A 72,089-nucleotide genomic window follows, 5' to 3' on the forward strand; every position below is an offset into this window, starting at 1 on the left:
GAAAAAGCAATAGAACTAATTCACTATCATTTTTCAGATACAGATACATGAATAGTGCCCAACACTAAATCTTCTAGGGGTTTCTATGCAACCTTGACAAGCAACACTTGTATCATTATCAAGAACATCTCGAGACAGATAGTTCCCATTTAACTGAATTTCACCATTTCTAGTTTCACTAATACCCACACCTTGGCTGAATTGAACAGAACTGTCAATGTCATCCATTCAATATTACCACTGACATGAATAGACATATCTGCAGATGCTGTCCAAAATATATGCTATGACTGGCTGCTTCAAAAACTATATTTAAACTACTTTAAAGAAGACATGTTAATTGATTATTGTAAGATAACACTCTTAATAGACAGCAAATGCACCCATTCTGTGATATGGCAATAATACTGACATATCTAACAGTTAAAAAGGTAAACTTAAGATGTGTATACAGTAGTACCAGTGAATGCCCTACTATAAAACAAGAAACATGAAAATTAACTTGTTCTTATATTGTATGACTGCACTAAAAGAACTCACTACAAGAAAGTTTCTCAGCTGTGGAAATCCATAGGTACAATATGCTGTACCCAATAAAGCCTACACAGTGGTGCACTGATTTGTATTCAGTAAGCAGCTCTACACAGAATGTAGAGACACAAATGCGACAAACATCATGGCATGCTAATTATAACATAGGCAGCTGAATTGCATGCTAATCGACCGATCCAATATGGAGGAGTCATTGAACAAGCTATAAGGTAATCATGTACACTCAGTGCAAGTTTTGGCCTTGAATTCCAAATCCTATTGGATTACATCCATGGAAACTCTACACAGAAAGAATGCTAGGGGCTGCTGTTTTTCTTCTGCATGTGAATGTGCAACAGGACCAAGTCTATGCTGCTGCTGCTGCCGCTAACATACCTTGGCCAAGAAGGAGAAAGGCGTTTACACCCCATTTAACTTTTTATGGTCTACATGAAGTGGAAATATTAGAGAAGTACAGGGTGGATAGAAACATATTACAGGAACTCTGCAACATCTGTCATCCTCAATAGAGAGCAAAGGCAAACCAAGGGGAACCAATACCTGTGGAGGCTAAGATATGTGTAGCACTTAGAATATTAGCTACAGGAATCTTCCAGAGACCAACAGGGGATATGCTGGGGGTGTCACAGGCATCAGCATCTAGGATCCTACATCAGTTCCTGAATGGTATGCTACAGCATGCCAGTGACTAGATATATTTTCCCTGTACCCATGCGGACAGATCTACAACTATGCAGGATTTCCACCCCATAGAACACTTCTCTAAAGTCCTGGATGCCATAGATTGCATGCACATTGAGATCAAAGCACCACCTTGAGAACAGGGAAGTGCATACATAAACAGAATGGGCTTCCACTCCATTAATTGCCAGGTCATGTGTAATGCTAAGGGTAGCATCCTGAATGTGTGTGCTGGCAACTGTGCCAGTTACCGCAACTCCTATATTTGGCATAATTCTCCAAGGTTTCCTAGGGGAGATATCCCACAAGGTCAATTATTGGGTGGTGCAGGGTATGCACTCAAATCATGGCTGATGACACCCATCAGAAATGCACACACACTCATGGAAGAATGTTATAATGAGACACACACACTCAAACAAAGAATATCATAGAACATGTGTTTTGGCTGCTATGGCTCTTGTGCCTAAATAAATCAGGTGGGGCCCTGCAGTATGATCCCTGTACTTGTGCTCAAATTTTCACTGGCTGTGCTATCCTACACAATATTATCCTGAGAAAATAGCTTCAACAAGAGCACCAAGAAGAAGCGACACACATCCCACCACTACTAGCAAGGTCACCACAGCCACACACACAGGTGAGGAGCCCGAGGGGGAACCACCAACTGCTATCAGTGTAGGTAGACATAGGCATGCACAATATGCCCTAGCTCTGTCCAAGAGGCAACATATAGCACACATGCTGACCACCTAAGGGATACAACCTTTATCCTTTCCAAATATATACAATACAATTGATGTAAGGCAATGCTCACAACCTTTACTTACCCACGTAATTGGTTGTGTACTGCTAGCATCACCCAGACTCAGCCTGAATTAAACACTTGCAACTGCTGGACTATCAAGGTAAGTGTTGAACCTGGAGCAGGAAAATAAATGGCTAAGAACACAAATAAATAGATGATCCTTGCATACTGTTACTTGCTAATTTACCTAAGTAGAAGGTGTGTGAGTTTTACAGTAATGACATCAGTATGTGACAGGACTGACCTATGTCAATAGATGTCTGCTCTTTATCAACTAATAGGCCTTATGCATCAAAGATACACATAATACAAAAATCTAAGAAAGCAGTACAATATTCAAAAGAGCATCACAGATAAATATATACTAAGCACTCAGTCAGCTGTGCACACTGGGCATCAGACAAAACACTTAAGCAGACAACAATTTAGATAATTATCAAATGGACAATGAGACAGAAGGAGCTGTAAGGCTCATGAATGATTCATGCACCTGTTATGTGTATGTGTCTGTATGGGCACTTGGGGGAAAATGTGTGTGGGAGTGTCTACAAGAACACGACCAAGCTCTGTGCTAGCTCTATGTCCTAGCATGTTGGACAGGTGTGAACCATGTATGGTAGAGATAACAGTTCATCATCGTTGCTCCCTCCTGCAAGAATTTGCTTTGCCAGGAGTTGCACTGGCACATCCATGCCTATGGTCAGATGTGCTGGGGTTACATAAATGTAACTGATGTCTGCTGGACAAGCTGTCCTCACAACTATGCCCTGGACCATGAACCCATGGCCAACCATTTCTGGGTGTGGAGACCTCAACCACTAACAGACCAGAGGAAGTATTCACACTATGGGTATGTGATCAGGCACAGCTGCATTGGATTACAGCAGATGATGCTGATGACCTACGTCCACATGAATGCTGTCCCCCTCCCAGCAGACATTTCACCACAGACAGTGCCCATTTTATCATATCATTCATCTGATCCATTGACTCAACAAATGCAGGAGGCAGTCGCACCCATCACCCTGTGCCACATCTGCAGCCCTAAGCATATCTTTGGAGGCCCTAGTGGAATGTGCCTGTGCCCCCATGATAGATCTAAACATACGATGAGTGGCACATAATGACACACTAGGATCAGGTGGAGGGTAGATAACAACCCTAATAATCCTCCTGCATTGCACCTCACTCACACTTTGGCTTTGGCCAGAGTCAACTGACACTGAAGACGCAGTAACCACACCACCCTGATCAAATGTCTCACTCTCCACCTGTCCAATATCCAAGGGCTTGGTGGAATATGTATACATAGACATACTGACTGTGAGACTGTGACTGATAGAAATACAGAGGATGGCTGATTGTCAACCTCAGTGCCAAAGTCAACCTCTGCACCCCCTGACTGTGTCTCTGTTTGGCCTCCATCATCATCAGACGCTACTTATGCTCTGACATCAGGTGGTAGGAGCCCTACACTTCCACTGGCAGGATCACCTGTGATAATAAGCAACAAACACAGGATTGAAATTAATACTACACTAAATCATCATTATCATCATCAACCTCCTTCTTCCCGTTTTTTTCTACATATAGTTGTGGTGTCTTGTTAACTGTCATTATCTCTGTCAATTCAATGCTACATTCCTTCCTTCCTTCTTTGACACTCATGACTGGCTGTCACAGATATTCTCTCACACAATCCATTCACCTCTTTGCTGGGCACCCTCATTTCCCCTTACCATCTTCCTATCTCTCCCAAATCTTCTTCACCAGATTGTCTTCTGCTTTTCTACACTTGTGCCTGATCCACCATAATCTGTTCTCTTTGATCTACACTAAATATTTAAAACAATTCATATGATAACAGACTAACACTGGTCCCATTATTGCATATGGTACAGCAATACAGGCATTCATTACACCCACCTCAAACATACAAATAAATGTATATATCTGATGAATTGTCATCAATAATAAAAAAAAAAAAAAAAAACATTTTTCTCTTATAATGTGCAGATGATGCCACACTTTGTAGAGAGGATGGTCCTGGAAGGAATTAAGCAAGGGAAGGATGCAAATTAAACATCACAATGGGAGTAACACAGGGGACAGTAAATATTCAATTGTCTATATGTCCAGTAAGAATACTTGGCTCACAAGTCCATCCACAGCCCATGTGTAATGAACAACTATGTCATATACTTCTATTAAGTTATCAATAAGGACAGTAAAACAAATCGCCCAGGAAGTATTAGTCATATTATATATTTTAATATCAAGCAAATTTGGAAACTGCCATATGTAAGCTTACCTGGAAGCTGCTCCTGGGATACAGTTGACCTCCCAGACACATCAGCACCAACATCAATTGATGCACATGTTGGTGTGCAGTTTTCAGTGATCTGTCTGGATGTCTGACTGTGGACAAGAACTCTTCATTTAATGTCAGTGAGGGCTCAGTAGCAGTCCTTCCCCCATAGCCAGCTGTTTATAGTCCACTGCAGCTGTTCTCCTCCAGGCTGATGAAATCATATAAGTGGCCTGATGACAGACCTGATGATACGTCCTGGTATGACCCCCTTACTGCATTGACATTGTTCACTAACTGGTTCCAAATCTGTATTCTGAAAACCATATCCACATGTCCTCTCTCAAGTAGAAAGGTGCCATGGCACCTGAATGCCTGTATTATGACTTTGTTCTGAGAGTCACTGAAAATGTGTTTACGTTGATTTGTACACTTGAGTGTCATAATCCTATGTGACATAAAACAAAGAAGGATACAACACATAAATGTCACCTAACTAAAGTCTTGCTTAAGTACATGCTTGTCAACATTAAGAAGTGGAAACACACATTTCAGTTATTAAAACTGAAGGTTATGTGGTTTTCCCACGTCACCATCACACACAAAGCAATGTTTGTCCAAACCAAGGAATACTACTTTAGTATTGTGTTTTCCAATGAAATGTCAGGACCCCTGCACATTTTTAAGAGAAAAGTTGTTGAAATACACTTTTGTTGTGGCAACACACAGATGGTAGGTGGCTGCCCACCCACCAAACAACAAACAAAGGTTTGTATAAACCAAGGAATACCACAAACTTAAATTGGTATATATGCTTTCAAAACAGTTGTCAGAATGTGTACACATTTACAACAGAAAACTCAATTTATGATTGCCAATCACTTCTCACTATACCCACCATTCCCCTAGAAGTGTCACTGAGTGATCTCAGAAGCATAACACCTGTGTCATTGACATGTGCATTACATTTCTCTGCAATAACATAGACAATCATAAAATAACAATTTTAACAATAGTACTTGTTATGAACGTTAATAACCTGTCTGAGAAATGTAACTGCCTGCTAAAAATGCCTATGCCAACACTGAACTATAAGAAGTGCATACCGATAAAGGTTCCATTTTCCACTGCATATATTTAATTTTCCTTGTAACATGTTACAAAATCTAGAATGTACTTGAAAAATGCAATCATACCTTAGCAAAATTAGAAGCTTTCTTTACAGATAAATCAAATGGAATAGCAATCTTCTGTTTTGTCCAAATATACATCAAGTTCCCTAGCTACAAAGTTACTTTTTTATAGTGTAGATTCAGGTCTCTGAGCATGGTGAAGATGCAAATAGGATCATAGGTTGGTACTAGGCTATTGGCCCTAGGGCCTATACAAGCCTAGCCAAACAATTCCCTGGATAAAGAATTCCTGCTGAAACCCAGGATTGAACCAGGAACCTTTATCTCTTCAGTCTAATGTTCTCCCAACTGATCTATTTCGGCACTTTAAAATGTTTGTGCACTGCTTTCACATGTAAAGTACAAATTGATTATAGTGGGGATCGAACCAGGAATAGATGCTTGTAAAGCATACACTCTAACCACTACACTATTGCAGTACGTGAGGTATGAGCTCATTCGAATTGCTGAATACCAAACTTTTCACTTTGTGTAGCAGTTGTAAACATAGTGCAGGCACTAACTCACTGTTAGTCTCTAATGGATTGCAACTGTGAATGATTAGTGGGACTAATAAACTTACAAAGTGTAGAAGTGACTTTAGTAAACTTTTAAATGGAACTACACAGCATATATTTATCACTTTTATGCTATAACAGACAACTTCTCCAACCTGTATTGATACATGTTTTACACTAAGTAATTTTTATCATACAGTTAAAGGAAAAGGATACAAAAATGTACTATAGACTGAATTTTTGAGAATACAGCACAAATAAGAGAAGAATGAACACAATACAAAGAGAAGACAGAGGTGCATTGGTGCATACATATTCATAAACTGTCACGTGATCCATCATTGCACTAAATATGTAAGCCACACATGTACAAACAAGTGAGAGTGTGCAAATATATATGTCTTGTTAATACTGTAGATGAAATGGAATTGCTGGTATGCACATGATTTGCTTTCCTGCTACAAAGTTGTTTCTGTGGCAAGGAGAGATAACACACTCTCACTGTGTTTTAGGTAAGTCCGTATGATAGCTCAAATTCAGAGCTGTGTAAAAATCTGTAAAATGTGTTAAAAGGTTATTTTTTTAATTAATATTAATATTTGCTTATCATGCAATGTAGTGTAAACACAGTGAAAAGTATAAATATTTGTAATTTAATGGAAGTTGCCTTTAGAAGTCCAGTTCCGCTTAGCACCATTGCAAGGAGGTCTGTGCTGCAGTAGCGTTGCCGCCTCACAGTAAGACGTTGTCCTGTTCGCTTCTCAGCTAGAGCGTCTTCTGTGTGGTGACATGCGTGAATGGGCGTACCTTTGTTGAAGGTTGTGCATCAGGGACGGCAACTCGGCATGTAAAAATCTACTGATAATCATTAGCGGACCGGAGTTCAGCTGTGGTGACCCCTAACTGGGAAAAGCCAAAAGACACAACAACAACAACCATTGCAAGGAGGTCAGTAGCTTGTATGATAAGGGCATCATAAATTAGAGCTGTGGATCAACTATGTGTGTAGTACACCTTGTAAACATGTTGAGACACACAGCTCATATGATGAATAGACCATGGTTCACATCCCACTTTTTCTTTTTATGTTAAAAGCTAATAATCATTTTTTACAATAATAATAATATATTTTGGTCTTTGCCTACCTTGTTTGCACATTCCTCACCTGTGCACAAATGTGGATTACTGCTGCAGAGAAAAAAGTTACATTGTTTCATGCAAAAAAATACATTGTTGCTTGTTTTGTCCTCTTTCACGCAAACATGCTAAGCAGTGTTACATGGCGGTCAGCATTCATACACAATGCCTGCAGATCCACCACAGCTACAGACAAAAAGATACATTGTAACTTGCAAAAAAAAAAAAACATTGTTACTTGTTCTTCCTTCCTGTGTGCAAACACGCTAAGTGGCATTGCATGGTGGTCAACACTCTGGACAATAATGAGTGCAAAAAATATACCCACTGCGTAGCTTTCCCTGTTGCAGCAAGTGTAAGTTCATGGCCACCTTAAAGTTGAGCCAGGCTTCTAAGCCAGTACACTCCTAATTTTATTATTGCTGCTGCACTTAATTTTATATAAAAATTAACAATATAAAGATAATTATACATAATAATAATTATGTATAGCAGCTGATAGTATATGGATTATGTGTGTGACTTGGGGTATCCTGACAAATCTGAAAAACAGAATGTATTGTGTTGTCTGACTCAGAACTCAGAAATCTTTCCTGAACATAATACAAGTATATGCATGTACTGTATATTGTCACACATTACTCCTGCATCACTCCTGAGATTGCATAAACCAAGAACTTGCCAGGTCACAAACATACATGGCTAACTGAAGTATAGCACCACTCACTCTTTAATCTGTCCGTATCTGACAAACACTTCTTCTGCGGCAATGAGCACTTTGGACATGATTTACTGTAAAAATACACCCACTGTCCAGCTTTCCCTTTAGCAACAGGTGTAAGTTCATGGCCACAGTACCTTTGACCCAGGGTTCTAATCCAGCACACTTCAGATTTATTATTAATGATGTCCCACTTAATTGTATATGAAAATTAACATTATAAAGATAATTATACATAACAATAACTATGCATAGCAGTTGATATATGAATTAAATGTGTTACTGGGGGTTTCCTAAGACTCTTGCTTCTATAATTAAAAACTTATTTTCTGCCCTGGAATTGACTTCATACTTTATTGATAGTCATCCATAAAACTAACCTAACACAAGTCAAACTGAAAAAACAGAATGTATTTTGTGGTCTAACACAAACTCAGAAATCTTTCATAAAAGTAATACAAGTATATGGATTTCCAGTGCATTGTCACACATTACTATTGCATCACACATGAGAATGCATAAACCAGGACCTTGTCTGGACACAAACATACATGGTTAACTGAAGTGTAGCACCACTCACTCTTTATTGTGTCTATATAAGTCATAGACATAAGTAGTAAGAAGTAGGTACTTCTTCTGTGACACAGAGTGAAAAAACTCCTATGTGGAAGAATATGTGGTCGCTATTTTACATAGGTTTGACTCCCACATTGTACAAATTACTTTTGTCAGAGTGTACAGCCCCACAAAATATGTGTCAACTCATAAAATGTATACCCCCATTTCATATCTTAAAAGTCAAGTCATCCAACAAGAATAGCAGCAGACAAGGCATAAAGTAATGCCAACTGAAAAAAAACTTTCCTATTTTGTAAACTACCTTTGTCTTTGACAATGTTGCACTCCAGGCACTATCACTCAGACATAGTTGGTATGGTTGTGTGGGTTTGTCCACAAGCCATAAAATATGATATTATGAATTGGTGGGAAAATACTTTAACTGTTGGATGACCTGTGCAGGCATAGTAGGAGATAAGAAGGAATGTGCCCAGTTCAGGGCTCAAAGATGGGGTGTAGATGAGTCAAGAATACTCACTGCATTCCCTGTAAAGCACTGCAGTGTAGGCTGCTGCAGGGGGACTATATCAGGTCTCATTATAAATCGGAGGCTTGAAATAATCTAGCCAAGGCTGTCGCCAGTGCAACTGGCATTCTACACACTGGGGAGCAATGCAGACATCATTACAAAAATGTGAAATGGCACAAGCAGGAACAACTGAACCAGTGGCTGGATGAGGTTAGAATTGCTGACATCCCACAGTTGTGTAAGTATATAGATAAAGATACTTTAAATAATATGCACAGCTGGAGGTAGGCAAGTTTGATATGCATAATGCTCTTCTCTTTTTCTCTCCTTCTTTAGTTTACATCTGCCCAGAAGATTTCAGCAAACAAGGATGCCCATACTGAATGCTTAGAATGACTCAGAGAAGCAAAGTGTATGTGTGCAGCACAAATCAACAATTATTTTATTAAAGGTATTGCCCTTCCATACATTACTACCAAGTTATGCATGCATATCTTAACTGTAAAATGAAGCACATGTTTTATTCTGTAGCTCGTCCAATCATAATAGTGTACTTAGATGTTATGGCTTCAAATTCTACAAGTAACAAATACATACTACTAAAATAGTATTAATTTCTACAAAACTGGCATAAATGCCATGTTGTTAACTTAATGTTTATTATTTTTAAATCATATGTGCAATATACGCATATTGCAAGGATTATCTGGAACAATTCTTAGCTCTATTTTGTTTTTTTTTTTGAAAAGTATAGTTAATGTAAAAGTAAAAATAGATTTATATTGCACCAATTTATTGTATGTGACACATAATGGCTCTAATTATCTTTTTTTCTCCTCTTAATTCTTACTCCACCCTTATTTCTCTTTTTTATTTTTATATTTATGATCACACCATTCTCATGTTATAATTTTCTGACAACCAATGAAATGATTTCTGGCAGAGAGAGATAGACCAACTGCTGCAGTTTAGCCTGCCACCCCTCCAATAGCTGCTGCATCAATGGCCAGTACATATGGGACACAACCTGGCAGTACTGTTTCTGTAGCCCCTGGACTACCTGGGCCCTCAACATCAGGTAGCATTACCCTGGCAGCTGGTGAACTGGTACCATGCAGGAGTATTAGTGGAGGTCAAGATTTTGTCACCCACCAGGAGCTGCCAGGTATGGTGTGTGAGGCTGAAGAATATAGCACTGGTGCACGCCTCAGCCATCTGGAGAAGTTGCTTGTTGGAATACAGAGAAAACCCAGACATCAAGCAATCCAACAGGAACCTGAGGAAGGAGACAGTGATGACACTTCTGAGGGTGAAGACTAGATTCTCACTGCCCCCATGCTTGATGGCATGTGCCTCTGATGTCCCCTACCTATCCCCAGTCATGGTGTCCCCCAAGCTTTTGTGTTCCTTACCATCCCTGTCTCTGTCTTTTTTGCCCTGTTTGTATGCACCATCTTCCTCACCTACCAAGCTTACCCGACCCTGACATACCTATGTCCCTTCCATAACATTCCTCTCTTTTTGAAATAAAATTAAAAAAAAAAAATGGATACCCGTCTCACAAAAAAAAAAAAAAAAAATTCCCATGCACAGCTTTCCACATTACAGATTTGTCTTCTTGACACACTTGATTCAGTCCAATTGGCTATACAACATGATTGTGTTGTTGTCACCAATTTGTGTAATGGTGACAGTCCAAATGCATCAAATTTTCTATCCATGTTCATATTATACTGTTGAAAAAGTAGATAACTATGTTTTATTTCCTAATTCCCTTCTGCACATTCCTGTATTGCATGGAGATTGGCATCATGCACCAATGCCTAGTGGCAGTGAATGGCTCTTCATGCCCTGTGGCATTGTTCACACTAGTGCAGTTACAGTGCATATTGAAAAACAGGTGCATGTATGTCTCAGTTCTGCTGCATGCATTCCTGACAACTTAGTGCATCAAGTTTGAGAAGCTGTTTTTTAAAGTATATCTGCACATTGGAACCATAACAAAAAATCCAAAATCCACACTTTCACACCACTCGCATGACAGGAAATGTTACCTGCATCATATAATGATGATGTCATCATCTATAAAGAACACTATAACAAGGAAAATCAGACTTCAATGATGGAACAGATATTACCTACTGGGTTCTGCAGATGGGAGCAAAAGAGTTAGGTATGGGTTAAATTACAACAGCCACAGTGTGTGCGTGTCTGTATGTGTAACTGTGTGTGTGTGTGTAGTCTGAAGAACACGAGCATTAATCCTACAGCAATCAAATCTCATGGACAACAAAAAGTTTTACAGTCATAGGTTCATAGGTTCATACTAGGCTATCTGCCCAAGGGCATTTATAAGCCTAGCCCATAGTTATTTGGCTTTCACCACCCCTTTAGTTTGAATAAAACTATGCCTATTATTTTGCTGTGCCTCTGTCAAGCAGTGACACTGAAGTAATCCCTGGGGTATATCTGCGATCCCCCATCCATTGGTCGAGATTCCTCTTGAACAAGGCCAGCGAGGTGCTCTGCCTCACATGTACCGGGATTTTGTTCCACAGCATAGGGAGTCTCTGGGTGATGAATCTGTCCCTCCAGCACGTTCTATTAATAACCGTGTCAAGGTTTAAGTCTCCGCCCTTGTGGTTCTGAGGGATCTAGATTTTTTGAGGTGAAGCATATTCATCAAATCAGGGTTTGACATGGCCTTATATGTCAGGCACAGGTCAACTCTGAGCAAGCGGTATGAGACTGAATAGAGCTGGAGTTCTTTCAGTTGGGCAGCATAAGACATATTTTTGAGACCCTTTATCCTTTTGGTGAGGAACTTTTGGGGCCTTTCCAGCTGCTGCAGGTGTCGGGTCAGATACATTCCGAATGGGGCATTGTACTCAATCATAGGTCTAATGAGTGATGAGTACAGGGGGACGATGACCTCCCTTGATTTAGATGTGAATCCCTTCATGATCAGGTGGGCAATGTAGAAGGTTTTCCTAACTACTTTAGCAACATGAGTGTCAAACGAAAGTCTACTGTCAACCTGGGTCCCCAGATCCCTGATGACTTCTTCTGTGCTCAGTGGATTGCCACCTATATGGTAGCTAGGGGTAACCTTGTTTTTCCCGAAGGGTATGACTATGCATTTCTTGGCATTTAACTTTAGGCCATGGCTCTGGCACCAGTTATCCGTTTCTGTGAGGCCCTTCTGAAGGATATCTGTGTCAGATGTGTTTTCGACTATGGCGCCCAGTTTGCAGTCATCTGCAAACTTTGTCAGCCATAACCCTCCTGTGTTTGCTTGTACTTCAGAAAAGTAGATGCCGAACAAGAGTGGACCCAGGACTGAGCCCTGTGGGACACCACTTGTGACAGGCTTTGAGTCTGACATGGCTCCAGCAACTCTGACCCTGTGGGTTCTGTCACTTAGCCAGTTTGCAACCCATCTTGTGATGTATGGGTTTACATTCAAGCTGATGAGTTTATCGATGATACCTGAGGGGGGTATTGTGTCGAAGGCCTTTGCCAGGTCAAGGTAGGCTGTATGGACTGCCTTTCCCTCATCAATGGCCTTGGTGACTGTCTCGAAAAAGTCAACCAAGTTTAAAAGGCATGATCTGCCTTTGACAAAGCCAAACTGGGTTGGATCCAAAGTCTGCAAGTTCCCTATGTCTTTATTTATGAGTTCCATTATGATCCTCTCCATGGCTTTGCAGATAAGGCTTGTCAAGCTAATGGGACGGCAATTTCCAGGGTCGGTGGAGGCACCGCCCTTGTGAAGTGGGACCACAGTCGCCGTGCACCACTCCTTGGGTACGTATCCTGAGGTGAGGCTAAGATTAAACAGCTGTCCTAACTGCGGGTTTAATTCCTCATTGAGTTCATGGAGCACACAGCTGGGGACACCATCTGGTCCCATGGATGCTGTGTTTTTTGCTTTGGAGAGAGCAGTTCTCACCTGGGCGTTGGAGATGTTTGGGGAGCTACAATCCTCTGGTATAGATATCTCTCCTTTGGGGGGGGGAGAAGTTTGCACTGAACCTGTCAGCCAGTATGCTGGCAATGTGTGTAGGTTCAGTAATCTTCACATCATTTTGAACTAATTCTGAGCATATCTGGGAGTTTCCTCCTAGGTTTCTAACATAGCTAAAGAAGGCCTTATGATTGTCTTTTGAGTCCTTGGCAATTTTTCTCTCAAAATTTGCCTTGGATGATTTTATGAGAGCTCTTAGTTTTTTACTTATAATGATCAAAGGTGTCTTACCTTTCAAGGATTTTGCTCTATCTTGTAGTAGCTTCCTCCTTTTGTTGTAGAGCTTGTTTATGGCTGGGGTCCACCAGACTGGACGCTTGCCTTTGGTACATAGAGTCTTAGCTTTGTTTGGGATTGCCTGATCCATGCAGTCCTGTAGGTGCTGGTAGAAGGCATTTGTAAGTGATTCAGCGGTTTGAGTAATGTTTACCACTGGCTCAGGGGCCTTAAAGGAGACCACACTAGTTTTTAGAAGTGTGAAGTCGGCTTTTGAGAAGTTTTTCACTGTGGTCTTTTTTATTTCAGGTGGGGGCGGGATGAGGACCTCCAGTGAGATTAGTTTATGATCTGATCTCACCAGTGAGGGTATACTTCGGTGTTGAACATTGTGATCCCATGTTCGTGATGATGAGATCAAGTATGTTTTCTCCTCTTGTGGGGATGGTGACTAGTTGTTCCATGGCATTTGAGTTTATGAACTCCAGGAACCTTTGGGCTAGAGTATTTGGGCTTGAGTAGTGTTCCCAGTCTATATTAGGGTAGTTGAAGTCACCTAGTATGATGGTGTTTGGAGATACATTTATCCCCTCCATTGTTTTCAGGAAGGTCATGTGAGGTTCCTGAGTTTGAGAGGGTGGCCTGTAACATGCTACAAATTGCAGAGCAGTCTTGCCTATGGTTAATTGCACCTGGATGGTCTCCGATGCATCGTGCGTTGCCACCAACCTTGAGGTGTGGGTGTCCTTTATGAATATGGACATCCCCCCTCCTTTCTTGGTGTTGTCCGGATTTTGGGGCCTACATGGCATACATGCCTACATGGCCATTTCATATAGGCCTCCCAACATCTTCTCCCAAACATACACATCTGCTATTAAGTGTTCTCTGACAATATGGAAATCAAGCTTGTTCTGTGATGCTTGTGTTAAATACTTTGTTCTGTAGCTTGTGTAACTAGCTAAACAGGAGCTCTAATCTCACTGCAGTCAAATGTGTGTGTGTTTGTAGTTGTCATTGTGGATAACATTTTACAGCAGCATGTGAGGCACTCCTACTACCATCTTTTTCACAACACACACACACACACACACACACACACGCACACATGCACACTACTGTTTTAAAGTGTTGTTTGATACTAATGAAAATCAGGCTTGTGCTGTGGCACTTGAGTTAAGTAATGTGTTTTGCAGATACATAGGCAGGAATTCTCATCTCACTACATTCAACTGGTGTGTGTTCATTCAAGAATCAGTCTGTTGACAATTTTAGAATGGCATTTGAATCCACAGCAATGTCAGACAATCCTCCAAACATCTTCTTGTTAACATGCATGTCAAACTTGTGCTAAGGTGCTAACATTAAGTACAGTGTTCTTCAGCTTCTGTAACTAAATAGTTAGGGGTTCTAATCTCGCAACAGTCATCTGTTAACCTGAGTATTTGTTTCTTCCAATAATGTTTTTCAGACAATGTTACAACGAGATGTGACTCCACATCTATGTCAGAAACTCCTCCCAACATCATCTTATCAACATACAATGATGCTATCATCCTCCATTAAGTACACAGTGGCACCATTAAAGTCATACATATATGGCAGTGCTAGTCTTAAATTGAGTGGAATTCAGGTTTAATACTTACACAGGTTTAATATTCAAATCTGACCTCAGTCACCTGCTGTGTTTGTGTTGTTAGTGGTGCATTATGGTCACTGTATGATTTTTTTGAATCACTTTTCATTTAACTACCACCCAGGAGAAACTTTATGATAGTTTCATGAATTCAACATCCCCTTTTTCCTTCTTGCCACAAAACACCCTTCCTGCAGAGGACTGGATGATGTCATCTTCTCAAAGATGCATGCCCACATCGTGAAGCAAAGTCCTTCCATGAGCCTTTGGAAGCATATCCAGACTAATTGATGTGTGATTGCTTACAGTGTTATGGCACTGTGCACGTCACATATGGACAGAGGCAGTATGCAATATTATCAAACACATACACATGTAAGCAAATACTTAGTACATTCCCTCATATAGATATACCCTGGGATTCAGTAAACACCATGTAGGCTTCGTATGAAGCCTACATGGAGTTTGCTTGCATGCATGATTACGTGTGGCAAGCAGCAGCACTAATTACATATTCATACCACACACTGCATTTAACTGTAAACAAGCATGGCTTCATGGCTGGCAACAGTGTTGGCAGCCAGGAAATCATGTAAAGCAACATGGATAGCAAACCCATCTACCTCAGAGCACAGTAGGTTAGCAGGATTGCACCGAATGCCACACTGATTACCAGGGCTTAACATATAGTTATGTATATGGTCCATACACAGTACAGGACAATGTATACAGTGTATAGAAGTGTGAAATCTCATTCCACGCATTATGTACAGAATTTCTGTAAATGATCTGTAGGGGTACATAAACTACTATGTAAAATAAACATTCAGGTGAAGTGTGTAATGAAAAAGGACACACAGATGAATTGTAGGAATGATCACAGGGAAAGAAGACAGGTGAAACAACCTAATGTACAGCAGATGAGGGCATGTCAATGGAAGACAGTTGTAGCAGGAACACCAATCACATATCAATATGGTACATCACTGGATGCACAGTGAAATGTGTATTATGTGACACACAGGGTGCCATAAGAATTGGGAAGATGCCCTTGTGAGATAAGCATCCTTACATGAGCAATGAGAGGGCATCCATCAAGGATGTTATATACAGTTGGGGTAGTGTGCATATTGTGAAGTTGTACAAACTGATTTGCCAGAATATGAATGTAATGTCAACAGAGGTCTCCAACAATTGGGACACAGGTAAAGGGTCACGGACCACTGTAAAAGAAGCAGGCACAATTATGGACAATATCAGAGTAATACCATCAGTAATCCCATGTCTCTTACATATGTGATTGTGAGTGATCAGAGATGGTTCTACACAAAAGCACTTGTACAACTATGACATATCACAGTCTATGAGGGTAATTATGCACACTCTCCTGACACTGTAACATTTGCTGTAAGTGTTAGCATGTATATGACATTATGATCAATACAGGCTAGTTGACTGGTGTGCATGGCATATAAATATATAGCACAATACACACTGTCATGAATGTTACCCATGCCATCAATGTTATCAAACAGCTATGTATGTACTATGTCCATCACAAGAAAAGGTATCACATATGCACCTGGAGTAACAACTTGATGGGTCCCACACCATCAAACAGTAATGTTTATGCAACAAAAAGAATACCTAGGTATTGCCAATAAGATGTGTGACAGCTCACTGTAGCAAAGGTGGTACACTTCAATTACACATCAATGGAAGATGTGTAAGGAAGTACATGATGAATGGTTCATTGCACTCAGTCATTGTTGTGATGAAGGCTGTAAACTATGGAGGTATTATGACTTGTGATGTGGATGTCCTTTACATACTCAGTAGTCGAGTTACATACAAGGGAGTAGTCAGCACTGTGGTCATATGCTGGTAGATGTTCCACATACCATCTACTGCAGGACACAGGTCACATATCTATTGGTCTGATTATAGCCTGCGATGTCAACATTAGCCTTGGGTTGTGCATTTGTATTCATGATGTAAGAAATCCGTCATGTTTTTGTTTCATTGCAGGTATTGGCATGGCTGTGACAGCAATCTTTGGTGTGTATTCATACTGTCTGTATTATACTAATATCACAGTTGGAGTCAATGTTTGCCCACAATCTGTAGTCCTTCAGACAGCTGTTGGACGCAGGATGTGTATGCTATTCGTGACATCTGTGACTTACATAATGGGCAGGAAAGGGCCTAGCAGACAGCCCTGATGTGCAGACCTGGTCACTGGACCTGAGATAAAGGTCACTTCCCACATTTCAACATATTTAGATGCCACATATGTGATGCAGTGGTCTACCCACTTGGTAATATAGGTTTTCATGGCCACATCTGACATTGTTGAGTGAATATCTCAGTGCAGATTTTTGTCAAATGCCTTGGGCTTGCCAAGTTCAAAAGGATGATAGTGTTGTCATCATGAATGTCCTCAATGACCTGATTGAGGACTTCTAACAGATGTAACAGGCATGATGTAGCATTAACAACTCCCACAAGTCTGTTGTACACAACCATGATATTACTAGTGTCCATTTAGGAAAGGTCCATGATGTCTACCTCACATATGAGGAGAGTCAGTATGTGTTTATACATGCATTGGGTGCTGTCCTCCAACTTGGATGGATGCATGTTGATGTACATTCTTCTATAGGAAGATAGTCTGTGTTGAGGGTATGTTGAAGTGTGTATTTAACCATGTCAGGAAGGCATATGTGCTGAGTCATGCTATAGGCAATCTGTGATGTTTTCATAGCCCATTGATTCTGTGTGATAGGTGTGGATGAAGATAAGACAGTACATACTGCATGTCTTGATCTGACCTCGGGTTTGGACACAATCCCCCACATAGGTATCATTGAGAAACTCTCTCAGCGGGGATTAACCCTTATGTCACTAGACAGGTAACCAATTGGCTCACCGACAGAATATATACTGTGAAAGTTGATGAATCAATCTGTACCAGTACAGCTGTAACTATTGGCATATGCCAGGGATCTGTTTTTATTTTTTTCTCTGTACTATTTGGAATCTATTTTTCAAGAGTTCAAAATTGTGTTTTATTCAGTCCAGTAATGATGATAACATACTACAAGAGGGGCTAACACAGACAAATGATTGGTAACAAAGCCACATAGTCTACAAATAAATGCAAAAATGTGTCTTTATTTTGTCCTTCTGCAAGTGGAATTCCATACTAATTACAGCATTGACAACACTCCCGCTGTGCTGAAACCCAGTAATGCAAGAGCTGGGAACACATGTAGATAGCAATCTGAACTTTGACCACCAAGTGTCCACAGTGGTATTGAAAGCCTATACTGTTATAAGTCATACCATCATATTCATATCTGAAGATTATATAACAGCATTGCACCCAACCTCATCAGAACACTAATAGAGTATAATGCCCCTTTTTCAAGTGCTCACCAGTCTCATGGCGCAGCTGGACAGACCAAAAGGGTTTCTTATCAAGAAAACACAGGGCCTACAAATCATGACATGAAGTATTTGGATACACTGAAAGCCATGCCACTGTAATGTACCCTCCAGGCCAGTTTCTGACCCTGTCCTACTGAGAATAATGCACATCCACAAATCGGATATAAGTGATGACATCAGCAGTGTCTGATGAGGAGAATATGTTAGTAGCAGTGCCCCACATACTGGTGTAAAAGGCTCCCTCTATTGTCAAGCAAGTGCACAGACAGACACACACACACACACACACACACACACACACACACACACACACACACACACACACACACATCAGTTGACTGCAGTGAGAACAGAACTCCTACCTAAGTACACAGACTACACACCTCGGTTCTTTACACAAGTGCCACAGCACAAGTCTGACTTTTACAAGGCTGAAGGTCAACTTATAGTGGATGGCATCAGCAGTGGATGTTGGAGAGAAGATATTGGGAGGCCTACATGAAATGGATGCGTAGGCAAGTGAAACTGCCATAATGATGTCAATCCATGGAATTTGGGTGGTAACTGTAGGATACACAATTATACTGTTCTGACTAGATGCACACACACACACACACACACACACACACACACACACACACACACACACACACACACACACACACACACACACACACACACTCACACACACACACACACACAGTGAGAACATAACCCCATATCTAGCTAAGTAAGTGTCAAATCACAAGTCTGACTATTACAAGGCTACAAGACAACTTATAGTGGATGACATCAGCAGTGGATGCTGGAGACGAGATGTTGGGAGGCCTGCATAGCTTCATTGGTTCATAGGACATTACTAGGCTAATGGTCCTAGGGCCTTTACAAGCCTGGCCTTGTAAAAACCTGAGAACCCTTATTAACCATAGTTAGATGGTCTTTGTTAGCCCAACGATTTTGTGATCAGCACCGACTGCCCCTGTCCATGAGGGACATGGGTGCCATCCTCGGAGTGAATTTATGGTCACCCATTGAATTGTTAAGGTTGCACTTGAATAAGGTAATTGAAGAGCTCTGCTTTACATAGAGTGTGAGCCTATTCCAGAGGAGCTGGAATTGCTGGGAGATATATCTGTGTTTCCAGCAAGGTCTATGCCCAAGGCTAGGTTGAGATCCCTGAAGCAAGCTATTCGTGTCCCATTTGATTTGCAGATGTCCATCATTTCCATTAGGGCAGGGTCCAAAACTGCTCTATAGGCCCAACACAAGTTTTATCTTAGCAGGCTGTATGATATGATACTGAGTACAGTGGCAGGGCTTTCAGTCTTTCAATGTATGTCATGTTTTGGAGGCCCTGGATTCTCTTGGTCAGAAACCTCTGTGGTCTCTGCAGGTTGTTGCAGGTGTCTGGTGAGGTACATACAGAAGGGAGCATTGTACTCAGTTAGTGGTCTGATAAGGGTAGAGTACAGTTGAGGTATGACCTCCCTGGTCTTGGATGTGATGCACTTATCTATGAGATGCACAATGTAGAATGCTTTTCTTACCAGTATGGACACATGGTGATCAAAGTTTTGATTGCTATCTACCTGTGTTCCTAAGTCTCACACCACAGATTTTGAGCTTAGATGGGTGTTATCTATATTATAATTAGCAGGGGATACTTCTTTGCCGAAGGGGACAATGAGGCATTTTTCCATTAAGTTTCAGTCCATGGGTTTGGCACCAGTCTTTTGTCTGTGTCAGCCCTTTCTTTAATATGTTTACATCATTGGGGGACTCTATATGATTGCACCCAGCTTACAGTCATCTGCAAATATGGCAAGTTGCAGGCCATCTACCATCACCTGGACTTCAGATAAATAGTTTCCAAACAGTAGAGGGCCAGCACAGATCCTAGTGGTACTCTACTGGTAATTGGTCTACTGGTAAAGGTGGACTACCCAGCCTTGACAGTGTGCATTCTTTTAGTGAGCCAGTTGCCTACCCATCTATTAATGTATGGGTTAATCCTCAGATGGGAGAGTTTCGCTATGATACCTGAATGGAAAAGTGTGTCAAAGGCCTTGGCTAAATTAAGATAGGTGGTACATGCTGTTTATCCCTCATCTGGGGTTTTGCTGCCATTCTCAAAGAAGTCCACTAGGTTTAAGAGGCAAGATCTACCCTTGATGACACCAAAGTGGGTCAGGTCAAGAGTTTGAAGGTCACCTATGTCCTTGTCGATAAATGATGATTCTTTCTATAGTCTTGCATATAAGGCTGGTTAGGCTTATGGGTCAATAATACCCAGGGTCAATTGATGGATGTGTAGGCATGTTCAACTGTGAAGACAGTTCTAGTTCTGCAAAGTACCAGACTGATGTGCATTACATATTACACAACATTTGTTATTAACTTATGTAGTGTAGTTGATAAATTTGTGAACAAGTATTGAGGGACCAGGGTTGCAGTGCATGGGTGAGGCAACATATAGCTGCCTTGTAAATATGTGACATATTGTTAGATAGGGTCTTCAGCTTGTTATGTTTCCACATACAGATTAATGGTATGAAAAGTAAATGGACAGTAGACAGCACTAATACAAGCTCAAAGTGACTTTGTATAGCACAGCAGCAAGCAGTGAGTTTGTACAATGGTTAGCAAAGTGTTTGCACATGCGAGGTACACATTTCCATTCCTTTCCCTGTTTGCACATAGTTAAGCAGTGTGCAAATGTGAGTCTCATCGCTAAAATTCTGAGACTTAGTACTGAGTGTATGAAACACATGTACTGCTTAGCTGTCTCTCTGGCAGCAGGTGCAAATACATTTGTTTTTCAGCACGGATGATACTGGGTTCAAATCCAGGTGTATGTAATACTTTTAAATAAACAGCGATAATGCAATGATATTATTCTGTATAGTAAATTCAGCATATATTATTGTGTATATTGATGTAGAACAGCAAGGTTAAGCGCCATTGTGCGGAAGTAACTGCAGCATTGTAGAGCCACTCACCATCACTTGGCATTGGTGTGTGATACTAAACTCTGCACAAATACAGAGAGCAAAAAGTGAAGGGATCCATTGATTTTTCTAGCACGTATATGTGTTGTGTGTGATTCCATTTTTTGACCAATTATAGGTGCTAAAATGAGGTAGATAAGAAAGTGGTGAAGTGGGTAGCAAACAGGGAAAGAACAAATGAAAAAATACATGAATGTGCAGGAGGGAGGTAAGAAAGAACCATAGCTATCCATTTCTTCAACAGTGTAAACTGAAAACATGTGCAGAATATTAGCTGAATTTGAACCATCCCCACTAGAATGAGGCGTGACAACAACATAATCATGTTGCATTGCCAACTGGACCAAATTAAGTGTATCAAGAAGGCACATATGTGACATAGAGACTGGTGCTCATTTTTTTTTAATTCAATATGAGAGGAATGCTGGGTAAGGGATGTTGGTGTTTCTGGGTCAGGTAAGTTGGGTAGATGAGGAAGCAAATGTAAACAAGACAAACAAGACAAGACACAGGGATGGTGAGGGACACAAATGTTTGGGAACCACCATAATTGAGGTGAGAGAGGGAACAACCCAGGTTCATGCCCATCAAACATGGAGATAATGAGAATCTAGTCCTCACTCACTGGACTGTCATCACTGTATCCTTATTCAACTGACATCTGGAGTGCTTGACATCTTCTCCTCCTATATACTATGAGGGAGAGCAGCATCTCCAGCTGGTGTAGGGGTACACCAATGATGCAGTGCACAAATCTACACTCCAACCCAGGCATCTCCTGGTGGGTGATGAAATTACCACCTCCTCCACTGCTCCCAGAGGGCACCACAGCACCAGCTGCCAGGGTAACATTATCTGAGGGTGCAGGTAGTACAAGGCCAGGAAAGGCAGTGCTGCTAGGTTGGGTCCAAGACAAGATGGGCATTGTTGCTGGAGCCGATAGAGCAGGGGCAGGCTTTTCCACTAGGGCTGCCCTAACTCAATGTGCTGTGAAGTATTTAGTGACTTGTTACAGATGGATGACATGGAGACATTTTGGTGATACATAATAGAACAAAAAAGAGATAAGGGTTGGGTTGAAAGAAAACAAAAAGAGATAAAATTGGTACCATCATATGTGACATACAATGCATTAACACATTTATACAACTCTTTTACCTGAAGTATTACATTTATGTATACTTACTAACAACTACACACTATAACTACAGATTGCTGCAAGCAATGCTTGAAATGTGCATATATTACACATATGCTTGGTTCAATTATACAGATTAAAATTAACAGCAGGGCATTTATGCCACTTGCATAGAGTTTAATTTTATATTACATTTATTAAAGAAATGCAGCATTCTGTAAATGTTGCTTGTGGTATTTGAACCCATAGCCTCTAACCACAGTCTTATATTTGACTCCTAAAGTTGGTTTGTGCTACAGACTAATGCGTGAATACTTGCTTTTACAGTTAGGATAGGCATGCTCAGTAGAAACCCACAAATCTATGTTTATCTTTTAAAGCTACAATAATACTTCTCTTGCGCTGCATCCATACCACTTGCTTCCCTCAGTCACTCCATTTGATTAACATGAGCCCGGCAATTAAACTCTATTTTGGCATTAGATGTGGAAAGAACAGAAAAGAACAGAAGAGCATTGTGCATACCAGTCTTGCATATAGTCAGCTTTCTATGTATTACAAATATTATCTTATTATCATACTTACACAGTTGTTGGATGTCAGCAGTTTGAAATTTAGTAAACCTCTGGTTGAGAGTATCCCTCTTCCACCTCTGTAGGTCATTAAAATGATGCCTACACTGTTCTTTAGTGCTTGGGATGTCAGTAGCACTTGAAACAGCCTGAACTAAACTAACCCAAGCCTCATTCTTGTGCTGGGAGCCAGAATAGTCCCCCTGTGGAAGCCTGTGGCTGTGCTGCTTTAACAGGAGTCCAATAAATATCCTGGGATCATGAACATCCCAACTCTATCTCCAGACATGCCTAACACCCAAACTAGAGCAATGGTGACTAATGATTTTCCGCCAATTCCTGTTATCATGTTTATTGGTAGTGTGCAAACCTGAGGAATGGTGCCAACTGCATTTGCACAATGTTAAGTAGAGAGTAGCAGTGCCAAGCAGGTTAGAAATACATTTTTTTTTTTTAAATTTGAAGGTTAATCCAACATTTGGCCTTAGTTTGATGGGTGTTTGCTGCTGTAGCTTGGAAATATAAATTGAAAATTGGAAAGGGACTGTTAGGTGAGTACATTTGCAGACATGCAGTGGGGGCATACATGTCATGACCTGACACATTTGCTTTTGGCTTTATACACTGGTAGAATTGATTTTTAAAGTGTGAGATTCAAACCTAGGCATAAGGAACAAAACACTTTCTTCCACATGGTGATTTCCCATCTTTGTCACTGAAGATGTGCTGCTCACACATAGTCAGGAATCATTCATAAATACTGGTAATAGTTTGAGGTTTTAAACATGTATGTGTGTTACATGACCTAACAAGGTTCTTATATATAGATCCAGTTGAGTATGTGTCTTGATTAATTGTGAAAGCCATCAAAGTCCAGATAGCAGCATTATACTTATAGAAATATAGAAGACAGTGTACCCTCAGTCATACATCAGAAAACACAATGAGTGTGTCTTATCCCTCATATATATAATTCATATCAGCTCCACTATCTAATGTACTATAAGTGAGATTGAATATAATGGGAAATGGCACAACAGTAAAAATGTGTGGAATATCCTATATTAGAAGCCAGGACCACTGTTTAAACACTGGCAAAAAATAAAAGGGAGAAGTAGTTGAAATGAAGAAAAGCAATCTATGAAATAGACACTACAAAATGTTTGTTAGTACACATGAAATGTTTTTGGATAGGTCTGGATTTGAACTCTCAATCCAATGAATCTTCAGAATACAATAAGGGTGCTATTTCCCTCTTTATCACACAAACAGATTTTCAGCATGGGACAGAAATCATGCTGCATACAACCACCTGCAACATTATCCACAGTACTAACAAACCATATGACAGTTATTTGTACATGTATTAATTTCAGATGTGGTGCACTGAGTGATCACACAAGCATTTATAACTATTGCTTGAAAAAATGCAGCTCTGTCTTACCTGTTTATGTTTGTTACTCATTCTTGTCTTATCTGACCAGTAAGCTGAGACATGCAGTCTGTAAGGCATTCTGTATCATTGTCCTTAAAATGTGTGAGGATATTAAATGGCAATAATATACGGTTGTCAGCAAATGAAGGGGAGGTTGGATATTAATAAACAGAACCCTATGAATTGTATGCTGCTTACTTACATTTCCAACCTTGATAAAAGTACTTCTACACTTTGTAAGTCTAACCTGATACACCCACTGGAGGTAGGGCAGTCTGCATTACTGTTGTGTTTTCCTTCTCATACCATAATCATTCACAGTTACAATCCATTACCAACAAAAACTGAGGGTGTGCCTGCACCCTGTTTACATCTGCTACACAAAGCCAAGTATTTGGGATTTGGTAATTCTAATGAGGCCACAATTCACTTGCATCTTCACTGTGCTCACAGGTATGAATCTACACCATAAAAAAGGCAACTGCATAGCTAAGAAACCTGAAGGTGAGGAGACCTGTTTATGTGAAGAACACAGAAAAGATTATGACTTTGGGCTATATCTGCACAGAAGACTACTGCCATTGAGAATGTATGCTTGCATTTTTCAGCTATATACTGGATATGCTGAAATGTCATTTAGAAAAATCTGTTTAATATTATATAATATATCAATTAGCAAATTCTACTTTTATCTGTATGCATTAGAAATATACTGATGGCATGGGCATGTTTTTCAGGGCGTTTCACAGGTACAGTATGCCCACCTTATCTGGAGATTCAGCAACCATGGTTTCAGTCATCTGGGGTTTGAAGCGTATTATGAACTATGCATGCGTAGTTTATTTATGTTTGCTTGAATTTTTGTTACACCCTCCACTATTGTTTGTCCATATGAATTACAACTAATTTTATCCAAGTAGATAGCTTCTAAAACCAAAACCAAGAGAAGATGGTAAGTGGAAGCCATTAGCAAAAAAGTGAGAATCCTCAATATGATTGAAATAGAAAAATAATGTCTGTGGAGATTGCCAAGCTGTTTAGAAAAAATGAGTCTTCAATATGTGAAGTGTTGAAGAACAAAGATATAATTTGTGCCAGTTTTTCTGCTGTACCCCAAACAGCCAAAGTTGCTGTTACAGTGCATAATAAGGTGCTACTCAAGGTAGAAAAAGCTTTGAATCTGTGCATGGAAGACATGATTAAAAAAAAGGTGCATATTGATGGCAATGCATTACGGCAAAAGGCATTGAGCTTATACAAAGTTGTGGTCACAATATGAAATGGAAGAGGAAGGAACTAAGCCATTTGCAGCAAGCAAGAGTTGGTTGCATAGATTCAAACTAATGTTTGATCTAAAAAACATAAAAAATACTGGAGAATATGCATCTGTTGAAGTGTGTGTTGCTGCTGTGTTTCCAGCAGAGTTTAAAAAATCATTGAAGAGAAAGGTTCTTGGAAAAAGTTGCCCAAGATGACCTACATCCAGAAAAATGCAAAACAAGCACTGGTCTTTAAAAAATATAAGGACAGATTAACACTACTACTGTATGGCAATGCTGTTGGTCATATGATCAAACCTGGTGTTGTTTACTGAGCAAGGAATCTGTGTGCTCTAAAAAAACAAAAACAAAACAAAAACTGTCTAGTCATCTTTTAGTAACACAATTCCAAGGCATGGGTCACAGACACGTTATTCACAGAATGATTTTATCAGTGCTTTTTTATTCTGAAGTGAAGAAATACTTGGAGAATGAACAGTTACCATTTAAAATATTAATAACAGATAATGTACCTTGCCACCCTCATTCACTCATTATCGAAGATGAAAATGTCCAAGTGATATTCTTACCACAGACATGACCTCATTGCTTCAGCCACTCAACCAGGTATCATTAGATGCATCAATGCATCATATTCTTGGGGGGTATTCAATATGATTTGCACAAAGATTTATGCCTCTCCTGAAGTTGGAATTATGGACTGCTGGAAATCATTTGCAATTGCTGATGCAATTGTTTTCATTAAGGGAGCAATGAGTGCATTAAAACCAGAAACAGTAAGAGCATATTGGAAGAATTTGTGGAGTGATGCTGTCCATGATTTCCAAAGCTTTCCTGAAATCAACTCAGAGGTAAGAGACATAATTAAAACACCATGACAAATAGGTGGCAAGGGATTTGTTGAAACAATAGATCATATTAAAGGACATTGCAAGATGTTGACAAAAGAGGAGTTTGAAGAACTCATTTAATTGTCTACAGAAAAAGAAGATGACAATGACAAAGAAACTAAAAAAGGACCAGCAGTGTGGACACTTGAAAAATTTAATTTGATGCATTATTTCAAACGGCCCAGAGGCTAAAGGAACAGATAATGGATTTTGACTCATTGATGGAATGCAGCATTAAAGTTACCTGTAAAATAATGGAAGCTTTGGAAACTCTGCAGAATTTGTTCCATGATTTGAAAAGGCAGAAATGATAGCTTCTTATAACAATGTTTTTAATACCCAGTCATCAGCATTTTCTGCTCACATTATCCAGTCATAGACATCTTAATATGCTCTGCAATAACAATCAAGATTCAGTACTGTATGTAAATGCTAACATTATCTATTAACTTTTTTCATATTATATCACTGTCCTTCAAAGACAGATAGCAGAACTACTTGCTTTCTCTTTCCACCAGTGAGAGACAACAGCATTACAGTTGCAGCAGTATTAGGGGGTTGTAACATCCGAGTTTCCTAATATCAGTAAATAAATCCTTGGAATTGTCTTTAATGGCATTGGCAACCTTAAACTCAAACTGAATCATGCACATATAGTTAAATATGTATATATACTATAATATGGTACATCTAGCTGTATTGCACGTTTAAATGTAAAAGACAAAAAGTTGACATTAACAGCATGCCCTGAAATTAGTTTTGCTTCAGTGAAGTTGACCTGAAAGTGTGTTTTCAGAGAAAAGACATCAGGCTGTACAATATGCATTATCATAAGTCAAGGCTCAGTATATTTCACAGACCAAAGGTAAAATAGCAAGTTGAGCTGAGAATAAAATTCAAAGACATATGCTGTGTTGTTGTGGTGTTTTGATTTATAGTCCCATTTGTAGCTTCTCATGTTGTCAAGTAAATGATATAAAACTGACTTTAGAGTAGAATACTCAGAAGGCTATGAACAATAGCATAGCAGGAGTGATATGTGGGTACTATATGCAATAATAAGGGTCTCACAGATGGTTTGCCACTATCCATGGTTTCAGGTATCTGCGGCAGGCTCTGGAATCAATTATCCTTGGAAATGGGGGGGGGGGCAAACTGTATACATGATTGGCAATAGCTTAAAATGGAATGTTCTGTGTTAAATCTGTAGAGATATTCGGGGGCAGTTCATCTGATAGCACTTTTAGGATTTCACTGATTCTTTTTAGCAAAATGCATCATTTGCCTGTTCTTTTTGGGTTTGGTGGAGCAAAGCTGCATTTCTGTTTTGGCACAAACAAGGATATGTTGCTATTGTTAGTCTCCTTATTTTGTGTCAAGCCTTGCTTTGTTTGTGAATGTAATGTGTTATGACCATGTAATTCCTGTTTTTCATATTTCAAATATCTTGACTGTTTTATGTTTCTCCAGCAGGTAACAGTGAAATGCTACCTTTCATGTTTTATCTGGAAACAGGAATTTTTTAGTTATGTGATACTTATTTGTATTATCCTTCTGTTGTATTTTAGGTCACCACTAGGACTATGGCACTCAGGTTTCTCAATCCACAAAAAAAAAACTCTCTGTGACTCTAAGAATCAGGTTATTGTGGAAGTTTTTAGGCAACATGGTGCCTTTCTGCTTGAGAGGGGGCATGCCAATATCTCAGGCAGAATGCAAATTTGTCAGCAGATAGTTGGTGATGTGAATGTAGTAGGCAACCACAGCAGGACATATGATCAGGTGCACCATAGGGCAACTGACATGATCTCATCTGCATGGAGGAGAGCAGCTGCAGTGGCCCATGATCAGATGGGTACTGGGGTGAGCTGCTACAGAGCCACCACTAACAGTAAATGAGGAGTTCCTGTCCACTGTCAGAGATCCAGACAGCTCCCAGGAAAGTGCAGAATAGCATGTCCTTGACACTGGTGCTACTATTTCAGAGAGAGAAAGTATGTCCCAGGAGGAGCTTCCAGGTAGGCTTATGTAGCTCAGTTGTTAAATACTCTTGTATAGTAAAACATTTACATAAATATTTTAGTCCTGTTTAATTTTAAATTGGTTTGGGGGATTGTAGATTGCTACAGTTAACAACACATTCTGGTTAATTACACATGGGCTTAGATTGGACTTGTCATCCAAGTACTTATTGAAAGCATAGTTAGTGGGCATATAAAGGGCAAAAAGTTTTATCTGTATTAATTGTGATGATGTCATCCTTAACTTTTGCTTAGCTTCTTCCAGAACCATTGTCTGTGGGAAGTATAGCATCAACTGCACTTGGTAATCCAAATAATTTCTTTGTCAGTGGTGAAAAACAGTTCAAAGAAATGTATAACTTTTATCCATATGTGTGATGTGGGTGTCAGGACTGTTGCTTGCATTGCTGTACTATCTGTAGTATTGACATCTTTGTTAATTTGTTAGCATGCATTTGACTATATTAGTGTAGCTATTAATTTATTTCCTGTGATTGTATCTTATTATCACAGGTGATCCTAACAGTGGAAGTGTTGGACTCTTTACCACCTGATGTCAGATTATCAGTACACTCTGATGATGATGATGATGGTGGTAGTGGCCAAACAGAGGCAGCAGTTGGGGGTGTACAGAGGTTGAATCTGAAACTGATGTTGACATTCAGCCATTCCCTGTAATTCCATCGGTCACAGCCAGTAGTCCTATGCCAATTCATACCAGTGAGCCCTCAGATATTGGACAGCTGGAAAGTGAGTCTCTCAAACAGGAAAGTGTGTTTACTGTGGCTTCAATGCCTGTTGACTCTGGCCATAGCCAAAGTGTGGCAAGGTGCCACACAGGAGGGTTGTTAAGGGTGCTCGGTGGAGGTCTGCTGTCCATCCTCCACCTGATTCAGATGTGTCTTCTCATGCCACTTAATGTATGTTTGGGGCCATCATGGAGGCACAGACACATTCCCATAGGTCTTCCAGAGAAATGCTTAGGGTTGTAGGTGTGGCACAAGTTGACATACTTGACTGCTTCCACTGTGTTGCTGATGCAATGGATTGGATGAATGACACATTGTAAAGGATGCTATCTGTGAAGGACCATCTGCTGGGTGGGGGACAGCATCCTCAAGGGCATAGGTCAGCCATATCATCTGCTGTTAGTCAATGTGGCCATGCCAAGTCATGCTCCCATAGTGGCACTACTTCCACTTCTCCATCAGTGGTTGAGGTGTCTCCACACAGATGTGGCAGGCCATGGGGCCATGGTCCTGGGTGTCTTCATGAAGGGAACTCATGCAGCAGACATCAATCATACTCAGATAGAAGCAGTGCATCTGACTGTGGGTGTGAACATGCCAGTGCAACTCCTGGCAGAGCCAGCTTTTATGGTTGGGTATGACAACGATGAACTGCCACCTCAACCATGCACGGCTCACACCTGTCTGACATACCAAGACATATAGCTAACACAGAGGTTGGCTGTGTTCATGCAGACATCCACACCCAAATTTCACCTGAATGACCCATACAGACACACATACAACAGTTACATGGTTCATCTGTGAAGCTTAAAGCTCATTTTGTCTCACATTGGTCATTTGTTACTTTATCTAAATGTCTGCCTGCTTCTGTTTTTTACTCGCACACACTCAATGACCTTTTGTGTCAGCCTAGGCTTCCTGCCCACCAGACAACACCCTGAGCAAGTGATGATAACTGAGCCATATCCCTGTTTTCTATCTTTTGGGATTCAGGGATACATAACATTCATGTCTGATGCTCCGGGTGCATAGCTGACTTAGTGCATAGTATATCTGCATTTGTGATATTGATTTGGTAATTGTACCTTTGATTTATATAGTGTTCTTAAAAAGTTAAACAGTTGATAGAAACAAACATTTTTTTGCATCAGTATTGTTCTTGTGAGGGCTGTGAAGTCTGAAACTGAAATGTGTTTCATCACTTTCTAACTTCTCTATTCAATGATTTTGCAGGACAAAAGTATGGTGCTAAACTGAGGACATTCTGTGACCCATCGGTACTTTTGAGAGGTATGACTGTGTGAATGTTTCATGCCTGAGGCCTACTACTTGATAATGAAAACATGTAAGTCACATAAGTCTCTGTTGTCACATGTTAATGTCATTTCTGTACAAATCACACACCTTTTACTTGCTTACATTGCCAAGTAACAAAATGCAAGTATATGCCATTCATTCATATTATTAAACATCATACTCCAGGTTGAACACTTACCTTGTAAATCCAGCAAATGCAACAGTTTTAATTCAAGGCTGACTCTGTCTGATGCTAGGAGTACACAGCCATGACATAGGTAGGTAAAGGATGTGAGTGTTGCCTGGCATCAATATTACTATATGTATGTACATAGGAGGAAGGTTTTAGCCCCTCAGGTGGTGAGTGAGTGTGCTATGCATTGCCTATTGTCATTAGCATATTGAGCATGCCTACATCTTCCTACACCCACAGCAGCTGCTGGTTCCCCTCTGATTCCTCATCTGCATATGGCTCTGGTGACGTTGGCATTGATGGTGGGATGTTTGACCCTTTCCCTTCTTAACACTGCTGAAGTTGTTTTCTCAGGATAATGTTGTGTAGCATTGTACACATACCTCTCAACTGTACAGATTTTAGGTTCATAGGTTCATAGGTAGGTACTAGGCTATCTGCCTGAGAGCATTTATAAGCCTAGCCAGAGTGTGTCAGCTTTCGCCACCCTATTGATTAATTAACTGAGCCTCTGTCAAGAAGAGCCAATGAAGTGATCCCAGGGGTGTATTTTCTGTTACCCATCCACTCATCAAGATTTCTCTTGAAGAGTGTTAATGAGGGGCTCTGCCTAATGTAGTTAGGAATTTTGTTCCAAAGCATGGGGAGTCTCTGTGACAGGAATCTATCCCTCCAGCATGTTATATTTATTGTTGTGGCAAGGTTTGTCTCACTAGAGTGAGTGGCTAGCAGTGACTTGGATTTCTTTAGGTGGAACATGTCCACCAATTCTGAGTTGGACATGGCTTTGTAAGTCAGGCAGAGATCACCTCTGAGTAAGCGATATGCCACTGAGTACAGCTAGAGTTTTTCCAGTTGGGCTGCGTAGGACATATGTTTAAGGCCAGTAATCCTCTTGGTGAGGTACTTTTGTGGTATTTCCAGCTGTTGGAAGTGTCTTGTGAGGTACAACCCAAATGGGGCATTGTACTCTATGATGGGTCTGATGAGTGATGAGTAGAGGGGCACTATAACCTCCTTATTTCTAGATGTAAACCCTTTAGTAATTATATGGGCTACATAGAAGGATTTCCTAACTACTTTGGCAATATGATTGTCAAGGGAGAGATTACTATCTACATGGGTCCCCAGATCTCTTATTATCTCTTCTGTATTAAGGGGGCTGCCACCTATGTGGTAATTCATGGGTGTTTTGTTTTTCCCAAATGGGATGACTATGCATTTTTTGGCATTTAGCTTGAGACCATGACATTGACACCAGGTGTCCATCTCAGTAATGCCCTGTTGGAGACTGTCCGTGTCAGCCGGAGAGGCAATTATGGCTCCCAGTTTGCAATCATCGGCGAACTTGGTTAACCATAGTCCTCCTGTGTTTTCCTGTACTTCTGAGAAGTATATGCTAAACAGTAGGGGTCCCAGGACAGAGCCTTGTGGGACACCACTTGTGACTGGTTTATTGTCGGACCTGGAGCCCTCTATTCTTACCGTGTGAGTTCTGTCTGTAAGCCAGTTGGCAACCCATCTCATGACGTAGGGGTTTATGTTCAGGCTGGTGAGTTTTTCTATAATTCCCGAGTGGGGAATGGTGTCAAATGTCTTGGCGAGGTCAAGGTAGGCTGTGTGAACCACCTTCCCATCATCTATGGCCTTGGTGACTGTCTCAAAGAAGTCAACCAAGTTTAGTAGGCATGATCTGCCCTTAACAAAGCCGAACTGGGTCAGGTCAAGTGTTTGGATGTTCCCAATGTCTTTGTTAATGAGTTCCATGATGATGCGCTCCATAGCCTTACAGACCAGGCTAGTCAGGCTTATGGGGTGATAATTAACAGGGTCAGTTGTGGCCCCTCCTTTGTGGAGCGGAATAACTATTGCTGTGCACCATTCTATGGGCATGTAGCCTGTGGAGAGGCTGAGGTTGACCAGTGTGTTTAGATGGGGGGTTAGTTCGTTCTGTAGTTCATGCAAGATGCAGCCTGGGACACCTTCTGGCCCCATTGATGCTGTGCTTTTGGCTTTTGAAAGAGCTGTTTTCACCTGTGTGCCCGTGATTTCTGGGACACCACACTTTTCCGGTATTGTTGTGGGCCCTTTTGGGGGTGAGAGGGGGTGTAGTTTGCACTGAATCTATCTGTAAGGATGTTGGCAATATCAGTAGGTTCAGTATATTTGTGCTATTTTGCACTAGCTTAGAGCATATCTGAGAGTTGCCACTTAGATTCTTGACATAGCTAAAGAAGGCTTTGTGGTTATCTTTTAAATCCTTGGCTATTTTTCTTTCGAAGTTAGCCTTGGATGATTTTATGAGGGACCTTAGTTTATTGCTGATACTGATCAGGGATGTCTTTCCTTCTTGGGATTTGCTTTTTTTCTGAACTAGTTTCTTCCTTCTATTGTCTAGCCTATTTATGGCAGGGGTCCACCAGACTAGTTTCCTTCTCTTAGTCTTGGTTTTGCTAGGGATGGCATGATCCATGCATCCTTGTAGATGCTCATAGAGTGCATTTGTAAAGGTTCCTGTATCTTGGACACTGTTATCCTTTAGCATGGGGGCTCTAAATCTTACCACCTCTGTCTTAAGTAAGGTGAAGTTTGCTATAGAAAAGTTTTTCACTGTGGTTTACTTGGTTGGGGGTGGTGGTGTGGTGTGGACATCCAGAGTGATTAGTTTATGGTCTGATCTAACCAGTGATGGGTTGACCTCCGATGCGGAACACTTGTCGCCCATGTTGGTTATGACCAGGTCCAATATGTTTTCAACTCTGGTAGGGGAGTTTACCAGCTGATCTAGGGCATTTGAGTTGATAAATTCCAGGAAGTGCTGGACCTGGAAGTTTGTACTTGAGTAGTTTTCCAGTTAACGTTAGAGTAATTGAAATCGCCCAATTTCAGGGTGTTCAGTATGACCTTCATGTTTTCCAGTGTCTCCCGAAAGGCAGAGTGGAGGTCCTGGGTCATGGAGGGTGATCTGTAGCAGGCCACAATTTGCATTGCAGATTTGCCCGGTGTTAGTTGCACATGGATGATCTCAGAGGTATCATGCTGCGCCACTAACCTGGAGGTTTAGGTATCCTTGATGAATATGGATACACCCCCTCCTTTTGTGTTTCGGTCCATGTTCTGTGGCCGAAATGTGTGGTATGAGTTGTAGCCCAATAGTGCTGGCGTGCTCTGTGGAGCCTTGAACTAGGTTTCAGTTACTGCACAGATGTCGACGTTCTCCATACTGAGGAGTGCTTTGAGTGCATGCATTTTGAGATTTAAACTCCTGGCGTCGAGGAGCATAACCCTCATTTTTTTATTTTCACAGCATGTCCAGATTATCGCCTCATATTTTTGTCCATTTTTCATAAAATTGTGGTTTTCTGACAAATTAGTTGCAAACACTAAAGATTGAAGTTAAAAAAAAATAATGACATATATTTCAGTTTTAGACTTCATAACATTCAGAAAATTCATGCTAATGTAAAATCTGTTTTTCTATCAGCTTTCTAAGATTGCAAGAGCAATATTTAAAAATTGGCCCTATCTTTGGGCCTTTGTCCCAATTTTATTCATGGCTTTGTCCAGATTTCTTGCTCTGAAAGGTTCAGAGGTATGATTGCACATATAATGAATATTTCAATACATGTATGTGGATTGTACTGCAGATGTATCTAGGCACCAGTACCACAACTTCAGATATTTCTGGTTTCAGCGTGTACCTCATTATGGCATTCTTCAATGGTTGTGTGTGAATTTCTGATGGGCATCAACAACCACGGTTCCAGTGTATAACCTACATCTTCCAGTAAATGACCCTATGGGATATCCCCCCCCCAGTGAATATCTGATACAGTTGGGAGGTGTGCCAGATATATGAGGCATGGTAATTGTCTGGGTTGCTAAGACACACACTTTCAAGATGATTCCCTTGGCATTATACACAATTTGGCAGTTAAAAGAGTGGAAGCCCTTTCCATTTATGTACAGCTTTCCCTGTTCCCTATGTTGTGCCTTAATTTCTATATGTGTGCACTCTATGGCACCCAGTACTTCAGGGTAGTATGCTACAGGGTAGAACTCATGCATATTTCTGGCCCTGTCCTCAGACGTACTGGGAAAATATATGTAGTCACTGGCATGTTGGAGCATAACATTCAGGAATTGATAGAGGATCCTAGATGCTGATGCTTGTGACACCCCCAGCATGTCCCCTGTTGGTCTCTGAAAGGTTCCACTAGCTAAAATTCTAGTATGGATTCCCCTTGGTTTGTCCTGGCTCTGAGTTGAGGACAACAGAGGTTGCAGAGTTCCTTTAGTGTGTCTCTATCCACCTTATAGCTCTGTACAATTTCCATGTCATGTACAGTGTGATAAGTTAAATGGGGTCTGAAAACTCATCTCTTTCTTAGCCTTGGTCTATTAGCAGCAGCAGCAGCATAGACTTCAGCCTGTTGCATATACACATGAACTAAAGCAACAGCAGCCATTGTTTCTGTGTAGACTCCTTTCCATGGCTGCATTCCAATAGGTTTTGGAATTTGCAGGGAAAAATAACATTGAGTCTACATGGTTGCTTTACAGCTTTTTGAATAGCTCCTCCATCTTGGATTGGTTGATCACCATACAATTCAGCTGCTGATGCTGTAATTAGCATGCCATGGTCTTTACCTTATTTATGTGGCTCTACACATGGTGTAGAGCTGCTTACTGAATCTAAAACAGTGTGCAAAAGTATGCACACTGTACTGTGATGTGCACACAGTGTAAATGGACTGTGTAGGCTTTAATGAATCTGGCTGATCGTGTTTTTGTTTTAAATGGTACAATAATGGCTAGGATTGTATGTGATTTTGGCTATTAGCCCAGTAATGTTTTATGACCCTGTGAACATTGCATATGTCAATGTTGCTGTCATCCATATGTACTATGTTGAGGTGTGGATGTACGGTAGCCCTACAAAAGGGTATTACAAACTGTGATGTGAGGTAATGTAGTGATGGACACTTCTGACATTTGATTACACGTTCCTTCCACAACAGGTGGAGTAATATGCTTCCTGAAACTGTTGTCATTGGATGATACTATGTATCTTGGCTTAGTAAGGTATGTGTTTTTGTAATGCAGTATGCCAACATTCTATGCAGTTCTCATTCAACTATCAGAGTGACACCTTTAGTAAGGCACAGGTGTGCATGTATACACCTACCATCATTAATTCTCTATGACATATTATAAAGCCGAAAGCTCCAAAGAGCGAATACAAGTACATCGACAAATAAAGAGCGATGTACAAAAATAGTGAAACACATATTGAGCGAAAATCAGAACATAGAATGTATTTGTTTGGCCAGCTGCACGATTCTGGGGATAAGGAAATATATCCTTTTCCCCATTGAAGTATGGTTTCATAGGTTCATAGGTTCATAGGTTTATACTAGGCTATCTGCCCTAAGGCATTTATAAGCCTAGCCCAAATTATTGTGGCTTACGCCACCCCTTATATGAAAAAATACTGTGCCCATTAGTTTGTTGTGCCTCTGTCCAGCAGTGACCCAGAGATGATTCCCGGGGTAAACCTACGATCTCCCATCCACAGGTCTAGATTTCTCTTGAACAGAGTCAGCGAGGTGCTCTGCCTCACATGGACCGGGATTTTATTCCACAGCATAGGGAGTCTCTGTGTGATAAATCTATCCCTCCAGCACGTCCTATTTATATCCGTGCTAAGGTTTAAGTCGCTTGCTCTAGTGGTTTTGGTGGATTTGGATTTTTTGAGGTGGAGCATGTCCATTAATTCGGGTTGGACATGGCCTTGTATGTCAGGCACATGTCACCTCTGAGCAGACGGTATGCGACTGAATAGAGCTGGAGTTTCTTCAATCTGGCAGCATATGACAGATTTTGGAGTCCCTTTATCCTTTTGGTGAGGAACTTTTGGGGTCTCTCCAATTGCTGCAGATGTCGGGTGAGATACATCCCGAATGGGGCATTGTACTCGATCATTGGTCTGATAAGTGAAGAGTACAGGGAACAATGACCTCACTAGATCTGGATGTGAATCCTTCATGATCAGGTGGGCAATGTAGAAGGTCTTTCTAACCACTTTAGCAATGTGAGTGTCAAAGAAAGGCCACTGTCAACCTGGGTCCCCAGGTCCCTGATAACCTCTTCTGTGCTTAGTGGATTGCCACCTATATGGTAGCTTGGGGTTACCTTGTTTTTCCCGAAGGGTATGACTATACATTTTTGGCGTTTAACTTCAGGCCATGGCTCTGGCACCAGCTATCTGTTTCCGTGAGTCCCTTCTGAAGGATATCCGTGTCCGATGCACTTTCCACTATGGCCCAGTTTGCAGTCATCTGCAAACTTTGTCAGCCAAAGTCCTCCCATGTTGGCCTGTACTTCTGAGAAGTAGATGCCAAACAATAGGGGCCAAGGACCGAGCCCTGTGGGACACCACTTGTGACCGGCTTGGAGTCTGACACAGCGCCAGCAACTCTAACCCTGTGGGTTCTGTCCTTAAGCCAGTTTGCAACCCATCTTGTGACATATGGGTTTACATTTAAGCTGGTAAGTTTTTCTACAATACCCGAGTGGGGTATTGTGTCGAAAGCCTTTGCAAGGTCAAGGTAGGCTGTATGGACTGCCTTTCCTCATCAATGGCCTTGGTGACTATTTCAAGAAGTCGACCAAGTTCAAAAGGCATGATCTTCCCTTGACAAAGCCAAACTGGGTTGGGTCCAATGTCTGCAAGTCCCCTATATCTTTGTTTATGAGCTCCATTATGATCCTCTCCATAGCTTTGCAGACTAGACTTGTTAAGCTTATGGGGGTAATTACCAGGGTCCGTGAGGCGCCACCTTTGTGGAGTGGGACCACAGTTGCCGTCGCCACTCCTTGGGCACGTATCCTGTGGTAAGGCTGAGATTAAACAGCTGCCTTATGTGCGGGTTTAATTCCTCATTTAGCTCGTGTAGCACACAGCCGGGGACACCATCCGGTCCCATTGATGCTGTGTTTTTAGCTTTAGAGAGAGCAGCTTTCACCTGCGCATTTGAGATGTCCGGGAGGCTACACTCGGCTGGGATAGTTATCTCTCCTTTAGGGGAGAGGGGGGTGAAGTTTGCACTGAACCTGTCTGCCAGTATGTTGGCAATGTCTGTGGGTTCAGTGATTTTTGTATCATTTTGGACTAATTCTGAGCATATCTGTGAGTTTCCACCCAGGTTCCTAACATAGCTGAAAAAGGCCTTATGATTGTCCTTTGAATCCATGGCAATTTTTCTCTCAAAATTGGCCTTAGTTGATTTTATGAGTGCTCGTATTTTTGTACTAATAATGATCACGGGTGACTTCCCTTTTATGGATTTTGTTCTATCATGTAATAGCTTTCTCCTCTTATTGTAAAGTTTGTTAATGGCTGGGGTCCACCAGACTGGACGTTTGCCCTTTGTGGAAAGAGTCTTGGTTTTATTTGGGATTGCCTGATCCATGCAGTCCTGGAGGTGTTCATAGAAGGCATTTGTAAGGGCTTCCGCAGCTTGGGTTGTGGTTTCCTCTGACTCAGGGGCCTTGAAGGATACCACACCAGTCTTGAGTAGTGTGAAGTTTGCTTTAGAGAAGTTCTTCACTATGGTCTTTTTGTTTGGGGTGGGGGGATGTGGATTTCCAGTGAGATTAGTTTATGATCAGATCTCACCAATGAGGGATATACTTCGGTGTGGAGCATTTTGTCCCCATGTTTGTGACAATGAGATCTAGTATATTTTCTCCTCTCGTGGGAACAGTGACTAGCTGTTCCATGGCATTTGAATTTATGAACTCCAGGAACCGTTGGGCTAGAAAGTTAGGGCTTGAGTAATGTTCCCAGTCTATATTCGGGTAGTTGAAGTCACCCAATATGATGGTGTTTGGAGATACATTTATACCCTCCAGTGTCTTCAGGAAGGCTGTGTGGGGTTCCTGAGTTTGAGAGGGTGGCCTGTAGCATGCTACAATTTGTAGAGCAGTTTTGCCTATGGTTAGTTGCACCTGGATGGTTTCCGAAGCTTCATGCGTTGCCACCAACCTGGAGGTGTGAGTATCCTTTATGAATATGGATACACCCCTCCTTTTGTGGAGTGGTCCGGGTTTTGGGGCCGGAACGCATGATATGAGGTAAAACCTAATAGTGCCGGGTGCTCTCAGGAGCCTTGAACCAGGTTTCAGTTACAGCACAGACATCGATGTTCTCCATACTGAGAAGGGCCTCGAGTGCGTGCATTTTGAGATTTAGACTTCTGGCATTGAGCAGCATTACCCTCAATTTCTTCCCATTTTTGTTTTCTAGGGTGGTAGGTTTAGAATTTGAGCCTTGCCTAAAAAGGCACTATGGGGGTGGCAAGAGCCTTAGCCAATATCCGGAATCCCAGGGTGACAGGTGCAAGCCGTCCCTTGCGAAGCAGCGTGGCTTGTCAAGCATGTCATCCCAGGCAGACAGACACTGGATCCCCTTTGAATGACACCAGACATTAAGCCAATTGTTAAAGCTGATCATCTTGTCTCTATATTGTGGCATCATTCTTGGTGAAGGAAGGATACTGCTCAGGGTTAGGGTCATACCTGCCTGGGCTACATAATCAGAGAGCTCCTCTATGTCTCTTTTCATGCAGTCCAGGGAGGTACGTCTCAGGTCGTTCACACCAGCATGGACAATGACTGTGTCATATTTGTACTTGCTGTGGAGTGACCAGTGCTTGTGTTATGTGGCGGATTCTAGCCCGATAGGCAGCTTACTGTGACCCTCTCCTTGTTCAGCCTGGTGAGTGGGACGTCAGTGTGTCTGACTATGGAGTCACCTATGACAAGTATGTTTGGTGTTGTATTTGGCCTTAAGGGCTGTGACTGCTTTGCACACTGCTTTTGTGGTTTATGTGTTGCTTGTGGGGTGTCTTAAGGTAGCAGTTGTTTGGGTGTCTGCTTTGGAGGCCTCTGCTGTTTAGGTAAATTTTTACTCAGAGCCTCCGAGTATGTCTTTGTGTGTTTATGTGTTTGATTCAGTGGAGTGGTAGCATTATGTGAGGCTGGTTTTGTGGTGTGTGTAGTTGCCTTCTCCTCCTGTCTGGTCTTGCCAGTCCTGAGTTGAGAGAGCTCAGCCTCCAGTTTGGCTAAATAGCTGCATCTCTCGCAAGTATTTGTGTTATGTGGGAGGAGGAGAGGGTTGTCTGTGTACATGAGGCAGTTATAACATTGCCTCAAGATTCCCAGATTCACCAGCTGGACCGGAGAGGAGATTGACAACTGACCTTTGGACATGCTAGAATAATATTGGGAAATCCTTAATTGAAAACAAGGGCCAGTGGGGAGTGAGGGTGTAGTGCTTTTAATTTTTAGTGCTGACTTATATAATTGCTTTAGTGAGCAAGTGCCAGGTAACTTGAGTGCAATGTGATACAAGTAACTAAATGCAAAACGACAAACAGTAACTTTCTTTCAAGTGAAACAAGGAAATAAGTACAGTAAGCAATGCAGATATCACTAGTGATCCACAGAAGCTGAGAAGTTGAGTATTAGGTGAATTAGCTTCCAGGGAAATAACAAGCAAACAAACAACAAGTATATAAACAAAGCTAGATTCAGTAGGCCTGGATCTAGTCTATGCTAGAGCAAACAAGGTGAACCAATTTCAGTAAGATACAGTTCAAATATTCAGGCACTATAAACCTTTAACCAGAAAATTCCCAGCTCAGAAGGGCAGAGTCCAGCCTCTTCTCCCACAAGAGTGCAGACCACGAACCTTCTTAATGTAAAATAACTGGCCTGAAGCCCAAGTGCCTAAACCAGAACTAATACACTTGGACACTGGGCTCTCAATCAGCAGTTCCCAACTTAGAAGGATGAAAGCTACCTGTCCTGCCACCACAGTGCTTGCCACAAACCTTCCTAATGTAAAACAACTGGTCTGAAGCCCAAGTGCTTAATCCAAAAGACTTGAATGATAGCTACACTTTAATCAAGTTACAACCAAGCAGTAATAAATACCATTGAATACTTTAGAGAATGTCTGGATTAGTGCTCAAGTTACACAAACAAAGCTAGATCCAGCAGGCCCGAATCCAGTCTATGCCACAGCAAACAAGGCGCACCAACTTCAGTAAGAAACAGTTCAGATATGCATGCACTATAAGCCTTTAACCAGAAATTCCCAGCTCAGAAGGGCAGAGTCCAGCCTCTCCTCCCACAAGAGTGCAGACCACGAACCCTCTTAATGTAAAATAACTGGCTTGAAAGCCCAAGTGCTTAAACCAGAATTAATACACTTTTAGAATAACAGACACTGAGCCCTCAATCAGCAGTTCTCAACCTAGAAGGATGTAAGCTACCTGTTCTGCCACAACAGTGCAGACCACAAACCTCTCAGTGCAAAACAACTAACTGGTCCGAAGCCCAAGTGTTTAAACCAAAAGGCTTAGAATGAGTTACACCAAGCAGTAATAAATACAATTGAGTATTTTAAGATGATGCAAAAGTAAAAGAAGTAGGTAAAACACAAGGACAGTAAAAGCAGATGAAATTTTTTTTTTTTTTTTTTTTTTTCTGAACAAGTGCTGAGATCAAAGAAACAGATTTGAGTGCTGAAACTAGAAAACTGGCTAGTTACAAGAAAAAAAAAAGCTAGAAGGCTTCCCTCAAACACAGAAGGGCTTGGGGGCTCAGAAGCCTACAAATAGTCTGTACCACTTAACAAGAAAGGCAGGAAATAAGCTTAATTTTTTTTTTTTTCTATTTCCCAGATGCTCTCTTTGTACACAGTAGGAGTGCCTGAAATCAGAATATGATCTCACTGCACTCAGTTGAGTGAGCAAATGAGATGGGCCCAGAGGCAGGCTGAGGGGCGGGCAGTTTCAATGCCACTAAGATTAACACCAAAACAAAAACAGGGTGGGTGGGTGGGAATAACTGAAGAGCAGAATAACCAGTTAAAAATTCCTTCAACACTCCTTCATACACAGTTTAAATCAATTTAAATACTGTATTTTTTTTAAAAAAAAGTGCATAAAAAGGTACTTAAATTCTCTTATACGTCCAGTTGAATATAACCAAGTTCTTAGCTTGCCAAGCTGAAGTTTTAAAGCAGGAATTATTTCACATGCACCAGTTTAAATATGCAAGGACAGGAAATCAATGAATGTGGCTACCCCCACACCTGTAATTACTAGCAAATAACAAAATTCAGCCAACACTAGCTTTTAGTTCAAGTTACTGAAGAGCAGAATAACCAGTTAAAATTCCTTCAACACTCCTTCATACACAGTTTAAATCAATTTAAATACTGTATTTTTAAAAAAAAGTGCATCAAAAGGTACTTAAATTCTCTTATACGTCCAGTTGAATATAACCAAGTTCTTAGCTTGCCAAGCTGAAGTTTTAAAGCAGGAATTATTTCACATGCACCAGTTTAAATATGCAAGGACAGGAAATCAATGAATGTGGCTACCCCCACACCTGTAATTACTAGCAAATAAAATTCAGCCAACACTAGCTTTTAGTTCAAGTTACTGAAGAGCAGAATAACCAGTTAAAAATTCCTTCAACACTCCTTCATACACAGTTTAAATCAATTTAAATACTGTATTTTTTAAAAAAAAAAGTGCATAAAAAGGTACTTAAATTCTCTTATACGTCCAGTTGAATATAACCAAGTTCTTAGCTTGCCAAGCTGAAGTTTTAAAGCAGGAATTATTTCACATGCACCAGTTTAAATATGCAAGGACAGGAAATCAATGAATGTGGCTACCCCCACACCTGTAATTACTAGCAAATAACAAAATTCAGCCAACACTAGCTTTTATAGTTCAAGTTACTGAAGAGCAGAATAACCAGTTAAAAATTCCTTCAACACTCCTTCATACACAGTTTAAATCAATTTAAATACTGTATTTTTTTAAAAAAAAGTGCATAAAAAGGTACTTAAATTCTCTTATACGTCCAGTTGAATATAACCAAGTTCTTAGCTTGCCAAGCTGAAGTTTTAAAGCAGGAATTATTTCACATGCACCAGTTTAAATATGCAAGGACAGGAAATCAATGAATGTGGCTACCCCCACACCTGTAATTACTAGCAAATAACAAAATTCAGCCAACACTAGCTTTTAGTTCAAGTTACTGAAGAGCAGAATAACCAGTTAAAAATTCCTTCAACACTCCTTCATACACAGTTTAAATCAATTTAAATACTGTATTTTTAAAAAAAGTGCATAAAAGGTACTTAAATTCTCTTATACGTCCAGTTGAATATAACCAAGTTCTTAGCTTGCCAAGCTGAAGTTTTAAAGCAGGAATTATTTCACATGCACCAGTTTAAATATGCAAGGACAGGAAATCAATGAATGTGGCTACCCCACACCTGTAATTACTAGCAAATAACAAAATTCAGCCAACACTAGCTTTTAGTTCAAGTTACTGAAGAGCAGAATAACCAGTTAAAAATTCCTTCAACACTCCTTCATACACAGTTTAAATCAATTTAAATACTGTATTTTTAAAAAAAAGTGCATAAAAGGTACTTAAATTCTCTTATACGTCCAGTTGAATATAACCAAGTTCTTAGCTTGCCAAGCTGAAGTTTTAAAGCAGGAATTATTTCACATGCACCAGTTTAAATATGCAAGGACAGGAAATCAATGAATGTGGCTACCCCACACCTGTAATTACTAGCAAATAACAAAATTCAGCCAACACTAGCTTTTAGTTCAAGTTACTGAAGAGCAGAATAACCAGTTAAAAATTCCTTCAACACTCCTTCATACACAGTTTAAATCAATTTAAATACTGTATTATTTTTAAAAAAAAGTGCAGAAAAAGGTACTTAAATTCTCTTATACGTCCAGTTGAATATAACCAAGTTCTTAGCTTGCCAAGCTGAAGTTTTAAAGCAGGAATTATTTCACATGCACCAGTTTAAATATGCAAGGACAGGAAATCAATGAATGTGGCTACCCCCACACCTGTAATTACTAGCAAATAACAAAATTCAGCCAACACTAGCTTTTAGTTCAAGTTACTGAAGAGCATAAACCAGTTAAAAATTCCTTCAACACTCCTTCATACACAGTTTAAATCAATTTAAATACTGTACTTTTTAAAAAAAGTGCATAAAAAGGTACTTAAATTCTCTTATACGTCCAGTTGAATATAACCAAGTTCTTAGCTTGCCAAGCTGAAGTTTTAAAGCAGGAATTATTTCACATGCACCAGTTTAAATATGCAAGGACAGGAAATCAATGAATGTGGCTACCCCCACACCTGTAATTACTAGCAAATAACAAAATTCAGCCAACACTAGCTTTTAGTTCAAGTTACTGAAGAGCAAAATAACCAGTTAAAAATTCCTTCAACACTCCTTCATACACAGTTTAAATCAATTTAAATACTGTATTTTTTTAAAAAAAAAGTGCATAAAAAGGTACTTAAATTCTCTTATACGTCCAGTTGAATATAACCAAGTTCTTAGCTTGCCAAGCTGAAGTTTTAAAGCAGGAATTATTTCACATGCACCAGTTTAAATATGCAAGGACAGGAAATCAATGAATGTGGCTACCCCCACACCTGTAATTACTAGCAAATAACAAAATTCAGCCAACACTAGCTTTTAGTTCAAGTTACTGAAGAGCAGAATAACCAGTTAAAAATTCCTTCAACACTCCTTCATACACAGTTTAAATCAATTTAAATACTGTATTTTTTTAAAAAAAAGTGCATAAAAGGTACTTAAATTCTCTTATACGTCCAGTTGAATATAACCAAGTTCTTAGCTTGCCAAGCTGAAGTTTTAAAGCAGGAATTATTTCACATGCACCAGTTTAAATATGCAAGGACAGGAAATCAATGAATGTGGCTACCCCACACCTGTAATTACTAGCAAATAACAAAATTCAGCCAACACTAGCTTTTAGTTCAAGTTACTGAAGAGCAGAATAACCAGTTAAAAATTCCTTCAACACTCCTTCATACACAGTTTAAATCAATTTAAATACTGTATTTTTAAAAAAAAGTGCATAAAAAGGTACTTAAATTCTCTTATACGTCCAGTTGAATATAACCAAGTTCTTAGCTTGCCAAGCTGAAGTTTTAAAGCAGGAATTATTTCACATGCACCAGTTTAAATATGCAAGGACAGGAAATCAATGAATGTGGCTACCCCCACACCTGTAATTACTAGCAAATAACAAAATTCAGCCAACACTAGCTTTTAGTTCAAGTTACTGAAGAGCAGAATAACCAGTTAAAAATTCCTTCAACACTCCTTCATACACAGTTTAAATCAATTTAAATACTGTATTTTTAAAAAAAAAGTGCATAAAAAGGTACTTAAATTCTCTTATACGTCCAGTTGAATATAACCAAGTTCTTAGCTTGCCAAGCTGAAGTTTTAAAGCAGGAATTATTTCACATGCACCAGTTTAAATATGCAAGGACAGGAAATCAATGAATGTGGCTACCCCCACACCTGTAATTACTAGCAAATAACAAAATTCAGCCAACACTAGCTTTTAGTTCAAGTTACTGAAGAGCAGAATAACCAGTTAAAAATTCCTTCAACACTCCTTCATACACAGTTTAAATCAATTTAAATACTGTATTTTTAAAAAAAAGTGCATAAAAGGTACTTAAATTCTCTTATACGTCCAGTTGAATATAACCAAGTTCTTAGCTTGCCAAGCTGAAGTTTTAAAGCAGGAATTATTTCACATGCACCAGTTTAAATATGCAAGGACAGGAAATCAATGAATGTGGCTACCCCCACACCTGTAATTACTAGCAAATAACAAAATTCAGCCAACACTAGCTTTTAGTTCAAGTTACTGAAGAGCAAAATAACCAGTTAAAAATTCCTTCAACACTCCTTCATACACAGTTTAAATCAATTTAAATACTGTATTTTTTAAAAGTAAGTGCATAAAAGGTACTTAAATTCTCTTATACGTCCAGTTGAATATAACCAAGTTCTTAGCTTGCCAAGCTGAAGTTTTAAAGCAGGAATTATTTCACATGCACCAGTTTAAATATGCAAGGACAGGAAATCAATGAATGTGGCTACCCCCACACCTGTAATTACTAGCAAATAACAAAATTCAGCCAACACTAGCTTTTAGTTCAAGTTACTGAAGAGCAGAATAACCAGTTAAAAATTCCTTCAACACTCCTTCATACACAGTTTAAATCAATTTAAATACTGTATTTTAAAAAAAAAGAAGTGCATAAAAAGGTACTTAAATTCTCTTATACGTCCAGTTGAATATAACCAAGTTCTTAGCTTGCCAAGCTGAAGTTTTAAAGCAGGAATTATTTCACATGCACCAGTTTAAATATGCAAGGACAGGAAATCAATGAATGTGGCTACCCCCACACCTGTAATTACTAGCAAATAACAAAATTCAGCCAACACTAGCTTTTAGTTCAAGTTACTGAAGAGCAGAATAACCAGTTAAAAATTCCTTCAACACTCCTTCATACACAGTTTAAATCAATTTAAATACTGTATTTTTAAAAAAAAAAGTGCATAAAAGGTACTTAAATTCTCTTATACGTCCAGTTGAATATAACCAAGTTCTTAGCTTGCCAAGCTGAAGTTTTAAAGCAGGAATTATTTCACATGCACCAGTTTAAATATGCAAGGACAGGAAATCAATGAATGTGGCTACCCCACACCTGTAATTACTAGCAAATAACAAAATTCAGCCAACACTAGCTTTTAGTTCAAGTTACTGAAGAGCAGAATAACCAGTTAAAAATTCCTTCAACACTCCTTCATACACAGTTTAAATCAATTTAAATACTGTATTTTTAAAAAAAAAAAGTGCATAAAAAGGTACTTAAATTCTCTTATACGTCCAGTTGAATATAACCAAGTTCTTAGCTTGCCAAGCTGAAGTTTTAAAGAGCTAATATAGTTAAGTGGGGGGTGGGGGGGCACAGCCCCTCACATGCGGGTGCAGGGGGGGGAACTTGCCCCTGGAAAAAGTGCATTATTTTAGTTTTATTTAGTTAATTTACGTATACCTGCATGGCACTGTTGTTTAAAGAAACACGTTCAGTGCTTTGATTTTCGCTTAATAAGTGTTTTACTATTTTTGTACATCACTCTTTATGTGTACTTGTATCCGCTCTTTAGAGCTTTCGGCTTTATAATATAGACCCCATTAATATAACATCATACTGATTACATGGGCATACACATCTTGTCTCATCCACATGTTGTAATGCTGTTATATACACAAACATATAACAAGTTGTAAAAACTATGGAAATGCACAGACTTAGATGAATACACCCTTGGGAGATATAACAAGTTGTGATTCAACTTCAAACTTGGGGAATTCAATGAATGCACAATTGTTTTGCTATTCCCAAGGATAACCAAGGTGGCTCAAGACAGCGTTTTGTGACTATTAGCATTTGTGTCAGTAACTGTTCTGCATGGGCCAAATCCCCCTCATTTGTAATGTGTCCATATATGGTATCAGGGCACTCACACAGTTTTCCAATGAAAAACATACAGGCATATGATGTGCAATTGTTGCATCCCAGGTCCCACTAATACATTCTCTCAACACAAACAACCTTCACCTGGTCCCACCCCAGTTACTACTAGTCATCCCGTTATACACTCACATCCTCCAAAAACCTCCAACTCTGACCTCCTAACAAATTTCAATCTCCATAGCATCTTAAATAAAACCACTGAATTACATGCAGCCCTAGTCTCCTACTCACCAGATATAGCTGTGACAACAGAAAGCTGGTTAAAGACCCAAATTAAGGACAACAAAATTGTCACTACAGGTTACAACATCATAAAACAGGATAGACCAAATAAAAGAGGCAGAGGTGTCACTGTTATATTTAAAGACACCCTCAAAGTTGTACAACTAAACTGCTCCCCTCCTGACCTACCCAACACAGAAATACTGATCACTTGCCTTGACATCAACCCAAATAAGGCAATAATCATCATAGCCACCTATCTTCCCCAGGCAACGATCTTCCCATCATTGAAAATCTACTTTACTGGATATCTGCCAAATTCAACCAAGAAACTATTAATCTTGGTGACTTCAACCTGGATTGGCACACCTGCTCATCCGACAACCCCTCCCACTTTCTGAATCTCTTCAACTTTGTCCAAATAATAACCTGCCCAACTCATACAGACAAATGCACCAACAAGCAGTCAAAATTAGACTGGATCCTAACTAATAAATCTAACCTAAATTACATAGCAGGTCGCCTACCTGTCTCCCTCACAGACCATTCCCCAACCTTTTTATATAGGAAGCGCATATATACCCAGAGCTATTTGTCCTATAAATATATCATTATTAAAAAAAAAGTCTCTCCCACCACTTTTAACCTCCTATTTAAACAATGTGACTGGTCTCCACTAAAACACCTACATTTAGGTGAAGCTGTGCAGTATTTCAGCACCACTTTCCTTACTATTCTTAAACTTTTCCCCACTAGGAAAGTGCACACTAAAGCTAAGCGCCTTCCATGGCTAACCAAAGAGACCAAAATACTAATGAAGCACAGAGATAAAGCCTCTGCAGATTACCATGCATCCAAAGACAAAACTGACCTCTTAACTTATCAACAGCTACAAAACCTAACAAAGAAACAGATGAAAAAAGGCAAACAACTTATTTCCTGTTCTGTCAACAGAAACAGCAAAACAACCCCCAAAAAATCTGGCAATCCATCAACCACCTCCTCAGGCCCGGTCATACCCCAACCTCTCCCCCACCCACCTCAAACAACTCAGACCCTATAGTGACACAATTCAACTCCCACTTCATAAATACTGCCACCGCCTTACTAAACAACCAACCTACTCAACCTCTCACAGTCCCATCTCCCACGCCAGAAAACCTTAACCCTCCTCACTTTCTCACCCATACAAACTAATTACATAAAAAATTTATTAACTAACTTAAACCCTGCTGTGTTGCTGCAGGCAAACTTCCAAATTAATTTCTAAAACTTGTCGCTCCAATTGCGTACCCAATATAGATTTTGATTAATCGCTCTATTACAGAACAATATGCTCCATTTCTATGGAAACTATCCCACATCATACCCCTCCACAAAGGCGGAACCTCTACAGAGCTAAATAACTATCACCCAATAGCCATTCTCTCACCCCTGGGAAAAATCCTAGAAAAATGCATCCACAAGCAACTCATTAACTATCTCCTAAACAATAATCTGCCTTCCAGTTCTCAGCATGGTTTCAGACATAACCATAGTACCAGCACTCCCCTGCTAACCTTCACTAACACTATTCATCATCACATTAATGAAGGCCAGGTTGTCTCATCTATCTTTCTTGACATGTCCAAGGCCTTTGGCACCATATCCCACCAGCTGCTAATTAAAAATCTGTCCTCCCATGGCCTCAGCCCATCAGCTCTAACTTGGTTCCACAGCTATCTTTCCAATCATCAACAGGCTACAAAATGGTAAAATTCACCCCCCCCACACTCCCCATCTCCATAGGTGCACCCCAAGGTTCTATACTTGGTCCACTTCTCTTTCTCATATTTACTAATGACCTCAGCTCTGCTACTCAGCTAGCATCCATAGTTCAGTATGCAGATGATGCTACACCTGCCTGTTCAGCCACCTCACCCCAAGAACTCCAACTAAAAGTGCAATCAGCGTTTCAGGACAATGAAAAATACCTCTCCCAACAACAACTCATTTGGAACCCCAACAAAACAAAGATTATAGTTTTCAAAAATAAAAAAAATTCAAACCTTCCCATCCCCCACTGTTGATTATCTCTGCAAATGACACCAAAACAGTACCCACTAGCCACACTAAACTTTTAGGTGTTACCATAGACGATAGTCTAAAATTTTACAAACATTGCACTTGCAATCAAGAAAGTCCACATCAAACTAGGCACCCTAGACAGAGCCAAACCATTCCTAACTCCAATAGCCAGACTCTCTACAGCCCTCTCACACCTGCTATCCTCCCTCCTGTATGGCTATATCATATTCACAAACCTCCGAAAATCAGACCATAACAACCTAGAATCATGCTACAATAAGATTGCAAAATATGCTACTAACAGACCACATAGTTCTCACCACTGCTCTGCTCTCTCTCAGATAAACTTGCTGGAAATCCTCAACCTACTTTCGCTACATCAACTAACCTTAACCCACAAAATAGACAACCAACCTAACAACTGCCCAGCTATTTCCAACTTAGTCCAGCCCAATACCACTCTCAGAGTTCTCAGATCTTCTAACAAACTTCTGCTAAAGGTTTCCATCTCCCACAGCCTTCATGGCAACTCACTCTATTCTCACAAAATGTCCAGACTCTGGAACACTCTTCCCAATACCATAACTAGAATCCCTAACCACCATCAGTTCAAGGTCCTCCTAAAGGAGCACCTTGCTAATCACTGGCTGTGATCTTCCCACTCTCCAGGCTAATTTCTTTCGCATACCCTTTACCAATACCCTTCAGGGTCCACCTACTTCATAGAACCTATTATTATCTGCAACCCCTGTACCCTCCCCACCCTACCTGGAATTCTTATTCAACCTCTCTTCTGGACTCGGACATCTCCTCTCCATATCTGGTATCAGCAGAATGCAAAACATCCTTAGCTACAGACACGTTTCTAACATAAAACACTCATTACTGTTACTTACATATGATATTTGGGTTACACTTCATAATCTTGAATTACTGAAATCCCAAATTTCAGTAACCCTAGACCATGTAGGCGAAAACCAGAATGCCGAAAGTGCATAAGAGCGAATTTGAATATCTTGAATCCGTGCTTATGCATTTCCGGTACATCGTGTGTAGTGTTATGGTGCCTGAGATTGCAGGTGAGTGAGTGTTTGTGTGTGTTTTTGTACATTGTATGTGTGGGTAAGAGTAGGGAGGTGTAAGTGTGAGTGTGAGTGTTGGATTTGTTGGTGTTTGTGTATGTGTGATGTGTATTTGTGTGTGAGCGAGTGCAAGATGGCATGGTGTGACTTTTTTTTTTTGTTATGTTATGTGTGACCTTGGAATTGGTATGTATAAGTAGGGGGAGTGCATCCCCCCACATGAGGGGGTGCAGGTGGGCTTGCCCCCCTTCTTATAAGTAGTGTAGGGCTGTGTGGTTTGTGTGCTGTGGGTGGAATGCTGTATGTGTCTTATGTGGTGTATGGTGTATGCATGTTTGTGATTGTGTGATACGGGATTGTGGATTTTGGTATTGTGAATGGTTCGACTTTATAGTCTCGGGTTACTGAAATTCGGGATTTCAGTAATTCGAGATTATGAAATGAAGCTGATGTTTAACACTATTGCTGAACTTTCTCTTATTTTCTCTGCTCAGTGGCATTTTCTATCATCGTTGTTGAATTGAATCTTGAATTTGTTTTCTTATGTATATAAATCACAAGTTACCTTTGTATATAACTCACTCCTGCATGTATTCTATTATTCTGGATTATATTTGTATTGTACAATGTGGAGCTTTTCTCCCAGGGTCTCTGCTGAAAATGGGCCCCTGGCCCAGTTAGACACTACCCTGTTAACAAACAAAAAAACAAAATAAATAAATAAATAAATTATTTGCCATAGGTAGAGCTGTATGACTGTGTGAACAGTACCACTGTGTGGCATTTGATGCATACACAAGGTTGTATTTGGAGGTGCTGTCACAAATCTTTTTTTTTAATATGTATGAAATGTTAAAGGGAATACACAGCTAAGTGCAGAGCTGTCTGTGTATGACACCATCCATATTTAACTGGAGGAAACAATCTACTGACTGACAGTTTGGATCAAACTTCACCCCCCCCCCGTCCCACTGGCCCTCGGCCAAAGTATACATGTAAACATTACTAAGCTTATTTTATCAGGAGGGTAGCTCATCAAATTCTAGAAATACAGCATCAGTGGTTCCAGACAACATCCCTGGTTGCCTTTGCAATAACTTAAAACCTGACCTAGCAGACACAGTTGTATCCCTACTTAAAGACAGCCTACAGACAGCTTACATTCTGCCAAAAAGGTATACAACAACAGTAATCTGTCTGAACAAGGGGGGACCCTTGCTTACTGAGATAGTACACTGATCACTGTAGACTATTTGTAGGCACAGCTCGTTGCTCATTCCTAGCTAATTATCAATAGAGAATTTGAGGGGACCCATGCATGAGATACAGCATTCAGGAGCTGCTACTGTCCATTAGTAATATAGGGGACAGTCCTAGGATACATTTTCTGTTTCCCTTCTAGAGATCAAAGTGGTGCTTGAGTATGGGCAAGGATGAACTTTTGTTTTACGTGGATGAGTAGTCTGCTTCAGAGCAGCAGTATCCCCTGTGAGCTATGCCTGCCCCATCCAACTGTTCTGTTGATGTTGACCTGCTACACATGCTAAAGACCCTACACACAAAACTGCTTATACTGCGGTACTTACAGGTAACCTTCCTAAAACACTAAGACCTCCTGCACAGCACAATCAAAAACAGGTCTTCACCCATCAAGTAAATACTCCATTAAAATATCACTCGCATAATAACACTACATCCAGTGCATCTACTGCTAAGCCCTAAATTCAAACCAGCACACAGTCAAATTTTTTGGTCATTGGTGATTCTATAGTGAGGCACACAGATGTCCCCCTCACCAGGCTGAGTAAGGATAGGGTCATGGTTAGCTGCCTTTCAAGTGTTAGTAGGGACTCAGGTCATTAAACCACAGGTACCAGTATAACTTTGTCAGAGTCTATGTTGGTGTCAGTTATCTGAGATGCACCTTCCTTGACTATATGAAGAGATACATTGTCGAGCTTGCTGATTATGTGTCTCAAGTAAGTATGATCCTAGCACTAAGCACCATACTACCTTCTCCAAGGATGATGTCATGACACCAACAAAAAATATTTGATTTTAACAGTTGGCTTAACTTCTGGTGTCAGTCCAGGGGGTTGCAATATTTGACAGCCTGGGAGACATGGTTGACAGACCATGCTGATTTGCAAGGGTTGCTCTGCACTTATACCTGCTAGGCTTTTGGATATTGGCAAAGACCTTTTCCACCCCTATAGTGCCTTTTTTAGGCAATGCCAAACTGATAAATCTCCTGGTTCAACTTAGCCTATGAAGGAATATCTAAAGGTGGTACTGCTCAATGTTAGAAGTCTTAACAAGAAACTTCACTCCCTACAAGTCGTCCTTTCTCTGTTGAGTGTTGATATCTGTGTAGTAATGGAAACATGGTTTAAAGTAGCAGAGAGTACCCCAACAGTGGAAGGCTATAATACCTTTCACACTTCTAGACCAGCTAATCCACAGAAGGGAACTAAAGGTGGAGAAGTCTCAGAATACATTAAAAACAACCTCACATCCAGACTAGTTAAAATGTACAACACACTGGAACTCACACATGTGCAACTCACCATAAACAAGGTTTCATACCATATCTTTACAAATTATATGCCCCCTTCATGTCCCAGGAAACCCATACTACCTTTCTCAGTGTAATAGAATCCCTCATCATTCAACCCAATAAGATCTTCATGGGTGATCTCAACTACCCCTTTACAGTTTGTGAAGCCTACCCTACTTCTAATGCACAAACCCAGCAATTCCTAAAGTTTGTTAATACTAACATCCTGGAATAGTTGGTCCATTCTCCTATCAGGGATGCAAACATCCTTGACATTGTACTCATGAACATAGAAGAGTAATGTTCCTCACCCAATGAAATGTCCTCACTTGGTAGATCTGACAACAAGACAGTACTGCTTGAAATAAAAATTAAATCTGAGGATCCAGTAATACCAACAATTCTGTAGGTACTATTCCAAGGCTAACCTCTCTCTAGTAAGCGACAATGTGGCTAGATTCCAAGCACCCCCAAACCCAGTAAACACCTTAACATATGCTAGGCTATTTACCCTTGTACAGCCATACTGATGGCTGTATACAGTGAGCTGTACCCACTTGTATTAAGAATAAGACAATCTCAAAAGACAAACTACCCATGTGGAATCACAATATCAATTGGTTATACAACAAAAGAAAAAAATCTTGGCCATGCATAGCAGGAATAAAGTCCAGCAGTCTAATCAGGCAGCTATGAGGGTTAATTAATACTTCAAGGCTAAACTTGAAGAAAAAATTGCTTCTCAGGGAAAGGCTAACCACAAACCTTTCTATAGCTATGTCCATAACCTCAAGTGAAATAAGCAGCAATGCACAGAACTTATTGTAAATGGCATCACCCAGACTGAGCTGGTGGCCATTGCCAACCTTTTGGCTGACAGGTTCAGCTCAAATTTCTCCCCCCTCCCCAGTAATCCAAAGGAAAAACTGCATAACACAATGGCCCAGCCATTACTAGGGAACAAGTCCTCAATGCACTTTTGAAGGCCAAAAATACCACATTGATGGGGCCTGATAACACCCCAGAGTGCTTATTAAGTAGCATGAAACATGACCTGTCTAGTTTGCTTGAATCACTTTTCAACTGGAGCCTGCAGTCAGGTTTTCTACCCAAGGAGTGGACAATAGCTACAATAATTTCCCTGCACAAAGGACATCTGACCATCAGTCCATATAACTACAGGCTCATAAGTCTGGCCAGCATCATATGTAAGGCCATGGAAAGAATCATCATGGATATGATAAACAAGGACATAGGTAAGCTGCGCTGGACCCATCCCAATTTGGCTTTGTTAATGGAAGGTCTTAAATCTGCTGGACTTCTTTGGGAGAGTCACTAAAGCGATGGACAAGGTCAAGACTGTGCACACAGCATACCTCAACCTGCCCAAGGCTTTTGATGCAATACCTCACTCAAGAATTATAAACAAGCTCACTAAATTAGTTATAAAACCTTTTATCACCCACTGGATAGCCAACTGGATCACCAATAGGTCCCAGTAGATCAAAATAGGTGAAGCCACCTCTACCAAGAGGACAGTCACTAGCAGAGGCCCCCAAGGATCTGTAATGGGCTTGTACCTTTTTTGGCATCTATTTGTCTGAGGTGGTAGCAAATTTTAAAGATTTATGGCTGACTAAGTTTGCAGATGATTGCAAGCTGGGGTTTCTCAACAATTTCCCTGCAGACACTTACATTCTTCAAAATGGCTTATCTCTGACTAACAAATGCTAAGAAATACATAATTGGACCCTTTGGAAAGTCAACCATCCTGGCTAATTACCATGATGATACTACACCCTTAAGAGTTCACCCAATGGTCAGAGATCTGGGTATGCATGTAGACAGTAGCCTTACCTTTGACCACCATGTGGAGACAGAGGTGAGGAAATCATTCTATTTTGCTCAACTTATAAGTAAGATCATGGCACTTAGGTCTGAAGAGGTCATTATCCTACAGTACTCTGCCCTTATCAGACCAGTCATAGAGTACAATGCTCCCTTTGGTATGTCCCTGACAAGAGATGTGCAGCAAGTAGAGCAACATCAGATGTATGTAAAAAAATACAGGGCATGACAAACCTACCTTACAAAGGGTGCCTTAAAGCCATTTTCTTCTTCACAGTCTCCTATAGATTGCTGAGGTGTCAGCTGTGCATGGCTTACAAGGCATCTGCAAACCCCACACTTGTGATTCTCCTGCATTTTCGTAAGTCAAGCAGTGTCAAAAATGCAAGGTCTAGGGTCCAGGGTGCTTAGCCCTCTCCTGTTTGTCATCTACTTCTCAGAAGTCCAGGCCAACACAGAAGGACTGTGGCTGACCAAGTTTGCTAATGACTGCAAGCTAGGAGTCATTATCAACTCCTCAGGTGTTACAGGCATCCTACAAAAGGGCCTCTCTGAGACCAATGACTGGTGTTGGAACCATGGCCTGAAGCTTAACGCCAAAAATCCTTTATCATCCCCTTTGGAAAAGACTCAGTTCCCACCACGTTGATGGGAGCCCACTGAACATGAAGGGGCCATAAGAGATCTGGGCACCCAGGTTGACAGCCACCTCACCTTCAACCACCACATTGCCACTGTGGTCAGAAAGTCCTTCTATGTGGCACATCTTATAACCAAAGGTTTTTCATCCAGGAAGAAAGAGGTCATCATCCCTCTCTTCTCATTCCTCATTAGATCAATCATCGATTATAAAGCCCTGTTTGGCATGTACCTGACCAGACACCTACAACAGCTGAAGATGCCACAGAAGTACCTGACAAAAAGGATCCTAGGCCTTAAACACATGTCCTATATGGACAGACTCAAGAAACGTTAGCTGTTCTCAGTCTCTTATCGTCTACTTAGAGGTGATCTCTGCTTGACTTACAAAGCCATGTCTGACCCAGCCCTACCTAAAATGCTACACCTAAAGAAATCCCAATCCCCCCACTCCACATGCTCCAAAGATCACAACCTCATTACCACAATTAACAGAACATGCTGGAGAGACAGGTTCATCTCCCAAAGACTGCTCATACTCTGGAATAAGCTTCCCATTCATGTCAAGCAGAGCAGCTTGCTGGCCCTCTTCAAGAGAAATTTTGACAAGTGGATGGGTAACAGAAAGTTCACTCCACGGACCATTCCAGTTGCCCTACTGGATAGGGGTACTGTGAACTAACATTGGCTGGCACGGTGCCTGGGCAATTTTTTTTGGCTAGGCTTGCAAAGGCTCCAGGGCCATTAGTCTACTACAAACCTATGAACCTATGAACATGCTGGAGAGACAGATATGTGTCCCAGAGACTGTTCCTCCTATGAAACAGGCTCCCATCCATGTGAAGCTGAGTTTGTCTATTACCAATTTAAGTGCAACCTGTAGCAGTGGATGTGGAATAGAAAATTTGCATTGGGCCTGGCATCCATGTCCCTTATTGACAGAGGTAGCTTGTAAACACCTGGCCCTCAATGTCCTGTTTGGATACAGAACATCATTATTGTTTCAGGAAAACTTGTCTAGGTTTAGAAAGACCCTCCCAGGTCACTACTGTGTTGCAGAAGAGGTTTAGATCCCTAGAATGAGTATTTCTGATGCGCAGTAAATCCATCAGTATTGGGTCAGAGGATGTCTTGAATGACAATTACAGGTCAACTCTTAGCATTCTGTAGGATACTAAGTATAGTGACAAGGCTTTGAGTAAGTCTATGTTGGACATGTTGTTTATGTCATGTTTTCTTTTAGTAATGTATCTCTGTGGACATTCCAGTTGATTCATGTGTCTATAAGCTGTGAAATATAGAAGAATTTTCTTACAACAATGGACACATGTTGGCCAAAAGTTAGGTCACTGTCCTCATATGATCTCAAATCCCAAACAATTGGGTAAACTTTTATGGGCATATTGTCAATATGGTAGTTCCCAGGGGTAGATGTCTTTCCAAAGGATACAATAATGCATTTTTTGGCACTGAATTTCAGTCCATGATTTTGGCACCAGATATTTTTTTGGGCAAACCTTTCCGCAGGATGACTAACAAATTTGTGGACTCAATAATTGCTCCTACCTTGCAGTCATCTGCAAGCTTAATCAGCCAGATACCTTTAGTATTGGCATTTACTTCATAAAATTAGATGCAAAACAGGGGAGGTCCCAAAACAGAACTCTGAGGGAGTCCACTGGTGACTGGTCTCCTTGTGGAAGTATCTTCCTCTATTCTGATTTTGCTGTGTCCTATCTGAGAACCAGTTGGCAATCCAGTGAATGACACAGGGGATAATTTGTAGTTTATTTAGCATTTCTACTATGACTGGTGGAACTGAGTCAGAAGATTTGACAAGATCAAGGTATGTGGTACATATCATTTTGACTTCATCCATTGACGTGGTGACCATTTCAAAAAAGTCGACCAGATTGAGAAAGCATGACCTGTCCTTGATGAAAGCAAACTGAGACAGGTCCAGGGATTGGAGGTTCCCTATGTCCTGATTGATTAGTTCTATGATAAGGCTTTCCATGGCTTTGTATATGAGGCTGGACAGATTTATGGATCTGTAATTTCGTGGGTCTGTATAAGGTCATCCCTTATGTAGGAGAATGACTGTGGCTACTTTCCACCTGCTTGGTACAAAACCTGTATGGAGGTTGAGCTTGAATAGTGTTGTTAGGCATGTGGCTCAGTTGTGCTTCATTGTCAGGACCCATCAATGCAGTATTTTTACCTTTTGATAGCACTTCAAGGACATGGCCTTGTGTAATAGTTGGAGGCTAGCCAGTTTCAGGTATACCGTGAAGGACAGTAACAGGAATACAGTTAGAGCTAAATTTATTAACCGTTAGGTTCACTAAACTGTCAGTCTTACTTAGGTCACATCATTTAAAATAATTTCATAGCATTGCTGCATTGTGCTTTTGAGATTGCAAAAATAACTAAAAAAGTTTTTGATTGTCTTTGGCTTGGGTAGCAATTATAGTCTGAAACATGGCTTTGGCGGATTTTATTAAGCTCTTGAGTTGTTTGTTTATTTCTGTGACAAGGGGTCAGACATGATTATTCTTCTAAATTCTTCTCAAAATTATTTTCCTTTTGTTGCAAGCTTGTTGATATTATGGTTCCACCATGTGAGTTTGTTTCTGGGGTTTGCCCTGCACTTCCTATGGGGTACAGCTGCATCTATGCAGCTGTTTACAGGCTGGGGTAGTATGATAGTGTACATTTCTGCATATTAAGCTGGTCTGGGGATCTGAAGTTTCTCAATGTATTACTTAGGAGTAGATAGTTTGCTTTCAGGGAATTTCTAAGATATCTTGGGTGTACAGGATCTCTGGTTTCGGTTTTATTTCCAAAGATACTGCTTGATGATCAGACCTAACAAGTAAAAGAGATATGCAAGGGATGGAGCAAGATACTCCCATATCAGTAAGGATAAGATCAGAGATGCTATTTCTCCCAAGTGGGTACTCTGAGTAATTTTTCTAGGGTGTTTGTAACAACAAAGTCTAGGGTTCTCTATACTTGTGCACTTGTGGTGGTATAGGTTCCCAGTCTTTAGCTATAGAGTTTATATCACATAGGAAAGTGGCATTTTTTAATCCTGAATGACTCTAGTTCATGCAGATAGGCCTTGTAGCTTTCTTGTGTCATGGGAAGAATTCATAGCTAATGTATGGTATGGGACCTTTCTGAAGGATTTTTGGATCATCTGCTGCTTACTGGTTCCTCCTGTGTAGCAGCTGGTGTAAACATCTGAAAGGTGTTATAGCTCTGCACAGCTGGAGTGCTCTACACTAGTTTAAACCATGTCTCAGTAATTAGACAGACATCAATGTCCTCCAATATGAGAAGGGATTGTAGGGAGTGGAGTTTCTCATTTAGGCTCCTAGCATTAATCAGTCACACCTTCATATTTTCCTTTGCTTATTTCATTATGTTGATAAGTTTATCAGGCTGGCATTACCTAAAAAAGGCGCAATGAGAGTGAACAAATGTCTTTACCAATAATTGAAAACCTACAGTGGACAGATGCAGACAATACCCAGTAAAGCAGTGTAGTCTGTAGATCATATCCTCCTAAGCTGACAAATATTGGACCCCCTTTAAATAATAACAGAAACCAAGCCAATTATTGAAATCAACTATTGATGACATCATCCTTGCAGAAGGTAGAATACTGCTCAGTGTTAGGCTCATACCTGCCATGGATATATAGTTTAAGAGCTCCATCATGTTTCTCTTCATATAGTCCAGGGAAGTACACCTCAAGTCATCGACACAGGCATAAACAATGACAGAGTCATACTGCTATTTTTTGTTCACGGACTTGAGTGCATGCATGATCTGGTGGGTGCTGTCACCAGATAAACAACTAACTGTCACTCTTACCTTGCTCAGCCTGGTAAGAGATACATCTGTATTTCTTACAATGGAGTCCCCTTTAATGGGAATATTTGGTTGGGTTGATGCCTGCCTTACTGACTCAGCACCTGTGACATTGAGACTCCTTGTGCTAAGTGAAGATGTAGGCTTAACTTGTTGAGTGCGTTTTGTGCCTGTGTTATGTTTTGGATGTCTTTGAGTTTTAGGCAAGTTAATCTTTAGAACCTCAGCATGTGATGTATTAAGTGTATTATGGGCTTTGTGCTTTGTGTTGTGTGGTTTATATATGATGCATAATGTGTATTCTGATGGTCTTTGGGAAGTGTGGTGTGTGGTTTACTGCTGACAATTTTTGTGTCTTGAATTTACTTCCTTAAGATCTTTGCCTACAAGGATATTATATATGCACATCTCTCTGTGTTATGCTGTTTGAGTAATAGATGACCGTCAGACAGCAAGAGACAATTCTTACACTGTCTCAAGATATATATCTCAGTTAGGCTGGCTAGGGAATTTGTGGGGAAGTACTGGTTCACTATAATGACAGGAATGATTGCAGGGGTAAGACTATAACTGCTTGGTGTTTGTTTTTTAGGATAATGTTTGGGTGGACTTGCTACTGAGTATTTCAAGTTTAATAAAAAACAACTAGCATGTACCTTCTGTGACCAGCAAGAACCAGAAAACTATATATAGTAAAAAACCTCACTAATTTAATACTAAAATCAGTGCAAGCAGTATCAGAGCACTGAATATTTTGGCCCCAGAACTTGGACAGAAGCTCCAAAGGTGATGGTGTTTCCATATTCATAAAGGATGTGCACACCTCCAGACAGGTAGCCCAACATAAGGCATCAGAGATACTTTAGGTGCAGCTAACATTGTGTAAGACAACGACTCAGGTTGTAGCCTGTTATAGGTCTCCAGTTATGTCCCAAGACTCACATTCCACGTTCCTAAGCGCACTGGAGAATATCAGGATCCAACCTAATACTCTCATACTGGGTGACTTCAACTACCCCAACATTAACTGGGAAAACTACTCATGTACCAATACACTTGCCCAACGTTTCCTAGAATTAATTAATTTTAATGGCCTGGACCAGCTCGTTCTTACCCCCACTAGAGGTAGCAACATCCTTGACCTGGTCATTACTAACATGGGCAACTGTTGCTCTACACCAATAGCCAACTCCTTCCTGGTTAGATCCGACCACAAACTAATCACCTTGGAGTTCCACATCCTTCCTACCCTCCCATGACCCCGCAAAGGTAACCACCATGAAAAATTCCCCAAAGCTGACTTTGGGCTCCTAAAAACAGAGGTGACTATCTTCAAGGCACCCATGTAAATGGAGAATAGTTGCATGACCACAGAACCATACACCAATGCACTGTACAAACACGTACACAATTGCATGGAGTTTCCCATACCCAATAGAGCCAAGATGCTCACAATGGAGGAGTGACTACAGACCCTGGGAACTATTGTCCATTAGACTGACAAGTCTGATGTGCAAAGCTATGGAACACCTCATCATGGACCTAATAAACAAGGATATAGGGAATCTCCAAACTCTGGATCCCACACAGTTTGGTTTTGTGAAAGGTAGATCATGCATGCTCAAACTGGTCGACTTCTTTGAGTCAGTCACCAGTGCTTTGGATGAAGGCAAGGTGGTTCATACAGCCTACCTTGATCTGGCCAAGGCCTTTGATACTGTTCCCCACTCAGGAATGATAGAAAAACTCACTAACCTAGGCATCAACACCTATATCACTAGGTGAGTTGCAAACTGGCTCACAGACAGAACCCACAGTGTGAAAGAAGCTGACTCCAAGTCAGACTGCTGACCAGTCATGAGTGGAGTCCCACAGGGATTGGTCCTGGGTCCTCTTCTGTTTGGTATCTACTTCTCAGAAGTCCAGGCCAACATGAAGGGACTCTGTCTGACAAAGTTCACAGACTATTGCAAGTTGGGAACCATTATTAACTACCCAAGTGATGCTGACATCCTAGAGAAAGGGCTCACTGTGACCAATGACTGGTGTCAGAACTATGGCCTTAAACTCAATGCCAAAAAATGTGTCATCATCCCCTTTGAGAAAAACCCAGTTCCCATGAATTACCACATCGATGGTAGTCCACTGAACACAGAAGGGTTTTAAGAGATCTTGGAACACAGGTGGATAACAACCTCTCTTTTGACCACCACATTGCCATTGTGTTCAGAAAGTCCTTCTATGTGGCACATCTTATTACTAAGGGTTTTGCATCCAGGAAGAAAGAGGTCATTATCTCCCTCTACTCTTCCCTCATTAGGCCAATCATCGAGTATAAAGCCCCATTTGGCATGTGCCTCACTAGGCACCTGCAACAACTGGAGAGGCTGCAAAGGTACCTCAAAAAGAGGATCCTAGGCCTTAAATACTTGTCTTATATGGACAGACTCAAAAAACTCCAACTATTCTCTATGTCTCATATCGCCTACGTAGTGGCGATCTCTGCTTGACTTACAAAGCCATGTCTGATGCAACTCTGTTAAAAATGCTACTTCTAAAGAAATACCAATCCCTCAACACCATACACTACAGAGTCCTCAGCCTCAATACCACAATCAACAGAACATGCTGGAGGGACTTCTTCATAACCCAGAGACTGCCCATGCTATGGAATAGACTTCCCATACATGTCAAACAGAGCACCTCACTGGCCCTCTTCAAGAGGAATCTTGATGAGTGGATGAGAAATAGAAAATTTACCCCAGGGATCACTCCAGTGGCTCTATTTGACAGAGGCACTAGGAACTAAGGTCGGGTGGCACGATGCCAGGGTAATCCTACGGGCTAGGCTTGTAAAGGCTCCAGGGCCATTAGCCTAGTACACACCTATAAATATCATGCAATTTTTCCAAATATCTTTTAGCCTGGAGTGTAGTTTAAGGGGAGAGACTATGCAAAATATTACTTACGTACTTATTGTCAACAGCCAACAAACAGGGAGAGGGACAGAATTATGTTGTCAAATTCTCATAAGGGGCAGGCAGCAACAGATATGCTGGGTTTAAGAACATAACTACAACAGGGTGGGTAGGAGGAAATAAAAAAAAAAAAACAATTAGACCCTTAGCTCTGAGCTGACTGACGTGGAACTACCTTAATGCAAAGACTAGTCTTATAGTAGCCTGACATACAGTCAGTAAATGAGAATAAAGCTAGGGTTTCATGCCAACATTTAAACCACTTAGTCAGAGAAACGCAGTGCAGCTATGTACTAGAAATACTAATATAGTCTTAAAGATCTAAAGAAGACACAGACACTTAAAATGAATTTACAGACAGATCACAAAAAGAGAACACATCTCTCTTTCTCTAATGTAATGGAACTATTACAATGCGACCATAATTTAAAAGATCACAGCGAACAGCAGCTTTGGAATTCTTAGACCTTTAGCTCTGAGCTGACTGACCTGGAACTGCCTTAATGTAAGACTAGTCCTGAACTAGACGGACAAGCACTCAGTGTATAAGAATGAAACATGGGTTTAATACTAATAGTTTGACCACATAAACAGCAAAATGCAGTGCAACTCTGTATTGCAATTATTAATACAGCCATAATACCATAGCTAAAAAAAGATATAGACTGTTAACATGAATTTAAAACAGATCAAGAAATGAAAACACTTATCTTTTTTTTTCTCTGTGCAATGGAACTACTGCAGTGTTCGCCTTTCATGTGTTCATCTATCATGAACATAGTTTACAAAAGTTAATATAAAGACTAGTCCTGAACTAATATGACAAACACTCATTAGCCAAGAATGAAACCATTTATTTATTTATGTATGTTATATGTCATTTATTAACATTTGGTGACTGGGAAAGTCTGAATGGGTGAGGATCCCATTTTCAGATGAGGCCTGAGGAGAAAAGCTTCAACAATTACAGACCTTTACACATTTATACAGTAAAAAATTGAGTTGCTAACAGGATTTGTACATAAGTAAGTTAAAATTGTGTTAATTCAATGCAATAACAAAACATACAATAGTAAAACATAAAGACAGAATGTTAGTAGTTATTGTTATTATTTTTAAGCAGAAGGGCACAGAAATTAAACATATGAAAGTAAAGTATAGTAAGTTAAACATGTAGAGGTATAGTTTTTTTTGTATGTTAACAATAGTAAAGATAGAAAAATAAAAATATCTAGAATCGTGTTGTGTGCAAAAGTGATTAACAAGATAGATATAGTGTGTAGTGTAGAATACATTAATTGTAGGAGATTAATTTAGAAGAAATAATGATAATAATAATAATAATAATGATACTTAAATACATTTACATAGATAATGCCGTAACAGCAGCCAGGTAGAGAGATAGAAGGTACAAGAGGGGAGATGAGCAGGAATATGGGATCAAAATAGAGGGGGGTTGAAAGGAAGAATAGGGCTAAGAGAAGAAGTGGTAAAGAAGTCAGGTAATAAGAAGGTTGCGAGGACTGAGTATGGTGGGGGGAAATGTCACTGAATGTAGTAGGTAGATAACAGTTAGTTACGGAATTAAAGTAGTTAACTATTAGGCAAGGAGCAAAGGCAGATATGAGTGCTGAGAAGGTAGTTTTTTAGTGTAAGTGTGAAAGTCTTGAGTGATTCTATGGCAGTGATATTTGTAGGTAGGGCATTCCATAGCTTAGCAATAGCATACAAGTGGAGATTATAACTTGCTCTTTTGTTAGGTCTGTATGCAGCTTAAAGTTGTTTATTTTTGGAACGGAGGATTCTGGAGGGAATACAGGAATGTGGAATAGGTTTTAAGGCAGGGCAGCTTTCTGGTTTGTATATAATTTTGTGTGCATAAGATAGCTGTAGAAAGTCAAGAGAATGGGGTAAATTCACACCAGTTTAGTTCATTAAGAGCATAACAGTGGTGAAAGTGATAAGATGAACCTGTAGCAAATTTGGTTATCTTATTATAGCAAGACCGAAGCTTATTTTTTAGGGAAATATGTAAGTTAGTAAAAATGGAAGCACCATATAGGAGACAGGGGAGCAAACAGGTATTGGCAAGTGTTTTCTTTTTTTTTGGTATGAAAATCCATGAAGTGTTTATGTCTGTATAGTATTCCTAGTTTGACATGTGCTTTTTTAATGGCATTATGTATGTGTTGTTCAAATGTAAGTTTATTGTCTATGGTGATGTTCAATAGCTTTGCAGTTTCAATCACCGTATTATTTTGTGAGTATATTTTGGAAATCATGTCAGAGTGATTTTGGTGAGAACAGTAAAAGTTTAGTCTTCTTGGGGTTGAGAAGTAATTGTGATCCATTTAACCAAAATTCAATGGAAGTGAAAGCAGATTGTGTTTTTTTTTTTTTTTTTTTGCAAAATGTGCTGGAGGTTGTTTGAAGAGGAGATGATGGTAGAATCATCAGCATACTGAATAACTGAACTTTGGAGGGAGGCAATGTATAAATTATACATAAAAATATGGAAGAGTAAGGGTCTGAGAATGGATCCTTGAAGTACACCAGTTTTGTTAATCTGGAATTGAGAGGGGCTACTTTGCCATCTTACACATTGCTGTCTATCAGTTAGGTAGCTAGCAAACCATTGTAATCAACCGATTATGGAAAGTTGATTTAAAAGTTTATGATGTAATACTGTATCAAAGGCCTTTGACAGATCTAGTAAAAAAGTTATTTGGCCAGAGTCTGTGGTTGTAATGACAGTATCCATGAAGGAGATAAGAGCAGTGGTTGTGCTATGTGCTGGTCAAAAACTGTATTGGGTGGGTACAAGAAGGTTATTATTAGTAAGGTAGATTAATAGTTGTATATATACATTTTTCCAGCAATTTGGATAGATAAGAGAGGATAGAGATGGGTCAATAATTTTGAAGTTCATAGGACTCCTCCCTTGTTTAGGGAGATAAGATAGATTTCTTCCAGAGAGTATGGACTTGGGACTCTATGATGGAATGATTAATCAGAATTTGAGGGTAGGCAATTGCATCTGCTGCAAGTTTTAGATATTCTGATGAAAGATTATCGGAAGAAATGGAACAAGGTTTTAGTTTGAGAAGAAGCTTATGTATTAATGAAGTAGAAACGGGTTGTAGTGAGAAAGAGGGAGATGGAGTGCTAGATGTAGTAGTGATAGGAATGTAGGTATTATTATTGGATGTTTCAGAGAGGGGTGGAATAAGATTTTCTTTATGGTGAGTATTTGTGTTTGAAGTAAATGTAGTTACAAGTTTAAGTATACTATAAATGAAGTGGATGTTGAGCATGTCAACTATTTGGGATGATGTATTTTCTGGGAAAGGCGATAAGGAGTGCTGAGATGGATTTCCAGACTTTTTTGAGTTATTTTTGTGGCTGAACAATTGTTGGGAAAGGTATTTTTCTAGTCAGCAATGACTATTTTTTTTTTTTTTTTTTTTTTTTTGCTTTATTACGTCGTCACTTATATTTCAAAATATTTGAGTTGTTTTTATTTTTATGCCAATCTTCCCAAGCTTGATCTCTAGTTTGTAATATTTGTTTTGTGGATTTAGTTAGCCATTGTACATGATTTGTTTTTTTTTTTTTTTTTTTTTTTTGTTCAGTGAAGAGCTAAACTATTAAGGGTATTCAAAAACAGATTATTGAAGGGGTTAATGGCATTATCTAGTGGTAGTATTTTTAGAGAGGACCAGTTGATGTTTTTTTTAAAATGCTTTTAAATAATTGTTGATTGAAGTTTATTAAGTTTCTGAGTGTTTTGTAGTTATCAGGTTTGGGTACTTGAGGGGTGGTTCTGAGGGCATATGTGGGTAGACGGTCACCTAAGCTATTCGGAAGTGTACTGGAATTGGAATATTTGTGGGAGTCTAAGACCAGGATCCTTTCAAGGGTAGGTCCTGGGTGATTACTATTTTGCATTCTGGTATGATTGGTGATGAGCTATATGAAACTGTAAGGGTTGATGTTATTTGGTGGAGGGTCTGAGATTAAATTTTGCCAGTTGATATTGACATCTCCCATGATAATAGTTTCACAGGCGTTATTTTCAGATATCCAGGACAGAAAGTCTTCTAGTGTAGGAATGTTTTGGCCAGGGAGTATGTACACTACTGCAATACATATTTGCTTAGTATTGTTTATGTATAAAGATGCAATGAGAATTTTTGGCATTTTTAAAGGATGGGAAAGGTTTGGAGAGAGGTAGAATTGCATAGCTGTTGTGATATATTAAAGTTACACTGCCTGCTTTTTTATGGGTTCCATCAGTTCTTAATATGTTAAATCCTGGTGGTACTAACTCAGTATTTTGAATGTGTGGTTTAGTAACTGCTAGTATGTCTGGAGAGTATTATGTGAGCCATGAATGAAATTCTGTACTTTTGTTACAGACATTACATATGTTATTGCTACTAGTGACAAGGGTGATTAAAGAGAGGTATATATATATATATATATATATATATATATATATATATATATATATATATATATATATATATATGCAGCAACTGGAAAGACCCCAAAAGTACCTCACCAAGAGGATCAAGGGGCTCAAACAGATGCCATATGCTGCCCGATTAAAGAAACTCCAGCTCTACTTAGTGGCATGCCGCCTGCTCAGAGGCGATCTGTGCCTGACGTATAAAGCCATGTCCAACCCGGAATTAATGGACATACTGCACCTCAGAAAATCCAAATCCCATCGAGCTACGCACTCGAGGGACTTGAACCTCAGCACTGAAATAAATAGGACATGCTGGAGGGACAGATTCATAACCCAGAGGCTTCCTTCACTCTGGAATAAAATCCCAGTCCAGGTTAGGCAGAGTCCCTCATTGACTCTCTTCAAGAGGAATCTTGATGAGTGGATGGGAGATCGTAGGTTTACCCCGGGTATCACTTCTGTGTCACTGTTAGACAGAGGAACAGTATACTAACCTCGAAAAAGGGCACAGCAAAATTAATTTAAAATGGGTGGCGAAAGCCAAACACACTCTGGCTAGGCTTATAAATGCCCTAGGCAGATAGCCTAGTATGAACCTATGAACCTATGAACCTATATATATATATATATATATATATATATATATATATATATATATATATACATATATATATATATATACATAAGGGGGGGTTCTGTGTTGGGATGAAAGCCCCAACATTGGGACAGATTGAGGCAGAGGGGGAGGAATTGGTTAGGATGGATGGATTTTATTGCATGCTTTGATATTGTATCAAATTTTGATTTGGATTTAGAAGAGAATGACATGATTCAGAGTTGAGTAAGGTGTATAGGGATGGGTTCAGTTTTATTTTATGTATTTTATATTTGTTTACTGGGTAGTAACCAACTGGGCTGGTAGCCCATTTTCAGTGGAGACCCAGGGAGAAAAGCTCCACATGAAACAAGACTGATAAACATAACGAAATTACATCAGAAAGACATAATACAATACAAATTATATGCAATACAGAAAAGACAGGTAAAATGTGTGCATTATATCTACAAAATTATAAATGTAAATCACAAGGATCTAGATTGCTAAGTAAAAACAGAAGACTGAAACTGGCAATTACCACACTTAACTGATAAGGTGTGTATATACAGTGATATACAGTATAAAGGTGGAGTGACTACTGATCCAGGCAATTATAGCCTGATTTGCAAGGCCATAGAATGCATGATCATGGACCACATTAACAAAGACATTGACAACCTCCAAATGCTTGATCCCACACAGTTTGGTTTTGTCAAGGGGAGATCATGGCTTTTAAATTTGGTAGACTTCTTTCAGTCAGTCACCAAAGCCATGGATGAGGGGAAGCTGGTGCACGCTGCCTTCCTTGAACTTGTCAGGGCCATCGACACTATTCCCCACTTGGGCATAATAGATAACCTATCCCAGCTTGACATAAATCCGTATGTGACCAGATGGGTAGCTTATTGGATCACTGATAGAAGTCACTCAGTCAAAATAGGGCAAGCTACCTCAAGTAGTAGACTCATAATGAGTGGCATACCCCAGGGATTGGTCTTGAGGCCCCTGCTGTTTGGGATATACTTCTCTGAGGTGCAAGCGAAAACTAGAGGTCTATGGCTTACCAACTTTGCAGATGACTGCAAGATAGAGGTTGCCATCAACTCCCCTAATGATATTGACATAGTTCAAGAGGGTCTCACTTAGACAAATGACTGGTGCCAGATACACGGCCTCAAACTAAATGCCAAAAAATGCATCATAATCCCTTTTGGGGAGAGTGATGTCTCCACAAATTATTATATTAATAACAATGTCCTAAGCATGCAAGCAGTTGTGAGGGACCTGGACAGTCAAGTTGACTAACTTTTGACTACCATGTTGCCCCCATTGTACGGAGACCTTTCTATATAGCTCACCTCATTAATAAGGGTATTTCTTCCAAGAACAAGGAACTAATAATTTTCCTGTATTCCACCATTATCAAACCCATCAACTAGTATAATTCCCTTTTCTGCATGTACCTCGAAAAACACATGCAGCAGCTGGAGAGACCACAAAGGTTCCTGACGAGGGGAATCCAGGGCTTCAAACATCTATCCCACGTGGATAGGCTAAATACCCTGTCCCTGTACTCCATCTCATACAGACTACTCAGAGGTGATCTATGTCTGGCATACAGAGCAATCTCTAACCCCACCTTGATGAAATTGCCGTATATTCGCAAGCTAAACTCCACTCGCATGACCACAGGCAAACCTCAACTTGGTCTGCGACATCAATAGGACTTGCTGGCAGGACAGACTTGTCTTCCAGAGACTCCCCCATCTGTGGATGGACTCCCTCTCCACGTCAAGCAGAGTGCTTCATTATCCCTCTTTATGAGGAACCTGGATGACTGGATGGGAAATAGAAAACACACCCCTAGGATTCCACCTGTGCCTCTGCTGCATAGGGGAATTGAGTGCTAACGGAACATGGGATAATTTATTGGCTAGGCTTATTAGGGCCTCTGGGCCAGTAGCCTACTAACTTGCTATGATCCTATGAAGATATACGTTAAGGTAGAAGAACAAAAGGGATAGTAAAGAAACAGATTAAAGTGGGTACAGAAACAGATAAAATTAGATAGTAGATAGAGGATTTCGCTACAAGGATTAATGTTGAAGAGCATAGATTAGAACAGAGGTATAGCTAGACAGTTTGTAATTCAACAGGATGCAATATGGAGAGATAAACAAATACTTATAGTTGTTGATAGACTCCTTCAGTTCTCTTGTAAAATAACAGTAAGCAAACTAAAATATAAGCAGGTAAAGCAAAAATGCAGGTATTACTATTACAAACAGTAAACAGGAAAAATGCAAGTCATAAGAAACTTTCACAATTAAATGTACCTATGTCACAAAAACAAAAAAAAGAAGAAAAATTAGTAATGCAATGCTATAATGCAGAAAAAAAATGACAACAATGCAGAGTTCCTTAATGGAGTGCTTATCTTGAGTTCCTTTACACAGTGCGGCAAGGCAGTTTTAAATTGAAAAGATTTTATTACGTATCATATAACAATTAAGAGAAAAAAAGAAAGCGATGCTCAATATATATCTTAGCCGCTGAATGTTCTTAGCATATGACTTGTAACACACTTAATTAAGGCAATGAAGGTTCAGTATATAACAAGGTCTCTGACCATTCTTTATATATTTTACAGTCCAAAAGCAAAAAGACCAGCGCCTTTCTTTGTTCATGTTAAGACAGATAGCTACTTTGTACAAAAGCATGGTCAGGATTTGTGTAGGGTATGCATATAGAGAAATACAGCGCAGTGCAGCATAAAAACAGAGATAAAAAACACCATAAAAATATACAGACCAAAAATACCTTAAGCCTGTGATTTGTGATACATACAAATCAATAGACTGCATACTCATACCACCAGATTTGTGGTTGTAAGGACTAATAAGGGCTAAAGGACAGAAACAAGAAGAAGGTGCCAAAACAGCAGATAATATTTTTTAAATTGTGCGGGTCATCATGGGAAGGTAGGCATATAATGAAGAGAAGGAGGCCGGGTTTTGTTACGAGCTACACCATGCAGGGAATGGCTCACAAAAAAGCAATCTACAAGGACCAAAGAATTTAGGCAAAAATAATTTAAGCTAATACCAAAAGTACTTGGTAAAAATGTAAAAGGCTAAAAGTGTGGTTAGGAGAGCTGGAGAAACAGTTAGAATATAACTAAGTATGTGTCAGTATACAGGTCCACCAGAAAAAAAAAGGTTTGAGTAAGTGTTCTATTGCTATGGTGTACCAGTAGCACCTTGTATGGTTTAAATACCAGAATAAAATATTAGGCCAAAAATAAGTGATTCCTAGGACAAGAAGTCTAGCTGGTGTAATGATACAGAGAGAAACTAGAGATAGGAGGGGGACTGTGAGTTATGGTGGTAAGAAGAAAGCCATTCAAAGAACAACTAGGGTTTAATGCCATCAGCTAGATGACTTAAACAGCAGAATGCAGTGCAACTATGTACTGGAATCATTAATATAGTCATACCTTAGCTAAAAAGATGCAGGCTGTTAACATGAATTTAAAACAGATTAAGAAATGAAAACACTTATCTTTCTTTTTCTATGTAATGAAACTATTACAGTGTTCATCTTTCATGAACATAGATTAGAAAAGTTAATAACGCTGTTTTGTGGCCTAGTCCAAACTGATGTTGTGTTGTGGAAAGTAATTTGCTCTTTGTTATGTAGATGATATCTGTAGTAAACATATTGTTCAATTATTTTAGACAGAAGGAACAAGATGGCTATATCTCTGTAGTTTGCAAGCTCAAGAGATTTGACCGCTTTATAAAAATGTAAAATAGAATAATGCTTCCAGAGTTTTGAGACTATAGCTTCTTGGAGAGAGAGAGAGAGAGAGAGAGACAGAGACAGAGACAGAGAGAGAGAGAGAGAATTATATGCATAGATACTAGGTATGCAATGGCATCTATAGTTGCTTTGAGATATTCTGCTGGAAGGTGTGCTGCAATAGAGGTGTTAATAAGTTTTTTATCATATTGGTGGAAGTATTATTAAGTGAAAAGGTAGTAGTAGCACTGTCTACATTACTTATTGCTGTATTGGGAGCACTGACTGTATTATGGGAGTTAGAAACATTTATGTAGAACAAACTAAATTTGCATGTTATATCACAGCTTGCTTCATCTGTTAACTGCAGGGCTGTGATTTTTTTCTTTTTTACCAGGCAGAATAAGTTTATAAAATTGCTGACCAAAGCTGTCTTGGAGCTTTACTATGGTTTTCCTGTATGGTTGTATAGTAAAATTGTTTGGCGTTTAGAATGGTATTCTTAGGTTTCAAAAGAGCAAATACTTTTGTTGATAGTTT

The sequence above is a fragment of the Protopterus annectens genome, chromosome 3.part1, assembly GCF_019279795.1.
Source record: "Protopterus annectens isolate FY-2018-M chromosome 3.part1, PAN1.0, whole genome shotgun sequence".
Taxonomy (NCBI): Eukaryota; Metazoa; Chordata; order Ceratodontiformes; family Protopteridae; genus Protopterus; species Protopterus annectens.